Here is a 60,948-nt window from a genome sequence, read left to right on the forward strand (position 1 = left end):
TCCACATGTCCCAGAGAGTTCCTTGTTGTGGGAAAACACATAAACACACAAACATATAATCAATGACCAGGAGTGTGTAAAGTGAATTATTCTGAGACTAGTAAAGGAGAGACAACAAGAGAGAGAGAGACTGAGGTTCATGCTGTAAAAGTATTTATTCTCCAGACCCCATAGGCCTGTGCCATCAGGCTCTATTCCCTCACCTGTGTGCGCTCCTGGGACACCTGTGCTGTCTCAGGCAATAGCATGATCTCTGTGTTATTCTTTCTTCCTCAAGGACACGTGACCCCTCAGAGGACTCCCTCCTACAGGAGCATCCACACAAGTGTCTCAGTACAGGATGCTCAGAGACAAGGCTTTCAGCCCCAAGTGTTTTGGGCTTACTCTTCCTCTAAGACACTATAAGGAAAGCTGCTCCCACTGCCAGGATCTGTAGCACAAGAGAAGCTTCATGCTTAGGCTGCTCATCAGACATGAGCAGAATTCCTGCATTGGCCCAAGCATCTTTGGATTCAGAGATGCAACTGGGTCCCCGGACACTGGTGCTTATTTGAGTGTGAAGAGAACCAAGGAAGATACCAGGGAGGGCTCCCTGGCTTCTCTGGAACCTGTCTATGTAGTAGCTGCAAACACGGAATCCACTGTTCATGGTGCAGGTGAGTCTGGCTGTTGTTCCGGGAGATGCATAGAGAGGGGGTGCCTGGGTCAGCACAGGCTGGAACAGAAACCTGCAAACACAGACACTCAGGGGGGATGGGGCTAGAAAGGAAAAAGAAAAAGCATCTCTCAGGTCACTGAGGACGGAAAGAGTGATTTGGAGCCCACCCTGTGTCCACAAGGCCTGTCCCTACCTGTGCAGTGCGGGAGGAGCTTAAGGAAGACAGGAGTCCAGGCCATGCTGGCACAGTCTCTGGTCCCCACACTGGGCTGGGCTGCCCCAGGCTCTCATTTCCCCTCCACCCCTGACACAGGAGGGGCTGTCCATGCACATGGGTCCCATTCAGTGACAGTCCAGCCCCTCCCTGAGCCCTGGTGCTGGAGCCCAGCCCACACCACACACTGAGGAGGGTGGAGGTAGGACTCATCCCCCGGGGAGAGCTCTGGAACAAGCACGTGCTGAGACAGCTCAAAGCCTCCAGGTTGGGCTCCTTTGGGTGATTGGTCGTCACTGACCAGCACTGTAGGGACCACAGGGCTGTTCCAAGCACATCCTATTAAACTCATGTTGAAACATGAAAAATGAATACAACCAACTTGTGAGCGATAGCTCCTATTAAGAATACCTTGAATGCATCCTTTCTCAAAAAGTTACAATTTGGCTATACTCAAAATATATTGAGTGTATAGACCAATTTTAATAGAAAAATGGAAAATGTTATTCGAGAAGCACTCCATAGAAATGCATAAGATACAGATGTTTTCACAGGGGACAACTAACAAAAATTCAGAATTGAGAAGAATATTTTTTATTTGCTCCTTGTTTTTTCATAATATCAAAAGGTATATAATATTTCTTAGTTCGTTTACAAGGGTTATAAAACTCAAAAGTACACTTTAAAAAACATTGCACAAAAAGGAAAATTACAGACCATTATTATTAAATAGTGATAGAAATACTCTGTATAAAATATCAACAAAGAGACCTCAATACCATATTAATAAATTGATACACAATTATTAAGTGTGATTTATTCCAATGATACAGTTGGGTCACATAGTAAGAAAATCTTTACTTACCTACCATCTTATTACCTTAAGAGATACGATCAGATTGCCCCAATTGGTCTCAAAGAGCCTTTGGCCAAATTTCACCCCAAATCCTAATAAGAGCCACATAAACACAAAAATAGATCCATTTATGACATGGTAAAACACACACTCTCACATACTTATGATGTGGTCCTGAGGCCGGCATCCTTGTTCATAGAGTAGCGAGGAGACCAGTTCCACAAGGATCAAGAACTTGCAAAGGGAATCTTCACGTGCATTATTTTGCAACATTATTCCTCATGTGTTAGACAATGTAACTAAAAAGCCAAAATCAATGGTTACTACTTTGCATGGATGGGAAAGGAAAGTGGTCACTCTTGAAGTCCCAGATGGATGTCATGGCCTTAGATAGAGCCGTGCTGTGGCAGCAGTGACAGCAGAGATCTTGGTGAGTGATTAGTCTCAGTGTTGGTGAGTTACTGGTGACACTTGGTACCAGAGACATGATGGGTGAAACAAACGCAGCAGAGAAGAGGTCTTGTCCCACGTGAGCGGGTGAAGAGCCCTGTGCAAGGTGTGGGGCAGTGACCCCGGATCTGAAGTGATTATTTCCTCCCACTCTGACTGCATCCTATACGATGTCAATCCTCACATTGATGGGGCATCTGTCCCACACCCAGAATAGTACATATTTCAGAGGTTTCCAGTGGGGACTTTGGCTCGAGTGACCAGTTTACTAAGAGATGGGTTGTGAGTCTGGTGTCGCTGCCCCTGCTCCTTGATGACCTGAGGAGAGAGCATGTCCTGTGTGTCCTCAGGGACTGCTTTCTGTAAAATCTGGCAAAGGCTCCCTGTATAAAGGACTGAAGGAGACACTCCAGGACATGGTGGACACCACACAGAGCTCTGTTCCCTGAGGTTCCATTGACGGCATTCTGCCCACAAGCTGCCTTATCCTCTGGGCCGGTCCTGAGAGCCCACTTCCTCCTGGGAAATGTGCTCTGTCTATTCCTTGTGTATAAGCCTGCAATTCTCCAGACGCCAGAGGGAAAAAGGAAGAAGTGATCCATGTTGGAAGCAATGTGGTGATGCAGCCAGATGCAGGGGCTCACAGGGCAATGGATGCTCTCAGGTGGAGGCAGGTCACACAGCCCTGAGGCTCCAGTTTGCCTGGTGCCCCCCAGGCAGCTTAGCTGCTGACCCTCACTCTGCAGGCCCCTGTTCGCTCTGCTCCCCTGTTGCCTTAGGCACCATGTCCTCCAGCTGCTGTGATCCCCTCTGCACAACAAGCAGAATGTTCATTTGGACAGCAGTCGTACTGATGTTGTGACCCATGGGAGTGGAGTACGAAAGGGCCTTTCTGGGTCCCTTATTGGAACCATGACACTCTCACGTTTGGAAAAGTATCTCAGTGGAAGCTTGTGATTTGGTTCAAAAGGTCCATCTCTGCCAACAGTATCCCCAGAACTGCTCTGTGTCTCCTGTTCACAGATGCTGCACGTGGTAAATGTAAGGACAGCGAAGGAGTTTCGCTGGGACACACATATGGGGACGTGGCCCGTGTGCATGTGCGGCGTGCAGGGGAGCTGGGACAAAGAGGTCTTTACAGAGCTGCGGTATGTAAGGGGGGAACTGTAGGGTGGGCCAAGGGATGTCCCTGAGAGGAAGAGCCCTGGGTCAGAGGTCAGGGCATGTGTCAAGGCCCAAGAAAGAGGGGTGGCTGCTTTTTGATGACTCTAGTGGACATCCACTGGAGGTCTACGAGGTAGGCCAACTGACCACCTGAATCCAGCATCTCCAAATGGAATCGAAAGGCAAACCTAGGAAGAGAAATATACCTTCCTTAACCCTGAAATCTGGTTTGACTCGTTGTGCATGCGTGTGAATGTACATATATTCAAGGGCCACAATGATATGAATACTTCACGTAAAACATCTGATCCTTGTCTTTCATAGTGAGTCAGGTGATGACCCAACAGGTTCCATGACCTTGAGAGTTTAGTTTGTCCTTTGTAGCACTAAGTGTCTGCAGCTTACTGCTACGTCCTTGGTGCTCAGGAAATGGTTTTGAATGAAAAAGAATACATCAGTGAATTAACAAAGGAAAAAATACCAGTCTCCACATTCTTTACCTTATGGCTAAAACGGGCATCGGCTCTTTCTTTTGGGCTACCATCATCCATTCAAATTGTGAACCACAGACACGGGTGTCATCTTGGACACACCCTCCACCTCACACACAGCCTCCAGTAATTCCTAAATCCAGCGTTTTCCACACCAAAAGCCATGTTACAATGTACACGCTGCCCAAAGCAATCTATAGACTCCATGCAATTCCCATGAAAATTCCAGAGACATTTTTCACAGAAATGGAAAAAAACTCCTGACTTTTATACACAACCAGAAAGACCCCAAATTGCCAAACAATATTGAGCGAGAAGAACAAAGCTGGAGGCACCAGACTCCCTGCTTTTGAGTTATATTACAAAGTTATAGTAATGAAAACCAGTAGGGCATTGGCTTAGAAAGAAACCCATGGATTGATGCGACAGAATAAAAAGATCAGAAGAATAAAACAAGACCCCTCTTCCCCAGTTTTCTAGTAGTCACCTCCCTGACTGTGGTCCCGCTCAAGATTCTGCCTGCAAACGTTTTTGTTCTGTGCAATGGCCCAGACGTCTGTGCCTGGCCTCAGGCCTGGGGAAGGGTGCCATGGGGTTGGAGGGAGAAAGGTGATGTAAGGGAGCAAGTCACAGCTGAGCACTCCCGGGGCCCCTGAGGCCCAGGTGAGGGACAGTCACACTGCAATGTGGACCCTGTTTGCCTTAGTATATGAGAGCCATTCGAGTATTTTCCTGCTGGCCTGGCCCAGAGCCCAGTTGTCTCAGGGCAGTCTGATGAGCCCACCGTTGACCCCAGTCCTGGTCACCCAGCTGCTCTGACAACACACAGCGTCCCTAGAGGATGCTCTGACCTTTGCAGATGGATATTTGAGCTTTCAGTGTCCAGGGAAGCAGCATGAGTAGATCCTCTTCTGGATGCTTGGGATGGAGACATTAATTTTCTTCAGGTCCCTAACAGCATCCAGGCTGGGCAACATAGGGCTTATTTTACAATGTTTATGTTCCTGGACATATTAGTGTTCCCTGACATTGGTTTTGCGTACTTCAGGGGCCTGGCATCACTAACAGTCTCCAACCTAATTTGTTTTAACGTTTATTTGAGAGAGAGAGAGAGAGAGAGAGAGAGAGAGAGAGAGAGAGACAAATCGGAAGCAGGCTCCAGGCTCTGATTCCGTGGCCCAGAGCCCAAGGCAGGGCTTCGGCTCACAAACCACAAGAAGATGACCTGAGCCAAAGTCTGAAGCTTAACCAACTGAGCCACCCAGGCACCCCTACCAGTCTCCAAACGAAACCAATTTCAAGGCCTCATATTTCCGAGGTTCACTCCCGGTTCATATGTGATAAAAAGTCCATGGGGGTTATCCTTGAACTTTGAATACTTTTTGCTCTTGTTGCTGCATTATGAGAATCTCCTGTTATATCCCATCACCTCCATGGTACAGGCTCTGGGGCATTTGAAATCTCTGTGTGTCAAAAGACTACCTGTTCTCTGCAGAGAAGTATCCACTGTACTTCATTCCCACTCTGGGTTTTGACCAGGCCTTTATACTTAGTCTGGAATTTAATTTTCTTCTCTGGTATACTCATGACCCGTTTGCCTCTCTATTGTCCAGTTTTGTAAGTGTTCTCAGGATGAACATTATATAAACCATTATACAGTACAAGGGAATCTATCTTCTTAGAAAGTCGTTCTCTGCTCATCCATTAAGGGGCATTCAGGGAAGGGAATCCCACTCACATTCAACCCGATTATATTTATTTGGTAAATGTTCCATGGGTTAGCAGTGAAAAGACAGAAAAATGTCTAGGTTTTTTCCGGTAATACCAGGGTTCTCTGGACAAGGTAGGATGGGTTCATAGGCCTTTTTCTCTAAAATAGTGAGATTCGTTTCAGCATCATGCCAGACCGAGTCAGAGGAAAAACAAAGACCGAGAAAGCCTAGAACACATGCAGTTACACTCTACTGGTCTCACCCTGGCAATTACATCTGCAACAGTCTCATTTCCAAATAAGGTCTCATCCTGAAATATGGGAGTTTTTAGAACTTTTATTCACATGAATTGTTGGAGACACAGTTCAACGCATAACAATTAATATCCACAGTTTATTCAGATTTTCTTACTTTTTACCTAATGTCCTTTTTCTGTAGTAAGATCTAGTTAAGATTCTTTGCGACATTGAGTTGTGAATTGTCCTTAAGCTTCTCTTACTGTGACACTTCTCCAGACTGTCCCTCTTGTTGGTGCCTTTGTGCATACTTACTGAGTGGGGGTTATGCCTGACGTCATTCAAGCCAAGGGTTTACACCTGTTCCGTGAAATCTCTGCACGGGAATGTGTCTCATGTGATTCCATATATTTATACCATCAGTTAACAATATGGACGGCAGACATATGTATAGACACTGAGTTACAACCCAATCCTTTTATGTTCCTATGGTTGAAATCTTTCTAGTTTTGCCTCATGGGGGCCCTTTAAGTTGGCTCGTGACCTCCTACACCAACCCTGTCCTTGTGTGTGGGCGCACACGTGTATGTGTGGTGGTTGTGCGCGGATTTGCTTGCGTTTGTTTGGAAGACAATGACAGGCAATGACAGAGTGTCATTTAAGGGCCATTAGTATCATATAGAATAATCTGTGGCTCAGAGTGTTTTCCTCTGTTCACACGATTCATTCTTTTTCAGCGTTTAGCACCCCCGCGACCTACAGATGTTTGCAGAGTCTTGCTTCTTCCAATGTTGGATATAATTATCAAATTATTTATAAAAGTGGCACCTCCTTGGTGACCTCTTAGTTGGTCCTGGTTTGGGTGATTATTTTAAACCTAGAATAAATATCCATGTGCTACCTTTAAATTTTTTTTTTCTACATTTATTTAATTTTGGGACAGAGAGAGACAGAGCATGAACGGGGGAGGGGCAGAGAGAGAGGGAGACACAGAATCGGAAACAGGCTCCAGGCTCTGAGCCATCAGCCCAGAGTCCGACGCGGGGCTCGAACTCCCAGACCGTGAGATCGTGACCTGGCTGAAGTCGGACGCTTAACCGACTGCGCCACCCAGGCGCCCCCCATGTGCTACGTTTAGGTTGCTTTCAGGCTTTAGTGATTAGGAATCAGTTGTTACAAACATTAAAGTGCAGGGTTTTTCCTGCACTTTTTTCGTTTTCTGACACTAATAAGGTCCTCTGTACTCGTCCTGCACCATTGCTCTCTGGGATAAGATTCCCCCGAGGAAGCCCCACGTCTTCTCGAGAGAACGGTATTAGAAGGTAATATCTGGGAAAATGCATCTCAAGCCTTATGGGGCATCACTGCTTCTGGTTTCACTCAGCTGACGCATGAAGGACAAATACATGAGGAAACTAAGCCAGGACCGTGGACATATTGGTGACTATGTCCACATGCGAGTCTCTGTCTCCATCAAACTACACACGTCGTCAGACTGTCATCTGCGGCTCTAATCCATGACCACATCCTCTTCCCAGCCTCCTCCCTTGGTTGTATCCGTGACTCTCCTTTCCTCAAGTGACAACTGTGGCTCCAGCACCACATTCCATCCATTTACTTCATTGTTCGGTGACAGTACACAGTGCAGTCACGTCACAATCGTCAACCTGCCCCCCCCCCAAGGGGCCACAACCATAGTTACTAGAGGACGGAACCTTCCTGCAGTTTCCTATGTCTTTACACGTAGAGGCTGCACTCACTTTCAGCCCCTCGGCTCAGCGGCTCGCCCCACCCCAGCACTGACGTGGGCTCACACGTGTTACTGCAGCTACATGAGTTTTGTCACTTTCTACTTTCCATCATGTGCCCCAAATTCCTACATTTTTCTACGTACTCGTTAAGTTTCTGACATGGGGCGTGTACAGTGTTCAGTGAATTCTGGCAATGACAGAGTGTCTTTTAAGTGCCATTAATATCACATAGAATAATTCTGTGGCTCAGAATGTATTACTCCGTTCACATGATTAACTCCTTTTCAGCGTTTAGCCCCTCCACGACCTGCAGATGTTTGCAGTTTTGCGTCTTCCAATGTTTGACATAACTATCAAATTATTTACAAAGGTGGCACCTCCTAGGTGACCTCTTAGTTGGTTTCTGGTTTGGGTGATTACATTTAAACCCAGAATATATATCCATGTGCCAAGTTTAGGTTGCTTTCAGGCTTTAGTGATTTGGAATAAGTTGTTATAAACATTGAAGTGCAGGGTTTTTCCTATGGACAAAAGTTTTGAATCTTATCTTCATAATTTTATAATCTGAAATTGGCATTTTTTCACAAATAATAGATAAGAAGAAAAACTAGTCACCGCCAATGAGATAATAGTACCAGATGCAAATAAGGCTGACTTATTTTTCAGGCACCACAAGGGTGGAGTTCAGAGGAAAACTGAAAATGCTTCATTTATTTTAATGTCAGAAGGAAAATTGATATGATCTGGCCTAAAAGTAAAATACCTCAGCTTATAAAACAAGAGATTTCTCTTTCATGAGGACTCTTTGTGTCGGAAGTGTTTTCTGAGAGTGACTTTGAGGACAGAGGACAGGAGGAACCTCACTCATGGGAGGTGCCCTTGTATGGACCTGCACCCAATCATCAGCCATAGAATGAGCAGAATCACAGGCTGAGCTGAGAAGGCAACTGCTGATGTGTTTGCCTTCTTTACAGTTGAGTAACTAGGTTTTTGTCTCACTTCCCCACAGGCCTAGAGCATTGTGTGAGCTTTTAGACTATAGTCCCACGATGAGCAGTAATAATTAGCCTCGTCCTCAGCCTGGAGCCCAGTGATGGTCAGAGTGCCTGTGCTGCCAGACTTGGAGCCGGAGAATCGATCAGGGACCCCTGATGGTCGATTGCTATTACTATAGATGATGGTTTTGGGGGCCACTCCTGGGATTTGTTGGTACCAACCCACGTAACTATCAACTCCAGTGCAGGAGATAGTGACCCTCTGGCCCAGGGCCCCAGACACTGAGGATGGTTGAGTCAGCCCCGACTGAGCCCATGACCCTGGAAGGAGAAACAAACAGAGAGGATATTCCTGGGGTCTAGAGACAAGAGGAGGAATCAGGCCCACACTTGTGCTTCCAGGACCCCTTCCCGTGTCCCCACATCAAGTCACCTGTGCAGTGAGCAAGGAGGGTGAGGAGGAGAGGGGACCAGGCCATGGTGGAAGTCAGCACCGATCCTGCCTTCTGTTGCCTCACAGCTGAGCAGAGCCTCCCTTCACCTCTCCCTTCACCTCTTGATCTGTTGAGAGGGGGAGGGCCCAACCATGCAAATGCGACCCCCCTGTTTTCTGACTCCTCACTGACTTCTTTAGGTGCCTCTGTCTGAGGATGTCAGGGGGATGGGCAAGGGAAGGGCAATTTCAGGGCAGGGGTGGGGAGGTCACAGATGTGAGCCCTGAGCAGAGGGCACAGGCAGTGGCAGGTGGCAGGACTCACCTCTGATCTACCGTGACCCCTCAGAAACAGACCTTGAGTGCCCCTTAGCGTCCAGACACAGTCATGCCATTGTATGACATGAGCAGAGCCCATCAGAGACCACTTCTGCCTCCCCACTGCTCTAGCCACTCTCCCCTGCCTCAGGGCTAAACCAGGTGTCCCCACATGTGGCCCCCCATCATCTCAGGGCAGACTCTCTGTTCTACTCAGAGTCCTGGACATGAGCCTGTCCATGGCTCCCTTGAATCTTAATGGTCAGGCCTGAGGAGTTGTCTGTACACACATTCCTCTGACAGTAAAGGTGTATCAAAAGGGGAAGGAGTTAATTGGATATGACAGTGGAGGCAGGGCTCCAGGCACCCGTGCCAATGCAGGAAGCAGCAGAGAGCAGAGGGCAGCTCCCATGGGGGCCTTTGGCTGATGGGACATGACCCTGGTGAGATCGTTCTTAGATGTGCTTCTTACCCAGATGGAGTGTGTTGATTCACACTCTATCCCGGCACCTATGTTGTTGTGGTCATTGTCAGACGTCTGAGTGATTCCAGTTTTCTCTCCCAAAGTGCATCAGGAAATATCAGTGAGATCCTAAGGATCCCATTTGGGGCATCTTCTCTAGGATTCATGTATATTCTTTCTGAAACCCTTCCCAAATCCATCATAGCTCTGTTCCGGAGACCTTGCAAAGGACCGTTTTCAGCCTATGTCTTCCCTGGTGGTCAAGAGGAACTTGAATGACTTTCTGGTCTTTTGATTCTATGGCATGAATCTATGTGTCTCCTGAGAACAATACCACATTGGTTTTCATGACTACAGCTTTGTAATATAATTTGAAAGTGCGAAGTATGGTGTCTCGAGGTTTGTTCCTTCTCAAGATAGCTTTGGCAATTTGGGGTCTTTACTGGTTCTATACAAAATTCAGGTTTTTTTTTTATCTCTGTGCAAAACTGCATTGGAATTTTTGTGGGGATTGCATTGAATTTATTTATTTATTTTTTCAGTATATGAAATGTATTGTCAAATTGGTTTCCATGCAACACCCAGTGCTCATCCCAAAAGGTGCCCTCCTCAATACACATCACCCACCCTCCCCTCCCTCCCACCCCCCATCAACCCTCAGTTTGTTCTCAGTTTTTAACAGTCTCTTATGCTTTGGCTCTCTCCCACTCTAACCTCTTTTTTTTTTTCCTTCCCCTCCCCCATGGGTTTCTGTTAAGTTTCTCAAGATCCACATGAGAGTGAAACCATATGGTACCTGTCTTTCTCTGTATGGCTTATTTCACTTAGCATCACACTCTCCAGTTCCATCCACGGTGCTACAAAAGGCCATATTTCATTCTTTCTCATTGCCACGTAGTATTCCATTGTGTATATAAACCACAATTTCTTTATCCATTCATCAGTTGATGGACATTTAGGCTCTTTCCACAATTTGACTATTGCTGAGAGTGCTGCTATAAGCATTGGGGTACAAGTGCCCCTATGCATCAGTACTCCTGTATCCCTTGGGTAAATTCCTAGCAGTGCTATTGCTGGGTCATAGGGTAGGTCTATTTTTAATTTTCTGAGGAACCTCCACACTGTTTTCCAGAGCGGCTGCACCAATTTGCATTCCCACCAACAGTGCAAGAGGGTTCCCGTTTCTCCACATCCGCTCCAGCATCTATAGTCTCCTGATTTGTTCATTTTGGCCACTCTGACTGGCGTGAGGTGATATCTGAGTGTGGTTTTGATTTGTATTTCCCTGATAAGGAGCGACGTTAAACATCTTTTCATGTGCCTGTTGGCCATCCGGATGTCTTCTTTAGAGAATTGTCTTTTCATGTTTTCTGCCCATTTCTTCACTGGGTTATTTGTTTTTTGGGTGTGGAGTTTGGTGAGCTCTTTATAGATTTTGGATACTAGCCCTTTGTTCGATATGTCATTTGCAAATATCTTTTCCCATTCCGTTGGTTGCCTTTTCGTTTTGTTGGTTGTTTCCTTTGCTGTGCAGAAGCTTTTTATCTTCATAAGGCCCCAGTAATTCATTTTTGCTTTTAATTCCCTTGCCTTTGGGGATGTGTCGAGTAAGAGATTGCTACGGCTGAGGTCAGAGAGGTCTTTTCCTGCTTTCTCCTCTAGGGTTTTGATGGTTTCCTGTCTCACATTCAGGTCCTTTATCCATTTTGAGTTTATTTTTGTGAATGGTGTGAGAAAGTGGTCTAGTTTCAACCTTCTGCATGTTACTGTCCAGTTCTCCCAGCACCATTTGTTAAAGAGACTGTCTTTTTTCCATTGGATGTTCTTTCCTGCTTTGTCAAAGATGAGTTGGCCATACGTTTGTGGGTCTAGTTCTGGGGTTTCTATTCTATTCCATTGGTCTATGTGTCTGTTTTTGTGCCAATACCATGCTGTCTTGATGATGACAGCTTTGTAGTAGAGGCTAAAGTCTGGGATTGCTTTGGTCTTCTTTTTCAAAATTACTTTGGCTATTTGGGGCCTTTTGTGGTTCCATATGAATTTTAGGATTGCTTGTTCTAGTTTCGAGAAGAATGCTGGTGCAATTTTGATTGGGATTGCATTGAATGTGTAGATAGCTTTGGGTAGTATTGACATTTTGACAATATTTATTCTTCCAATCCATGAGCAGGGAATGTCTTTCCATTTCTTTATATCTTCTTCAACTACCTTCATAATCTTTCTATAGTTTTCAGCATACAGATCTTTCACATCTTTGGTTAGATTTATTCCCAGGTATTTTATGCTTCTTGGTGCAATTGTGAATGGGATAAGTTCCTTTATTTGTCTTTCTGTTGCTTCATTGTTAGTGTATAAGAATGCAACTGATTTCTGTACATTGATTTTGTATCCTGCAACTTTGCTGAATTCATGTATCAGCTCTAGCAGACTTTTGGTGGAGTCTATCGGATTTTCCACGTATAGTATCATGTCATCTGCAAAAAGCGAAAGCTTGACTTCATCTTTGCCAATTTTGATGCCTTTGATTTCCTTTTGTTGTCTGATTGCTGATGCTAGAACTTCCAGCACTATGTTAAACAACAGCGGTGAGAGTGGGCATCCCTGTCGTGTTCCTGATCTCAGGGAAAAAGCTCTCAGTTTTTCCCCATTGAGGATGATGTTAGCTGTGGGCTTTTCATAAATGGCTTTTATGATGTGTAAGTATGTTCCTTCTGTCCCGACTTTCTCAAGGGTTTTTATTAAGAAAGGGTGCTGGATTTTGTCAAAGGCCTTTTCTTCATCGATTGACAGGATCATATGGTTCTTCTCTTTTTTTTTAATTAATGTGATGTATCACGTTGATTGATTTGTGAATGTTGAACCAGCCCTGCATCCCAGGAATGAATCCCACTTGATCATGGTGAATAATTTTTTTTATATGCCGTTGAATTCTATTTGCTAGTATCTTATTGAGAATTTTTGCATCCATATTCATCAGGGATATTGGCCTGTAGTTCTCTTTTTTTACTGGGTCTCTGTCTGGTTTGGGAATCAAAGTAATACTGGCTTCATAGAATGAGTCTGGAAGTTTTCCTTCCCTTTCTATTTCTTGGAATAGCTTGAGAAGGATAGGTATTATCTCTGCTTTAAACGTCTGGTAGAACTCCCCTGGGAAGCCGTCTGGTCCTGGACTCTTATTTGTTGGGAGATTTTTGATAACTGATTCAATTTCTTCGTCGGTTTTGGGTCTGTTCAAGCTTTCTATTTCCTCCTGATTGAGTTTTGGAAGTGTGTGGGTGTTTAGGAATTTGTCCATTTCTTCCAGGTTGTCCAATTTGTTGGCATATAATTTTTCATAGTATTCCCTGATAATTGTTGGTATCTCTGAGGGATGGTTGTAATAATTCCATTTAGATTCATGATTTTATCTATTTGGGTCATCTCCCTTTTCTTTTTGTGAAGCCTGGCTAGAGGTTTGTCAATTTTGTTTATTTTTTCAAAAAACCAACTTTTGGTTTCATTGATCTGCTCTACAGTTTTTTTAGATTCTATATTGTTTATTTCTGCTCTGATCTTTATTATTTCTCTTCTTCTGCTGGGTTTAGGCTGCCTTTGCTGTTCTGCTTCTAGTTCCTTTAGGTGTGCTGTTAGATTTTGTATTTGGGATTTTTCTTGTTTCTTGAGATAGGCCTGGATTGCGATGTATTTTCCTCTCAGGACTGCCTTCGCTGCATCCCAAAGCGTCTGGATTGTTGTGTTTACATGTATTTTTTAATTTCTTCTCTAATTGCCTGGTTGACCCACTCATTCTTTAGTAAGGTGTTCTTTAACCTCCATGCTTTTGAAGGTTTTCCAGACTTTCTCCTGTGGTTGATTTCAAGCTTCATGGCATTGTGGTCTGAAAGTATGCATGGTATAATTTCAATTCTTGTAAACTTATGAAGGGCTGTTTTGTGATCCAGTATATGATCTATCTTGGAGAATGTTCCATGTGCACTCGAGAAGAAAGTATATTCTGTTGCTTTGGGATGCAGAGTTCTAAATATATCTGTCAAGTCCATCTGATCCAATGTATCTTTCAGGGCCCTGGTTTCTTTATTGGCCATGTGTCTAGATGATCTATCCATTTCTGTAAGTGGAGTGTTAAAGCCCCCTGCAATGACCACATTCTTATCAATAAGGTTGCTTATGTTTATGAGTAATTGTTTTATATATTATTGGGGGCTCCGGTATTCGGCGCATAGACATTTATAATTGTTAGCTCTTCCTAGTGGTTAGACCCTGTAACTATTATATAATGTCCTTCTTCATCTCTTGTTACAGCCTTTAATTTAAAGTCTAGTTTGTCTGATATAAGTATGGCTACTCCAGCTTTCTTTTGCTCTCCAGTAGCATGATAAATAGTTCTCCATCCCCTCACTCTCAATCTAAAGGTGTCCTCAGATCTAAAATGAGTCTCTTGTAGACAGCAAATAGATGGGTCTTGTTTTTTTATCCATTCTGATACCCTATGTCTTTTGGTTGGCGCATTTAATCCATTTACATTCAGTGTTATTATAGAAAGATACGGGTTTAGAGTCATTGTGATGTCTGTATGTTTTATGCTTGTAGTGATGTCTCTGGTACTTTGTCTCACAGGATCCCCCTTAGGATCTCTTGTAGGGCTGGTTTAGTGGTGACAAATTCCTTCTGTTTCTGTTTGTTTGGGAAGACCTTGATCTCTCCTTCTATTCAAAATGACAGACTTGCTGGATAAAGGATTCTCGGCTGCATATTTTTGCTGTTTAGCACACTGAAGATATCGTGCCAATCCTTTCTGGCCTGCCAAGTTTCAAAAGAGAGATCAGTCACGAGTCTTATAGGTCTCCCTTTATATGTGAGGGCACGTTTACCCCTTGCTGCTTTCAGAATTTTCTCTTTATCCTTGTATTTTGCCAGTTTCACTATGATATGTCGTGCAGAAGATCGATTCAAGTTACGTCTGAAGGGAGTTCTCTGTGCCTCTTGGATTTCAATGCCTTTTTCCTTCCCCAGTTCAAGGAAGTTCTCAGCTATTATTTCTTCAAGTACCCCTTCAGCACCTTTCCCTCTCTCTTCCTCCTCTGGGATACCAATTATGCGTATATTATTTCTTTTTAGTGTATCACTTAGTTCTCTAATTTTCCCCTCATACTCCTCGATTTTTTTTAACTCTCTTTCTCTCAGCTTCCTCTTTTTCCATAACTTTATCTTCTAGTTCACCTATTCTCTCCTCTGCCTCTTCAATCCGAGTCGTGGTGGTTTCCATTTTGTTTTGCATTTCGTTTAAAGCGTTTTTCAGCTCCTCGTGACTGTTCCTTAGTCCCTTGATCTCTGTAGCAAGAGATTCTCTGCTGTCCTCTATACTGTTTTCAAGCCCAGCGATTAATTTTATGACTATTATTCTAAGTTCACTTTCTGCTATATTATTTAAATACTTTTTGATCAGCTCATTAGCTGTTGTTATTTCCTGGAGATTCTTCTGAGGGGAATTCTTCCATTTGGTCATTTTGGATAGTCCCTGGAGTGGTAGGACCTGCAGGGCACTTCCCCTGTGCTGTGGTGTATAACTGGAGTTGGTGGGCGGGGCCACAGTCAGACCTGATGTCTGCCTCCAGCCCACCGCTGGGGCCACAATCAGACTGGTGTGTGCCTTCTCTTCCCCTCTCCTTGGGGCGGGATTCACTGTGGGGTGGCGTGGCCCGTCTGGGCTACTTGCACACTGCCAGGCTAGTGGTGCTGGGGATCTGGTGTATTAGCCGGGGTGGGTAGGCAAGGTGCACGGGGGCAGGAGGGGCAGGCTTAGCTCACTTCTGCTTAGGTGATCCACTTCAGGAGGGGCCCTGTGGCAGCGGGAGGGAGTCAGATCCGCTGTCGGAGGTTTGGCTCCGCAGAAGCACAGAGTTGGCTGTTTGCCCGGAGCGAGCACGTTCCCCGGCAGGAACTGGTTCCCTTTGGGATTTTGGCTGGGGGATGGGGGAGGGAGATGGCGCTGGCGAGCACCTTTGTTCCCCACCAAACAGCTTTGTCGTCTGGGGGCTCAGCAGCTCTCCCTCCCTTTGTCCTCCAGCCTTCCCGCTTTCCGAGCAGAGCTGTTAACTTATGACCTCCCAGACGCTAAGTCGCCCTTGCTGTCGGAACACTGTCTGGCCCCTCCGCTTTTGCCAGCCAGACTCGGGGGCTCTGCCTGGCCGGCGAGCTGCCCCTCTGCCCCGGCTCCTTCCCACCAGTCCCTGGAGCGCGCACCGCCTCGCCGCCCTTCCTGCCCTCTTCGGTGGGCCTCTCGTCTGCGCTTGGCTCCGGAGACTCGGTTCTGCTAATCCTCTGGTGGTTTTCTGAGTTATTTAGGCAGGTGTAGGTGGAATCTAAGTGATCAGCAGGAAGCGCGGTGAGCCCAGCGTCCTCCTATGGCACCATCTTCCGACCTCCGACGGGATTGCATTGAATTTATAGAGTGCTTTGGGTAGTGTGGACATTTTAGCATTATATTTATTGTGGAGATCCCTGGATTTAGGAATTACTTGGAGGCTGTGTGTGAGGCCTAAGGGTTTATCTAAGATGACCTCCATCTCTGTGCTTAAAAATGTGGATGGATTATCATGATTCAAATGATAGAAGAGATACTAGTTTTGGCAATAAGGAAAAGAATGTGGATATGTGCATTTTTCCTTTTTTTCACGGATGTATTCTTTAAAAATCAAAAACCTTTCCTGAGCACCAGCGAAGTATCGGTAAGCTGCAGACACTCAGTGTTGCAAGGACAAACAAAACTGTCAAGGTCGTGGGGCATGTTGGGTTTTCATGTGACTCACTATGACAGACAAAGAGGAGATATTTCTTGTGAGGTATTCAATGGGAAGGATTAAATATTTACACGCTAGAGCACACGGTTCTATGTTAACCAAGAGTCGATGACTAGAAGTGTGCATGTGTGTATATAACTATATCTTACGTTTTATATATATGTAGTTTGTGTTTCATACATTTATATGTATATATATATATATATATATATATATATATGATACAAATCCCAGGAGATATATCCTAGTTGTATTGTCATGAACAGTGCAGAGATGTATTAGATAAACCACTGGGGAAATAAATTGTGTGAATATTTACATATGAGTAGAACCTTGTGTGACACAGAGAAGGATTAGAGAAGGATCTGGTGTGAGTAATTATAATACATTGCACATTGAGAAAGGAGGGCTTAGAGCACCAGGAACTTCTGGGTTATGGGACTGAGCTCTGTCGGGTAGTAAGCTCTGTCGGGAAAATACCTGTTTGGGAATTTTCCTGCTGGCCTGCCTCACAGCCCTGTCCTCTCAGTGCCAGTGTGAACAGGCCACTGCTGACCCCGGTCCTGGTCACACAGCTGCTCTGACAACACACAGCATCCCTAGAGGACACTCTGACCTTTGCAGATGGATATTTGAGCTTTCAGTGCCCAGGGAAGGAGCATGAGTGCATCCTCTCCTGGGTGCTTGGGATGGAGACATTAATTTTCTTCAGGTCCCTAACAGCGTCCAGGCTGCTCACCATAGGCTTAGTTTACAGTGTTTATATTGCTGGACATATTAGTGTTCCCTGACATTGGGTTTGCTTGCTGCAGGGGCCTGGCATCACTACCAATCTCCGATCTAAATTTGTTTTAATGTTTATTTTTTTAAGAGAGAGAGGACAGAGAGAAAGAAAAAAGAGAGACATAGAGAGAGAGAGAGCAGGGAGGTACAGAGAGAGAGCGGGAGATGCAGAATCAAAAGCAAGTTCCAGGCTCTGATTCTGTGGCACAGAGCCCCAGGCAGGGCTTTGGCTCACGAACCACGAGATCATGACCTGAGCCAAAGTGTGAAGCTTAACCGACTGAGCCATCCAGGCACCCCTACCAGTCTCCAGTCGAAACCAATTTCAAGGCCTCATATTTCCGAGGTTCACTCCCGGTTCATATGTGATAAAAAGTCCATGGGGATTATCCTTGAACTTGAATACTTTTTGCTCTTGTTGCTGTATTGTGAGAGTCTCCTGTTATCCCACCACCTCATGGTACAGGCTCTGGGGCATCTGAAGTCTCTGTTTGTCAAAAGACTACCTGCTCTCAGCAGAGAAGTATCCACTGTACTTAATTCCTAATCTAGGTGTTGACCAGGCCTTTATACTTAGTCTGGAATTTAATTTTCTTCTCTGGTATACTCATGACCCGTTTGCCTCTCTATTGGTCCAGTTTTGTAAGTGTTCTCAGGATGAACATTGATATAAACCATTATACAGTACAAGGGAATCTATCTTCTTAGAAATTCGTTCTCTGCTCATCCATTAAGGGGAATTCAGGAAAGGGAATCCCACTCACATTCAACCCTATTATCTTTATTTGGTAAATGTTCCATGGGTTATCAGTGAAAAGACAACAAAATGTCTAGATTTTTTCCGGTAATACCAGGGTTCTCTGGACAAGGTAGGATGGGTTCATAGGCTTTTATCTCTAAAATAGTGAGATTCCTTTCAGCATCATTGCAGGCCAAGTCAGAGGAAAAACAAAGACCGAGAAAGCCTAGAACACATGCAGTTACACTTTACTGGTCTCACCCTGGTAATTACATCTGCAACAGTCTCATTTCCAAATAAGGTCTCATCCTGAAATATGGGAGTTTTTAGAACTCTTAATCACATGAATTGTTGGAGACACAATTCAATGTGTAACAATTAATATCCACAGTTTATTCAGATTTTCTTACTTTTTACTAAATGTCTTTTTTCTGTTGTATGATCCAGTTTATGATTCTTTGCGACATTGAGTTGTGAATTGTCCTTAAGCTTCTCTTACTGTGACACTTCTTCAGACTGTCCCTCTTGCTGGTGCCTTTGTGCATACTTACTGAGTGTGGGTTATGCGTGATGTCATTCAAGCCAAGGGTTTACACCTGTTCCCTGAAATCTCTGCACGGGAATGTGTCTCATGTGATTCCATATATTTATACCATCAGTGAACAATATGGACGGCAGACATATATGTAGACACTGAGTTACAACCCAATCCTTTTATGTTCCTGTGGTTGAAATCTTTCTAGTTTTGCCTCCTGGGGGCCCTTTTGGTTGGCTTGTGAGCTCCTAGACACACCCTGTCCTTGTGTGTATGCGCACACGGGTATGTGTGGTGGTTGTGCGCTGATTTGCTTGCGTTTGTTTGGGAGACAATGACAGACAATGACAGAGTGCCATTTAAGTGCCATTAGTATCATATACAATAATCTGTGGCTCAGAGTGTTTTCCTCTGTTCAAATGATTAATTCTTTTTCAGCGTTTAGCACCCCGCAACCTACAGATGTTTGCAGAGTTTTGCTTCTTCCAATGTTGGATATAATTATCAAATTATTTATAAAAGTGGCACCTCCTGGGTGACCTCTTAGTTGGTTCCTGGTTTGGGTGATTATTTTAAACCTAGAATAAATATCCATGTGCCAAGTTTAGGGTGCTTTCAGGCTTTAGTGATTAAGAATCAGTTGTTATAAACATTGAAGTGCAGGGTTTTTCCTATGGACAAAATTTATGAAACTTATCCTCATAATTTTATAATTTTAAATTGGCTTTTTTCCCACAAATAATAGATAAGAAGAAGAGATTAGCCAGTGCCATGGAGATAATAGTACCAGATGCAAATAAGTTGACTTATTCTCTTGCCACACATGGGTAGACTTCAGAGAAAAAATAAAAATGCTTCATTTATTTTTATATCAGAAGGAAAAATTGATATGATCTGGCCTAGAAGTAAAATACCTCAGCTGATAAAACAAGAGATTTGTCTTCCCTCAAGACTCTGTATCAGAAGGGTTTTCTGAGCGTGACTTTGAGGACAGAAAGGACAGGAGGAACCTCACTCACGGGAGGTGCCCTTGCATGGACCTGCGTCCAAGTCATCAGCCACGGAATGAGCAGAATCACAGGCTGAGCTGAGGAGGCAACTGTTGATGTGTTTCCCTCTTTACAGATGAGTAACTAGGTTTTTGCCTCACTTCCCCACAGGCCTGGACCACTGTGTAAGCTCTGCCACTGCTGTACCACGATGAGCAGTAATAATCAGCCTCGTCCTCGGCCTGGAGGCCAGTGATGGTCAGGGTGCCTGTGCTGCCAGACTTGGAGCCGGAGAATCGATCAGGGACCCCGGAGGGTCGGTTGCTATTACTATAGATGATGGTTTTGGGGGCCATTCCTGGGATTTGTTGGTACCAGTCCACCCAACTACCAACTCCAGTGCAGGAGATAGTGACCCTCTGGCCCAGGGCCCCAGACACTGAGGATGGTTGATTCGGCCCCGACTGAGCCCAAATCCCTGGAAAGAGAAACAACAGAGAGGATATTCCTGGGGTCTAGTGACAAGAGGAGGAATCAGGCCCACACTTGTGCTTCCAGGACCCCTTCCCGTGTCCCCACATCAAGTCACCTGTGCAGTGAGCGAGGAGAGTGAGGAGGAGAGGGGACAAGGCCATGGCAGAGGTCAGCACCGATCCTGCCTTCTGTTGCCTCACAGCTGAGCAGAGCCTCCCTTCACTTCTCCCTTCACCTCTTGATCTGTTGAGAGGGGGAGGGCCCAACCATGCAAATGCGACCCCCCTGTTTTCTGACTCCTCACTGACTTCTTTAGGTGCCTCTGTCTGAGGATGTCAGGGGGATGGGCAGGGTGGGGGCAGTTTCAGGGCAGGGGTGGGGAGGTCACAGATGTGAGCCCTGAGGAGAGGCACAGGCAGTGGCAGGTGGCAATTCACAGCTCTGATCTACTGTGACCCCTCAAAACAGGCCTTGAGTGCCCCCTCGTGTCCAGACACAGACATGCCAGTTTATGACGTAAGCAGAGCTCATCAGAGACCACTTCTGCCGCCCCACTGCTCTAGCCACTCTCCTCTGCCTAAGCATTAGACCAGGTCTCCTCACGTGGCCCCCCATCACCTCAGGGCACTCTCTGTTCTACTCAGACTCCTGGGGGTGAGGCTGTCCATGGCTCCTTGACTCTTAATGGGTCAGGCCTGAGGAGGTGTCTCTACACACATTTCTCTAACAGTAAATGTGTATCAAAAGGGGAAGGTGGTAACTGGATATGACAGCGGAGGCTGGGCTCCAGGCGCCCATGCCAATGCAGCAAGCAGCAGAGAGCAGAGGGCAGCTCCCATGGGGGCCTTTGGCAGATGGGACCTGACCCTGGTGAGATTGTTCTTTACATGTGCTTCTTACCCAGATGGATTGTGTTGATTCATACTCTATCCTGGCATCTATGTCAATGTGATCATTGTCAGACATCTGAGTCATTCCAGTTTTCTCTCCCAAAGTGCATCAGGAAATAGCAGTGAGATCCTAAGGATCCTATCTGGGGCATTTACTCTAGGATCCTTGTATATTGTTTCTGAATTCCCTCCCAAATCCATGGTAGCTCTGTTCCGGAGACCTTGCAAAGGACCGTTTTCAGCCTATGTCTTCCCTGGTGGTCAAGAGGAACTTGAATGACTTTCTGGTCTTTTTATTCTATGGCATCAACCTATGTGTCTCTCGAGAAAAATACCACGTTGGTGTTCATGACTACAGCCTTGTTAATATAATTTGAAAGTACAAAGTATGGTGTCTCGAGGTTTGTTCCTTCTCAAGATTGCTTTGGCAATTTGGGGTCTTTTCTGGTTCTATACAAAATTCGTTTTTTTTTTTTTTATTTCTGTGCAAAACGTCCTTGGAGTTTTTATGGGGATTGCATTGAATTTACAGAGTGCTTTGGGTAGTGTGGACATTTTAGCATTATATTTATTGTGGAGATCCCTGGATTTAGGAATTACCTGGAGGCTGTGTGTGAGGCCTAAGGGTTTATCTAAGATGACCTCCATCTCTGTGCTTAAAAATGTGGATGGATTATGATGATTCAAATGAAAGAAGAGATACTAGTTTTGGCAATAAGGTAAAGAATGTGGATATGTGTATTTTTTCTTTTTTTATACAATGATGTATTCTTTTTTTTTTTAATTTTTTTTTAACGTTTATTTATTTTTGAGACAGAGAGAGACAGAGCATGAATGGGGGAGGGTCAGAGAGAGGGAGACACAGAATCTGAAACAGGCTCCAGGCTCTGAGCTGTCAGCACAGAGCCCGACGCGGGGCTCGAACCCACGGACCGTGAGATCATGACCTGAGCCGAAGTCGGACGCTTAACCGACTGAGCCACCCAGGCGCCCCAATGATGTATTCTTTTAAAATCAAAAACCTTTCCTGGGCACCAGCTAAATACCGGTAGGCTGCAGACACTCAGTGCTGAAAGGACAAACAAACTGTCAAGGTCGTGGAACATGTTGGTTTTTCATGTGACTCACTATGACAGACAAGGAGGAGATGTTTCATGGGAGGTATTCAATGGGAAGCATTAAATATTTATATGACCAGACACATGGTTCTATTTTAACTGAAAGTTGATGACTAGAATTGTGCATGTGTGTGTAACTCTATCTCATGTTTTATTTATAAGTAGTTTGTGTTATATATATACATATGTGTGTGTGTGTGTGTGTGTGTGTGTGTGTGATATAAATCCCAGGAGATATATCCTAGATGTATTGCAATGAACAGTGCAGAGATGGATTAGATAAACCACTGGGGAAAATAATTCTATGAATATTTTCAGTATGAGTAGAATCTCCTGTGACACAGAGAAGGACTGGAGAGGGATGTGGTGTGAGTAATTATAATACATTGTACACTGAGAAAGGAGGGCTTAGACCACCAGGAACTTCTGGGCCATGGGACTGAGTTCTGTCGGGTAGTAAGCTATGTCGGGAAAATATCTTTTTGGGTATTTTCCTGCTGGCCTGCCTCACAGCCCTGTCCTCTCAGTGCCAGTGTGAACAGGCCACCGCTGACCCCGGTCCTGGTCACCCAGCTGCTCTGACAACACACAGCATCCCTAAAGGACACTCTGACTTTTGCAGGCAGATATTTGAGCTTTCAGTGCCCAAGGAAGGAGCATGAGCGCATCCTCTCCTGGGTGCTTGGGATGGAGACATTAATTTTCTTCAGGTCCCTAACAGCGTCCAGGCTGCTCATCATAGGCTTAGTTTACAGTGTTTATATTCCTGGACATATTAGTGTTCCCTGACATTGGGTTTGCTTGCTGCAGGGGCCTGGCATCACTACCAGTCTCCAATCTGAATTTGTTTTAAAGTTTATTTTTTTTTAAACATAGAGAGACAGAAAGACAGAGACAGAGAGAGAGAGCAGGGAGTTACAGAGAGATAGCAGGAGACACAGAATCAGAAGCAGGCTGCAGGCTCTGATTCCGTGGCACAGAGCCCAAGGCAGAGCTTCGGCTCATGAACCACGAGATCATGCCCTGAGCCAAAGTCCTAAACTTAACCGACTGAGCCACCCAGGCACCCCTACCAGTCTCCAATCAAAACCAATTTCAAGGCCTCATATTTCCTAGGTTCACTCCCGGTTCATATGTGATAAAAAGTCCATGGGGGTTATCCTTGAAATTTGAATTCTTTTTGCTCTTGTTGCTGTATTATGAGAATCTCCTGTTATATCCCACCACCTCCATGGTACAGGTTCTGGGGCATTTGAAGTCTCTGTTTGTCAAAAGACTACCTGCTCTCAGCAGAGAAGTATCCACTGTACTAAATTCCCAGTCTGGATTTGACCAGGCCTTTATACTTAGTCTGGAATTTAATTTTCTTCTCTGGTATACTCATGACCCGTTTGCCTCTCTATTGTCCAGTTTTGTAAGTGTTCTCAGGATGAACATTGATATAAACCATTATACAGTACAAGGGAATCTATCTTCTTAGAAATTTGTTCTCTGCTCATCCATTAAAGGGCATTCAGGGAAGAGAACCCCATTCACATTCAACCCTATTATTTTGTTTGGTAAATGTTCCATGGGTTAACAGTGAAAAGACAACAAAATGTCTGGATTTTTTCCAGTAATACCAGGGTTCTCTTGACAAGGTCAGATGGGTTCATAGGCTATTTTCTCTAAAATATGAGATTCCTTTCAGCATCATTCCAGACCGAGTCAGAGGGAAAACAAAGACAGAGAAAGCCTAGAACACATGCAGTTACACTCTACTGGTCTCACCCTGGTAATTACATCTGCAACAGTCTCATTTCCAAATAAGGTCTCATCCTGAAATATGGGAGTTTTTAGAACTTTTAATCACATGAATTGTTGGAGACACAGTTCAACGCGTAACAATTAATATCCACAGTTTATTCAGATTTTCTTACTTTTTACCTAATGTCCTTTTTCTGTAGTAAGATCCAGTTAAGATTCTTTGAGACATTGAGTTGTGTATTGTCCTTAAGCTTCTCTTACTGTGACACTTCTTCAGACTGTCCCTCTTGCTGGTGCCTTTGTGCATACTTACTGAGTGGGAGTTATGCGTGACGTCATCCAAGCCAAGGGTTTATACCTGTTCCCTGAAATCTCTGCACGGGAATGTGTCTCATGTGATTCCATATATTTATACCATCAGTGAACAATATGGACGGCAAACATATGTGTAGACACTGAGTTACAACCCAGTCCTTTTATGTTCCTGTGGTTGAAATCTTTCCAGTTTTGCCTCCTGGCGGCCCTTTTGGTTGGCTCGTGAGCTCTTAGACACACCCTGTCCTTGTGTGTGTGCTCACACGGGTATGTGTGGTGGTTGTGCGCTGATTTGCTTGCGTTTGTTTGGGAGACAATGACAGACAATGACAGAGTGCCATTTAAGTACCATTAGTATCATATACAATAATTCTGTGGCTCAGAATGTTTTACTCTGTTCACGTGATTAATTATTTTTCAGCAATTAGCACCCCCGTGACCTACAGATGTTTGCAGAGTTTTGCTTCTTCCAATGTTGGATATAATTATGAAATTATTTATAAAAGTGGCACCTCCTTGGTGACCTCTTAGTTGGTTCTTGGTTTGGGTGATTATATTTAAACCTAGAATAAATATCCATGTGCCAAGTTTAGGTTCCTTTCAGGCTTTAGTGATTAGGAATCAGTTGTTATAAACATTGAAGTGCAGGGTTTTACCCATGGACAAAGGTTTTGAAACTTATCTTCAAAATTTTATACTTTTGAATTGGCATTTTTTTCACAAATATTAGATAATAAGAAGAAACTAGCCACTGCCATGGAGATAATAGTCCTAGAGGCAGATAAGGCTAACTTATTCTTCAGGCACCACATGGGTAGACCTCAGAGGAAAAACAAAAATGCTTCATTTATTTTAATATCAGAAGGAAAAATTTATATGATCTGGCCTAGAAGTAAAATACCTCAGCTGATAAAACAAGAGATTTCTCTTTCATGAAGACTCTTTGTGTCGCAAGGGTTTTCTGAGAGTGACTTTGAGGACAGAAAGGACAGGAGGAACCTCACTCACGGGAGGTGCCCTTGCATGGAACTGCGCCCAAATCATCAGCCATAGAATGAGCAGAATCACAGGCTAAGCTGAGGAGGAAACTGCTGATGTGCTTCCCTCTTTACAGATGAGTAACTAGTTTTTTGTCTCACTTCCCCACAGGCCTAGAGCATTGTGTGAGCTTTTACACTATTGTCCCACGATGAGCAGTAATAATCAGCCTCGTCTTCGGCCTGGAGCCCAGTGATGGTCAGGGTGCCTGTGCTGCCAGACTTGGAGCCGGAGAATCGATCAGGGACCCCGGAGGGTCGGTTGCTATTATCATAGATGATGGTTTTGGGGCCCATTCCCGGGATTTGTTGGTACCAACCCACGTAACTACCAACTCCAGTGCAGGAGATAGTGACCCTCTGGCCCAGGGCCCCAGACACTGAGGATGGTTGATTCAGTCCTGACTGAGCCCAAATCCCTGGAAAGAGAAACAACAGAGAGGATATTTCTGGGATCTAGAGGGAAGAAGAGGAATCAGGCCCACACTTGTGCTTCCAAGACCCCTTCCCGTGTCCCCACATCAAGTCACCTGTGCAGTGAGCAAGGAGGGTGAGGAGGAGAGGGGACCAGGCCATGGCGGAGGTCAGCACTTCTGTTGCCTCACAGCTGAGCAGAGCCTCCCTTCACTTCTCCCTTCACCTCTTGATCTGTTGAGAGGGGGAGGGCCCAACCATGCAAATGCGACCCCCCTGTTTTCTGACTCCTCACTGACTTCTTTAAGTGCCTCTGTCTGAGGATGTCAGGGGATGGGCAGGGTAGGGGCAACTTCAGGGCAGGGGTGGGGAGGTCACAGATGTGAGGCCTGAGCAGAGGGCACAGGCAGTGGCAGGTGGCAATTCACAGCTCTGATCTACAGTGACCCCTCAGAAACAGGCCTTGAGTGCCCCCTCGCGTCCAGACACAGACATGCCATTGTATGAGGTGAGCAGAGCCCATCAGAGACCACTTCTGCCTCCCCAGTACTCTAGCCACTCTCCTCTGCCTAAGCATTAGACCAGGTCTCCCAACGTGGCCCCCCATCACCTCAGGGCAGACTCTCTGTTCTACTCAGACTCCTGGGGGTAAGCCTGTCCATGGCTGCCTTGACTGTTCATGGATCAGGCCTGAAGAGTTGTCTCTACACACATTCCTCTAACAGTAAATGTGTACCAATAGAGGAAGGAGTTAACTGGATACAACAGCGGAAACAGGGCCCCAGGCACCCGTGCCAATGCAGGAAGCAGCAGAGAGCAGAGGGCAGCTCCCATGGGGAACTTTGGCAGATGGGACCTGACCCTGATGAGATTATTCTTTACATGTGCTTCTTTTTAAAAATTTTTTTTTAACGTTTTATTTATTTTCGAGACAGAGAGAAACAGAGCATGAACGGGGGAGGGGCAGAGAGAGAGGGAGACACAGAATCAGAAGCAGGCTCCAGGCTCTGAGCCATCAGCCCAGAGCCCGATGCGGGGCTCGAACCCACGGACCGCGAGATCGTGACCTGAGCTGAAGTCGGCCGCTTACCGACTGAGCCACCCAGGCGCCCCAATGTGCTTCTTACCCAGATAGAGTGTGTTGATCACACTCTATCCTGGCATCTATGTCAATGTGATCATTGTCAGACGTCTGAGTAATTCCAGTTTTCTCTCCCAAAGTGCATCAGGAAATAGCAGTGAGATCCTAAGGATCCCATTTGGGGCATCTTCTCTAGGATTCATGTATAGTCTTTCTGAAACCCTTCCCAAATCCATGGTAGCTCTGTTCCGGAGACATTGCAAAGGACCATTTTCAGCTTATGTCTTCCCTGGTGGTCAAGAGGAACTTGAATGACTTTCTGGTCTTTTCATTCTATGGCATCAGCCTATGTGTCTCTCGAGAACAATACCACATTTGTGTTTATGACTACAGCTTTGTAATATAATTTGAAAGTGCGAAGTATGGTGTCTCGAGGTTTGTTCCTTCTCAAGATTGCTTTGGCAATTTGGGGTCTTTTCTGGTTCTATACAAAATTCGGTTTTTTTTTTTATTTCTGTGCAAAACGTCCTTGGAGTTTTTATGGGGATTGCATTGAATTTACAGAGTGCTTTGGGTAGTGTGGACATTTTAGCATTATATTTATTGTGGAGATCCCTGGATTTAGGAATTACCTGGAGGCTGTGTGTGAGGCCTAAGGGTTTATCTAAGATGACCTCCATCTCTGTGCTTAAAAATGTGGATGGATTATGATGATTCAAATGAAAGAAGAGATACTAGTTTTGGCAATAAGGTAAAGAATGTGGATATGTGTATTTTTTTTTTTTTATTCACTGATGTATTCTTTTTAATTCAAAAACCTTTCCTGGGCACCAGTTAAGTACCGGTAGGCTGCAGACACTCAGTGCTCAAAGGACAAACAAAACTGTCAAGGTCGTGGAGCCTGTTGGGTTTTCATCTGACTCACTATGACAGACAAGGAGGAGATGTTTCATGGGAGGTATTCAATTGGAAGCATTATATATTTATAGGACTAGAGCACACGGTTCTATTAACCGAGAGTCGATGACTAGAAGTGTGTGTGTATAACTGTATCTTACGTATTATTTATACTTAGTTTGTGTTTTATATATATATATGTATGTATATATATGTATATATATGTACACATATATATGTGTGTGTGTGTGTATATATATATATATATATATATATGATATAAATCCCAGGAGATATATCCTAGATGTATTGTCATGAACAGTGCAGAGATGGATTAGATAAACCACTGGGGAAAATCACTGTGTGAATATTTACAGTAGGAGTAGAACCTTGTGTGACACAGAGAAGGACTAGAAAGGGATCTGGTGTGAGTAATTATAATACATTGCACACTGAGAGAGGAGGGTTTAGAGCACCAGGATCTTCTGGGTCATGGGATGAGCTCTGTCCTTAAAATTCCCAAGCTTCCGCAGGTTCCCAAATGGGCAATCCCGTCTGGATGGGGGCCCCATCTGGTGCAGGTGACCCAGTCACCTCCAGTGTCTCTCCTCACTGCTGGGTCTCCCTGGCTGCATCTAGGGATGACTGTGGTGTTGACCATCACCTATGAGTGCTCTTGGGAAAAGGCAACGTGAGAGGCACATGCCCCTTGTTTCTAATTACAGTATGTCTTGAGGAATCTCATGTGCATTTTTGTTAACGGACCCTGCCCCATGAAGTGTGAGGATGGGGGCAGGTGCAGAGGATTATGGGGACTGGCTTGCCTGGGTGGGAAGTGACCTGACATGACAAAGAGATGGGATGTCTCCTCAGGCCTTCCTGATACAGCCTGTGGAGTGGTGAGCCTGCCCTCTGCCCTTCTTATCCCTCAGTGCAGGACACAACTTGCCTGAGGGGGTCACTCACCTGACATCCCAACAACACAACTATCTAAGTGGTGGGGGGGCACAGAGTGATTCATGCTGAGGAAGCCAGAGCCTGAAATAAGGACTGAGGTGTGGTGATGCCTGCCACACAGGAGGTCTCACTTGGGGGATCAGAAGCCCCCGCCCCTGTGTAGGGATGGGTGGGGTGCCAGGCAGGCTCAAGTCCAGAGGGTCCCTCTCTTTGCTCAACTCCAGTTCCTTCTCCCAGTCCTAAGTGAGTCTGAACTCTGAGACAGCAGGGGGCACTGGAGGTCTGTCCCTGTGCATTGGGGGAGGTGCAGGGATGGCTGAGGGGTGTCTCAGCTGGGCACCCAGTCCTGGAACCCTGCCTTGTACCCTCTGCTCTATGCTCACCGGGGTCCACGATTGGCTCCCCAGCCCACCCCACACTCAGCTGTCACCATATGCAGTGAGTAGGTTTCGGGACCCAGGAGGGGAGTGATTTGCATGAAGGATTCCTCTCTGCTCTCCAAAGTAGGGAGGGGATGAGAGAGGCTTTGTGCAGTTCTCTCACTGGTGGGCTCAGTCAGGGGCACAGCCTGGGCTGTCTCCACCTTGACCTGGACCCCTCTCCTCCTCACCCCCTTCGTTCTCCGCTTAGGTGACTGGCTGTGGAAAGCAAGGCGAGTGATTATGGGCTGGGGTGTGCTGGCCTCCTTCTTCCCCTCTTTTGAAGAACAGGCGGAAGGCATTCCCTCAGGACCTGCCTGTCCGTGTCTCCACTGCTCTGTTGCAGGGTCCTGGGCACAGTGTGCCCCGACACAGGAGGCCTCCCTGTCATGGTTTCAGGGGCAGAAGGTGACCCTCACCTGTACGGGAATTAGCAACAGTGTTGGAGCAAATTATGTGGGCTGCTTCCAAGAGATTTCTCTCAGCGTTACTACAACTGTGGTGCTCAGAAGAAATGGGCCCTCGGAGATCTCAGCTCGGTTCTCTGGCTCCCACTCTGGGAACAAGGCCTCTAGGACCTTCTCAGGCCTGCAGCCTGAGGATGAGCCATATTGTTAGTGCTCAACATAGGGCAGAAGCATCAGTTCTGACATACTGCTGCAGGCCCATGGGGACCTGAGACAGAAAGCTGTCTCTGTCACCCCCAGGACTGCCGGTGAGAAACAGACAGGGAGGCCTTGGAGACCCTGGAGGGTCTGAGGGTCTGACTCTGAGCACAGAGGAAATTTAAAGGGTCAGTGACAGTAGTTGCCTCTCATTTGTTTTTTCTTCCTTTCTTGTCTTTCTTTCTTTCTTTCTTTCTTTTCTTCTCTCTCTTTCTCTCTCTATCTCTCTCCCTTTCCTCTTTCCTTCTTTCCTCCCTTCCTTTCTTCCTTGGATAAAGAGCTTTATTTGGATTAAATGAGAGCTGGTGAAAGAGAAGGGCCCAAGACTCCAGTGAGATTAGGTTCCAAAAGGGCAGGCAGAGCTTATCAACCCAATGGACTCCACCTCCCAGCAGCCTTCCAGTTAGTAGGCTCAATAAAGGCCTGCTGGGAAATGTATTTGCCAGTAAATCACCAACGTTTGCCAACCATCACTACAATGGTAGAGTTTCTCTTTTCCATAATTAAATCTCCACAACACCTCCCATGACACCACAAATATTACAAAAAATGTTTTAAAAAATCACATCTGACACCTCTTCTACTCGTCTTCAGTATTTAGCTCCGAAGTCTCATCATCTGCCAAAAATAGTTCTACTAAACTCATCGGCTCGGTCAGAAGAGAAGGAGGAGGAGGAGGTGGAGGAGGAATGCTTACCATGCTTGTTGTATTTGTATATCTATAAGACCTTTCCTCATTTTCTTCCATGTCTTCTTTTCCATCTGTTTTCCATGCCAGGTGCCAAGGGATTCACAGGAGGAATGCCAGGACAGATGTTGGGTAGGGAGTAGGTAGGGACCTAGGGGTTGGCCTCCCGGATGCCCTGGTTATGGTGCAGGATGGGGGTGCACTGGGGAGAAAGCTGGATTCCCCCGGGGAGCTGCTGCACGAGATGGAGAGGGGCCTGGAGGGCAGGCAGGGTGGTCAGGGGTGAATGGCAGGATGGGCACCTTCAGGGTACCTGACGTCAGTAGATCTGGATTTGGACCTGGCTGCTTGGCATTGGGATTCCACATGTTCAGGTGTTTCCTCCAGCCTTTACACACACCACCACCCGGGCTTAACTCACCCTGCCTCTCACCTCAAGTTCTTTTTCCTAAAAATAAAACAAATCTAGTAAGATAATTTGCATGTCACCGAGTTCACTCATTTCAAGTATACAACCCAGCAGTCTGTAGTATATTTACGGAGTTGTGCAAACATCATCATGGTCGAATCGACAACATTTCCATCACCTGCAGAAAAAGCGCTGACCCACTAGCAGTCACGCCATTGCTCCTCTCTGCACTCACCCCTTCGTCACCACCGGTTCCTTCCTGTCTGCAGTGACTTCCCTCTTGCGCACATTTCACAGGTGCTGAATCACAGAACAGGTGCCACTGTAAGCACTTCATTCGCTGGCGATAAGAATGTGTGCATTGTTGCGGGAACATCAACACCACCATCTGTAAATACATGGATTGCTTCACTTGGTTGCTTGTCACCCTTGTGCAGCGACCATGCCGATCTATCTGTATGGTTCCAGTTTTAATGGCATCGGCTGTCACAACAGTAATCACTTACTTTTCCTTAGTGGTTTATACAATAATTAAGGATATCATTCTTTTTCAGTTTTTATCTTCCAATATCAATTCACCCCTTCCATGATTTATGTTATATATTTGTACATACTTCTTTTTGTTCAACAATTTAGCCAGTAGTTGCTTTATTCTGTTATGAAAAATAATACTGTGTGTTAATGAGACTGTTTTTCTGGTTTTGGTCTCATGCATTTTTGCCTTACCCTTGGAGAGGATGCAGGCTGTGTCTCCTTTCCCTGGTTCCTATTCCCTCGTGCCTGGCGGATGCCAAATGTTCTTGCCCCTCATTTCCCCTGACTGAGGTGTTTCCAGAGTCCCTTCCTGACTTTCTCACCCCCTGTGCCCACAGCTCTGCAACTGAGACCTCCCGTCTCCCCCTTGCTCTTCCTGGATGCATGCCCCGTGGTCAGGGCTCAAGTCTCCCCACATGCTGGCCTGTGTCTTCACATTCAAGGGACTTTCTCCTCTCATGCTGGTTCAGGCCACTAGTCGCCTTCCCCTTCTGTCTCCTACAGATGTTTCTGGAACTCACTTTTCTTCCCACTGATGCTCCTGACTTGTAGTGTGCGCACGGGAGTGAAGCCGCCAGGGTTTCCAGTCTGAGCGCTTATTTCTTTGCTGATTTTCACTTCCGGGTTGTGCGAAGTTGCAACTTGGTCCATCTCATGCTTTACGGAAGGTGTGAATTTTGTGTAGTTTCCTCTGTCTTCTTAATTGTTGGTGTGTTTTCAACAGCTGTCATGGGTATTTCCAATTTCTTTGTTGGATATTACCTGAGCACCAGAATTTTCCATATTTTTAATATAAAAAATAATTACAAAAGAATACCTCCTAAAATGGTTGATGCAGATGTAAAAAATAAATTATTTTATTTCATACTTTATCTAATATCTAACATTGACATAAAAGGAAAAGTTATCAGAGCTAAGTGCTACGACCAATACACTTCATATTTCTCTTCAACTTCTTACGAATACAAAAAGAATGTAACTAAAAACAGAAGTAAAGTGTAATAAGAAAGAATCAGGTTTTTATTTGAGAAATGAAATATGTTATATAAAAGGCTCAGGGCATTTAAATTTAAAAATATTTTACTGAAAAAAACAATTCAGTAAAATCATCAGAAGTATGTAAAATAAAGCGTATTATTTTAATAAAATTTTAAATAAGAGTTTTACTTTTTTAAATCCCTCATTTTTTTTTTACTCATGTCTTTAATTATTTAAGCAATTACTGTTTACATTTGGACTTCTTTTAAGTTAATTCTTCTGTTCTCTTTTTTATGTGTACTATTTTTTTTTCTATATTCATTTAGTGTTTCATAAGTTAAAAATAATGAAAATCGTCCTAATAAGATTACCAAAAAAAGTAAAAGTGCTGAGTAAACATGTTGAGATGTGTGCAATTTGTATTTTAAAGGAAATTGTAAAATTCCTTGAAGTATATGAAAGCACATTTGAAAAAACTGGCGAATGTTTACTTTTGTCTTCAATAAGAAACTAACCATAAACATGTTAACCTTTTTAGCTGGTGATCTCATTTCTATCTTCTACGTTTTAGTTTGGAGTCTGGATAGAAGATACTTTCTAACTTCAAGGAAGTTGAGGGCAAGCTGACTATGTATTGAAGATGGGGCAAGACATAACAATGGATTACAGAAAAGAATGTGAGAAATGAAAGGTCATGGAGTGTCTGAACTAGGGACACCCCGGAGGGAGTTTCATAAATCCATGGTGGGAGCCGTCAGCATGGCCGTGTGCACCTGCAGCCACAGTCAGCTGGCAGATTGAGGGGGAGAAGAAGCATCCTGGTGGATGCCATGGGCGTGGGGAGGGGGCTGGTGAGGTGAGGAGACTCATCCTTGGTGGGTGATGAGGGATGGAGCACGGTGATAATGGTGACCCATGACTTGATGTAAGTGAGGAGGGACAAGGGGTATAAGGAAGTGAAGAAATCAGCAGGGAAAGGGAAAGAGAAAATGCAGTTTCTTCCTATTCCAAAAACCCTCCCACTCACCTTCACCCTGGACAGGAGGGGGTGCTATCTCTCCCACCCTGCCTCCTGCCTGGTCACCTTGACACCTTGGTTGTCATAATTGTCACAAAAAATTGGTTGTGATAAAAGGTGATCTATTAAAAACTAGATGACAGCAGGGCTCCCTCAGCCTCTCAGGAGGTGTGATTCTCTTCCAGAGACTTCCTGCAAACTTCAGAATATAGAATCATTTTTCTTATGCCCCAGAATCTGTTTCCCAAGAACTATCTGGACAGTAGATCCCCAGAGAAACATTCTCCTCTTGTCGCTTATGTTCCAGGCTTTAGTCTTTTCCACTGAAAGTCATCACAGTGGACACCTGGGGACACAGGGGACTGTGGGATGGCTGTGGTGTGGGGGCAGGAGGGCTCTCCTGGAACAAGGCCAATGACCAAGCATCCCAGGTTGAGTCTCTGTCCCCACGGGCAGCACAGTCCCCAACCGTCTCTGGGCTCCAATCTGCAGCTGATACTGTTTGGTACATTGATTCTGGGAAAGCAGTCTCAGTGCTGCTCTCACAAGGCCAAGGCCCATAAGAATGTGACATATAATCTCCCTCTGCTCTCAGGGCTGGGCTGTCACTCCCTTAGTGACACCCTCAGGCAGGGAGGGGGAACCTTTACAGTGAACTTTTTTATTCCAGTCCAGAACTACAAGGCTTGTGACCTCAGGGACACAGTCCCCCTTATCTCCACCTCTCTACCACTCATATGTGAGTTCTTTGATGGGAACTTCCCGGTCCAGGTGACCTTGGTAATATCATCCTGTGCAAAGTGTCTGGTAATGTTTTTGACTTATTTGCTATTCAGGTTGTTTGTTTTCCTGTACTTTGTTTGTTTGAAAAGTTCATTGTATGGTTCCTTCCTTCCTTCCTTCCTTCCTTCCTTCCTTTTTTCCTTCCTTCCTTCCTTCCTTCCTTCCTTCCTTCCCCCCTCCCTTCCTTCCTTCCTCCCTCCCTTCTTCCCTACTTCCTTCCATCCTTTTTTCTTTCCTTCCTTTCTCATACACATTTATTTGTGTATTTATTTTGTACTGCTCAAATGTACAGAAGTTTGACAATTGATCTGAAATAAATTCTGTTTCTGGTTTATTGGTTTTCACTATTAGATTTTATTTTTGTCATTACTCTGGAGAAATGGTACACATCTTCTCTTATAGTATAGACACTGAGTATCAGATTTCCCAGTCAGTCAGCTCATACTACATATGAGTCATGGGCCGGGTGCTCTCCATTTGCTACAATGCTCCTGAACCCTCTGTGGTCTTCTCTCGTAGTCATTGCCTTTGAAGTTGGCCAAATATGCCAGTGCTTCTAATAACTTGGGGAAAAGGAAAGAAACTTTGCTCTGGAGCGACTACCAGCGTTGGTAGAAAAAGTCCTTGTGAGGATCCCATCTGGAGGCTTGAGGAACACATTCCCTGAGCCCACACGTGCTGGAAACCAGCTGCCAAACAGGAGATTTTGTTCAGATACAAGGGATTAAGGACAGAACCAAGGTGTTCGGGTCTCATTCCTCACGTCTACTTGTCACCTCTACAGATATTCCACATAATCTGGCAGTGAGTTGGCTTCTGGCAGGTGCCTTGGGTGATTAACAATCTAGGATTATCTAAAAACCGACATTCAGCATGTAATTACCCAGACTGACCTATAAGTTCACCCATCATTACAGCTGGCATGGGTCTCCCTTACAGATTCTCTTACATGTTACTGTTGTGCCAAACGTGTTGCAGCTGTTGTTTTGTGAGGGTCTCCTGAGAGGTTCCCTCAATCCCAGGGGACAGCCCCTGGCCTCTCCCATCGGTCTGTACATGAAAACACAATGCTGGTGGGGAAAGTATTTTCTGCCCTTGCACCCTACTCTGGGTTTTCATGTACTTATTGGTATTTTCTTGGCAGTTCATAGTTTTCTTCTGATGCAGTGATGTATCTATTACCTTTAAGCCTATTTTAAAATTGCTCTGCACATTAGGACCGATATAAAAAGAACACTGTATATAAATAAGGTGTATCAATGGACCCTTGCCTTTATTACAGATTCTTCTTCCACTGCTGGATAAGGACCCCCATGGCCTGTTATCTCCAACAACCTGGACCCTGATTCACTGTACTGGGAAATACCCTGCTTGGTTTTTTCATTTCCTTAGACTCCCTGTTCCTCCTCACTTACTTTAAAATCACGGATCATCCTTATCATCATAATGTATTCTTTGTAACCATCGACATTAGTCTTGCTTGCCTCGCTAACAGCCCCCACAGAACCCACTATGCCACTTCCTCCCCAGCTGCCTGTGGCTGCAGGTGCACGTGGCCGTGCTGACTGTTCTCGCTCTGAATTTATGAGACTCCCTCTAGGGAGTCCCTAGCTCAGCCACTCTGTGATCCTCCATTTCTCCCATCCCTCTCTGTAATCCATTGTTATGTCTTTCCCCGCCACAGTACATAGTCAGACTTTTCTCGATTTCCTTGAAGTTAGAATGTATCTCCCATCCAGACCTCAAATTGGAAACAGAAGCTAGAAGATAACTTGCAGGAGCTCACCTGTGAACTGTTACAATGTTTATATTTTGTTTTCTTCTTAAAGACAACAACAATATGTTCACCACTTTTTTCACACGGGCTTTCACATTCTTCAGGGAGTTTTACAATTCCCTGTAATATACAGATTGCACACATCTCAAGATATTTGTTCTTACTGTAATAGCGCTCCCACTGGTCTTTTTTTAAGATTTGAAAACAATGTTTTACATTTATTTTCAGAGGTAGGGAAGGGACAGAGAGAAAGAGAGAGAGAATCCAAAGCAGTCTCCACCCTGTCAGAACAGAGCCCAATGTGAAAACCATGAGATCACAAACCATGAGATCATGACCCGAGCAGAAATAAAGAGCCAGACGCTTAACGGAGCCACCCATGCGCACCAGCACTCCCACTATTCTTAAAATAAAACTTGCTTCAAGCTTATGCATTCTTCATTTGCTGACCAAAGTTTTTGGGCCTATAGCAGAACTAGCCTACTTTCCTTCAGATTTGCAGACCACTGGCCTTGAGGAGTGAAGGACCAAAGGCTCCCAGAGGATAAGTCAAACAGCAGATGTCAGTAAGTGTGTGCAGAGTCATGTCTTCATATGGTTCATGGTCTGGGCACCTGCTTCTCCTGCACAGAGCCCCTACCATTTTGACACCTTCCCGTGGTGAACCCTCTGGCTTCACCTGGACAAGAAAGATGGGTTTTGAGACATCTGTCCATAGTCTTCCCAGGTTGCCGGCTTCCTTTCTCACCTTCACTCGTCTCTCCAGCACTGATTTTTCAGTGACTATAGCAGAACCCGACTTTGGAACTGGTTCTTTGTCCAGTAACATTAGCACTTTCATTTTGTTGGTAATAATATTAAAATCATTTTCATTATGATTTTTTTGAGAGAGAGGAATGGAGAGAGAGAGAGTGACTGCAGGGGAGGGGCAGAGGGAGAAGGAGAGGGAGCATCTCAAGCAGGCTCCATGCTTGGCAACAGCCTGACCTGGGGCTCGATCTCACGACCGTGATCCTAACATAAGATGAAATAAGCAGTCAGTCACTTAACAGATGAGTGACCCAGGCATCCCTTCATTATTTTTTTTACAGTGTTAATGTTAATTGGGGCACCTGGGTGGCTCAGTGGGTTGAGCGTCCGACTTCGGCTCAGGTCATGATCTCACGGTCCGTGAGTTCGAGCCTCGTGTCGGGCTCTGTGCTGACAGCTCAGAGCCTGGAGCCTGCTTTGGATTCTGTGTCTCCCTCTTTCTCTGCCCCTCCCCCGCTCATGCTCTGTCGCTCTCTCGCTCTCGCTCGCTCTCTCTCTCTGTCAAAAACAAACATTAAAAAAAAATTTTAAAAAGGTTTTAATGTTTATTTATTTTTGAGAGAGAGACAGATACAGACACAGAGAGACAGAGTGCAAGTGGAGGAGGGGCATAGAGACAGGTAGACACAGAATCTGAAACAGGCTCCAGGCTCTGAGCTGTCAGCACAGAGCCCAAGGCGGGGCTCAAACTTGGGAACGATGAGATCATGACCTGAGCCAAAGTTGAATGTTTAATAACTGACTGAGCCACCCAGGAGCCTCCTCCCTTCATTATTTTTAACTTATGAAAAAGTATCATTATTATTTAAAGATTATTGAAATAATTAATAGAAACTTTAATTTATATTTCTGGTGACTTCACTGAATTTTCTTATCAGTGCAATATTTTTAATCTAAATACCTTGAGCTTTCTATAAGCAGAAAGTTTGGAGGTCCCTAGAACAAAACCAAAACAAAAGAAAAATAGAGACAGAAAAAGAGGAGACAGCTTTCCTGACCCAAAAGCAATAATTTAAGCCCCCAGCTGTTTTCTGGAATCCATACCCTGCAGGCTCTACTTGCCCAGTACACATCTTGCAGAACTTTCTAGGAAGCGTTGGAACAAATAAATACAACAACCTGGTCATAGAAGATTTTAAGGGAACAAAGGGAATGCGAAAACTAAGTCTCTACGAGGTCAGGAAACAGTCTGACCACATCAGAGACAAGAACTCAGTGGTGTCACACCCAGTGTTGTTTCAAAAGTAAAGCTGACCTAAAGCACATTCTTGAGTTGTTTTTGCAGGGTTCAAACCGCGCCCCAAAGGGTTAACGAGGTTAAAACTGTCCCCAGCAGGACCTGCACTGACACCCCTTCTTTTTTCACAGGAAAGTCAACCTTCTGTTTCAGAGGCAAACAGCAGGACAGGCTTGGCAGCCTAGACCAGTTACATCCTCCACCAACTCCACCTGCTCAGATGGACCCCGGCGTGTCCTCCAGGGACCTCCGCCTCAGGATGATGTTCAATCTCCACTCTCGGAGGAGCACAAGCTTCAGCTAACACCTCACAGGATACACACACAGGCCCGTGCTCTCAGGACCCCTGCACAACCTGGTGCCACCTTACGTGGGATGACAAAACTCCCTCTTCTGGGTCTCCATCCTAACCCTGAATCAAAGGAACCCACTCCCCTCCATCAGGGAGTCACAGCTTTGGAAGTTACTCCCCTGATCTCCTTATTGGCTGCAGATCAAGATTCCTTTGTGTGACATCTAGTGCAGCCTCTCCCCCTGTGACTCACCAAGGAGTGAACTCATGGTGGTTCTGTGACACTTGGACCTGATACATTTCATCCCTTAACAAGAAAACCTGGCTTATTCTCCCGACTCTTTACCTGTGGTTTTAGTCACATTTATTGAATGTATTAATAAGAAATTGCCAATACATATAAACTAAATATATTTGATCGTTTTTACTCCTTACATCAATGTTAGAATCCAGTAAAAAATAAAAACAGTAATTAATTTAAGAAGTATTCCTTAAAGGAGGTTCCCTTTTGATATGATTTTTTCACATTTAAACAAAATTTTCATGAGAATTTCCGGGTAGCTGAGGTGAAATATCCATGACAGCTCTTAAAAACACCTGCATGATTAAGAAGGCAGAAGAAACTACACAAGACTCAGACTCTTTTAACACATGAGACAGACCGTGCATCATCTTCACACAACATGGAAGTGAAATAAATGAGGAAGTAAATGCAAATGCAAAAGTAAATGCTCGCACGCTCACGCCACAAGTCATGAGCTTTAGTGGAAAGAGAAGTCAGTTCCAGAAACATCTGTGAAGAGAGAAGGAGAAAGTTAGCAGCAGCCTGAACCACCCTCAGAACAGAAAGTCCCCTGAGTGTGAAGACACAGGACAGCGTGCGGGGAGACCTGACACTGACCACAGGATGGGCATTCAGGGCAAGCAGGAGGGAGATAGGAGGTCTCAGATGCACTGTTGTGAGCAGGTGGGCGAGAAAGTTGGGAGAGAAGCTCTGGAAACACCTCAGTGATGGGAAAAGAGGGGGAAGGAGACAGTAAGCACCTGCCAGCCACGAGGGATAAGAAAGAAGAGAAAAGAGAAACAGCCCACCTCCCTACCACAAGGAAAGCAAAAATGTATGATACAAAAACCAGAAAAAATTGTCTAACAATCACATAATAATTTTCATAACAGAATGGAAGAGTCACTGGCTAAAGTTTTGGACAAAAATGGAATCTTCAAAAGTATACACAGTTTAAAAATGACAAGGGGATAACAGATATTGGAAAATAAAAATTAAAAAAATGAAATCTGTAATTACTTGGTAGAGTGCTAAAGAAAAATAAATTATGCTTATTTAGACAGCCTCTTATTAAAATGGGAATCATCCAGATCAGTTAGCACGGCATCCATACAAGGGTGGTTTGCAAATAAGTGAAGAGGGGTCCATGCCATGGAGGATATGCACCAGGTTCTGCTTCTGAGCACACAAGTGAGACACCTGCACAAACCTCTCGCTCCCCTCCTGGGAAAGCAGAGTGGAACCCTTCATGCAAGTCATTCCATCCCCTGGGGTGCCGGAACTGAATTTGGGGAAAGCTGGATGTGAGTTGGGGCTGGGAGGCCTCTCCTGGGCTGCAGTGAGCACAGAGCAGAGGGCACAATGTAGGACCCCAGGCCTGGGTTTCCAGCTTAGACCCCTACAGACTATCAGGGAGAATGTGACCTGAGCCCAGTGAGCACAAGGGCAGAGGGCACATAAGCCCCTCCACAGCGTCTATGTGGGAGGCCTGAGGGGACAGCCAATCTCTCTCTCAACTCAGGACATTTCCCACTCTTGCAGTTCATTCCCTATAACCCTGTGCCCTGACCTTGTGTGTGTGTGTATGATTTAAGTATATATATATATATATATATATATAAAAAAGTATATGTATATATACACTTAAGTATATATATATATTTAAGTGTATATATATATGTACTTAAGTATATATATATATATTTAAGTATATATATATATATACACTTAAGTGTATATATATTTAAGTATATATATATACTTAAGTATATATATATATTTAATATATATATAAAAGTATATATATATTAAGAATATATATAAGTATAAGTATATATATATTAAGTATATATATATTAAGTATATATATATTAAGTATATATATATAAGTATACATATATATTAAGTATATATATATGTAAGTATATATATTTAAGTATATATATATATACACTTAAGTATATATATATATATTTAAGTATATATATACACTTAAGTGTATATATATATGTGTGTGTGTGTGTGTGTGTGTGTGTGAGATCATACATATGAAACACAAATTACTTACATAAAATATTAGATACGGATATACATATATACACACTTCTAGCCAACCACTCTCACTTATATATATATATATATATATATACCCTTAAGTATATATATATATTTAAGTATATATATATATAAGTATATATATATATTAAGTATATATTTATATAAGTATAAGTATAAATATATTAAGTTTATATATTAAGTATATATATATAAGTATATATATATTAAGTATATATATATTAAGTATATATATAAGTATAAGTATATATATATTAAGTATATATATACATAAGTATATATATATTTAAGTATATATATATATATACACTTAAGTATATATATATATATATACACTTAAGTATATATATATGTGTGTGTGTGTGTGATCATACATATGAAACACAAATTACTTACATAAAATATTAGATACGGATATACATATATATATACACACTTCTAGCCAACCACTCTCACTTAACATAGAACTGTATGTCCTATTCCTACAAATGCTTACTGTTTCTCTCTGAACTTCACATAAAACATCTGATCACTGTCTTTCATAGTGAATTAGATGAAAACCCAACAGATGTCCATGACCTCACAATTCTGTTTGTTCCTCATAGCACACTATGTGGAGCTTGTTGATACTTAGCTGGCGCTCAGTCAATATTTTTAAATTAAAAAAATAAATCAGTGAATAAAAAAAGAAAAAAATACACATATCACTTTCTTTAACTTATGGCTAAAACATACATCTCCATTTTATTTTGGACCGTCATCATCCATCCAGATTCTTACCCACAGGCACGGGTGTTATCTTAGACACATCCTCATACCTCACACGTAACCTCCAGGTAATTCCTAAATCCGGTGCTTTTCACAACAAAAGTAACTTTAAAATGTCCATGCTACCCAAATCAATCTATACATTAAATACAATTTCTGTGAAAAGTCCAATGACATTTTTTCACAGAAATAGAAAAAAAGTCCTGAAGTTTGTATCGAGTCAGAAAAGCCTCCAGGGGCCAAAGCAATCTTGGGAAAGAACTGTTGCAGGGTGTACGGCCAGAGTCACAAAAGGTGAGTCCGCAAACAAAGTGCCGTTAAGTGAAGGTCCTCATACTCGAGTCGGAATGAGGCCCCAACTCTAGAATGAAGCTTCTTTTTATTAGGATAACTGCTAAAGACTATGTACATAAAGTCAGCTAAGCAAGTGTGTTACTCAATCTAATGGTCTAGCTTTTCAAGGTTGAATTTCCAGTTAACTGGTTTCTGTATCACTAGGAAGGGTCCGATGTGAAGGAGGATCCACCTTGGACACGTTCAGCTATGTAAACATGTCCTAAAGCCTTGCATCTTCTCCAGCCCTTCCCTTTTGAAGTCTTTTCCTTTGAGGCTTCTCTCCTGCATCTCCCACAAACGACAAAGCTGGAGTCATCATACTTTCTGCTTTCAAATTTTGTAGTCATGAAAACAGTGTGGTACTGGTGTAGAATGAGACACATAGATAGATGCCACAGGAAAAAAAGAGACCAGAAATAAATGCAAGTTCCCCTTGACCACCAGGGAGGATGTAGGCTGAAAACAAGGACTTTGCACGGTCTCTGGAAGAGAGCTAACGTGGATTTTGAAGGGGATTCAGCCAGGAATGTGCGTGAATCATACCGCAGATGCCCCAGATGAGATCCTCAGGTTCTCACTGGTGTTTCCTGACACATTTTGGGAGAGACAGCTGGAAATGCCGGACCCCGTGCAATGGGACACATTGATACTCATGCCATGGTGGGCAGCGTGCATCCACATGGTCAATCTGGGGTAAGAAACGCAGCCCAAAGGACGCTTTCACCTGGGTCAGGGCACACCTGCCAAGACCCGCTGCAGGAGCTGCCCTCTTTACTCTGCTGCTTCCTGCGTTGGCACGGGGTCCTGGGCCCTGGTTCTGCTGCCATTCCAGGTTACCCATTCCCCTGCTGGTGCACTGTTACCTTTGGGAATGATGAAAAGGTCCTAGAAATGGATAGTTGTGACGGTTACATAACACTGCAAATACACTTAGCGTCTCTGAGAATGATTAAACTAGTAAATTTATGTTATGTGTATTTTTGTAATTTAAAAAAAAATTTTTTTTAACGTTTATTTATTTTTGAGACAGAGAGAGAGACAGAGCATGAACGGGGGAGCGTCAGAGAGAGGGAGACACAGAATCTGAAACAGGCTTCAGGCTCTGAGCTGTCAGCACAGAGCCCAACGCGGGGCTCGAACTCACGGACCGCGAGATCATGACCTGAGCCGAAGTCGGCCGCTTAACCGACTGAGCCACCGAGGCGCCCCTGTATTTTCATAATTATTAACTAAAAGTTGTAAATCAAAATTATATTTAAGAAGCTATAGTCAAACAAATACCCTTGCCACCCTTATATGTGCTCTCCATCACTAACAAGTTATAGCAATTAAAAAATTTGTTTTCTTCCTGCAGATTCCACACGTAAATGAGATTGCACAGTATTTATCTTTCTCCGCTGGGCTTATTTCACGTAAGGCAATGTCCTGCAGATTTGTCCAAGCTGTCACTAACGACAGGACTTCCTCCTGGAAAGACCCATGGGGTTGACTTCCTTTGTGCACACATGAGGGAGATCCTGCTCCTGGTACCCCACTGCCTTCCTACTACTGGGATCACTGATGAGGAGAGGAGAATAGGACACAGTCAGTGCCTTGGGGGCTCGGGACGCCAGCCACAGGGGTGCCCATTGGGCCCTGGTGGTGGCAGCTGTGGGAAACTCACACCTGAGGGATCTACTTCCCCCACCTTACCGAGAGCAGGCTCAGCATTTTGTAGCAATGGTGGCACTTCCTCCTTACCCTCACAAGCCCCACTGGGAGGTTTGCTAACCTGACACCCAAAGCTCCTCCCAGGGCTAATTGCCATCTCCTGACATCACACCTGAAGGGCAGGTACCCAGCCAGTGTGCCAGGCCAGCGGAGACACACAGCGACTCAGTCAGCCCTGAGCACAGGAGCCTGGAGGGAAGGGAGGGCCTCGGCTCTGACCCCTGGAGATACAGAGTACATATTGTGGAGGACTGTCCACCAGCCAGGATGGTGCCTGCACTCTGAAAACTAACTAATTTGATGTGCCTTTGTGAAGAGAACAAAAGCCAGCTAGATAGGCTCTGATACTTACACGTGGATGACCAGACAAAGTGTCTGTGTTATCATCGTCATTTTGTTGCCTTTTCTGTTTTTAATTTCCCTGAGAGTTCTGATACGTTGCGTAAGAAACTGGGAAGAAGTTATTCAGATCCAGAAGCCACTGACAGGTACAGTCAGTGTGTATGCAAGTGATTTCAAACTTCAGGAGAGTCGGAATGCAAGGGTCTGACAATTAATGAAATGGGTATAGGACATTGGGCAGGTGTCATTATGGCTGGTGGTCACAGCAGAGGGTCCAGCTCCTCCCAGGCAAAGGCTGCCATAAATGCTCGTGCAATACAGAGTCCTTAGGAAGGTTTAGCCTGCACCCCAAGATATCTCAGGAGAACATGGTGTGTGCCTGAGACCCCTGTGGCTGGATCGTGTGGAGAAAGGGAGGGAGAGGAGAGGTCACCCGGGGTGCTCTGGGCCCCATGGAGGGAAGAACTCTTTTAACAAATGTGAATTTATCCATTCTTCTTCTTTTTTTTTTTCAACGTTTATTTATTTTTGGGACAGAGAGAGACAGAGCATGAACGGGGGAGGGGCAGAGAGAGAGGGAGACACAGAATCGGAAACAGGCTCCAGGCTCTGAGCCATCAGCCCAGAGCCTGACGCGGGGCTCGAACTCACGGACCGCGAGATCGTGACCTGGCTGAAGTCGGACGCTTAACCGACTGCGCCACCCAGGCGCCCCTATCCATTCTTCTTAAGCTGGTAGATACAGGAGCTGAGACCCAAAGCTGCTACTCCTCAGCTCCTTCCCTCGCCTTCCTGTCCCCAGGCCTAGAGGTCTATCAGTGACAGCCAAGGCCAGTCCAGGGGTCCTGGGTCACAGAAGCATGGACTGCATGGTGGTCTTGGGAAAGGAGGGGATGAGGTCACTGGAGAGGGAGCTGCAGGTCAGGAATATGACCTCAGGAAAACGATCTGGAAAGATAGAGAAAATCTGAGGGAACCATTGATGAGAGAATCTTCCTCTTTCCTGCCTTCCTTCCTTCTCCTGTGAGAACTTGGCATGGATATCCTCTTGCGTATTTCCTTATTTTTAATGAGAATTTCATTCTCCACAGGGATCACTGCTGGGATCCCTGCGACTCCCTCCATTTGTCTCAGACTTTTAATCCCAGCTGTGCCTCTGGTCAATGCCACTCATTAGAGATTTAGCTCCACAGCAAATCCTAGGACAGAACTTGGGACAAGGAGACCTGGAAGATGTCACTGGGGATCAGCTGGAGAAAGATGACAACAGAGGAAACAGGGAAGGGGGAATGACACATGTCCCCCGGTGGGACACAGGGAGGTGACAGAGTGGACCCTCAGCTATGGGAGATGGAGGGATGTTCCAGAGGGTCTTGTGGAAGGAGGGTGATGCCCAGAGAGACAGAGATGCCCTGACTGACACAGGTGAGGTCAGGTGGGAGAGCAGGTGGAGGGCAGGTGAGGGGTCTGCTGTCCCCGCGTCACATGGCAACCATGATTTAGACAGGTGTGGAAACATCACAGACAACCAGGGCTGAAGGATGCCTTTCCTCCCCCATAGGAAGGATGGGGGTGTTGCTGTAACTCCTTGACTGAGGGCTTAGTCTGCACCATTCATTCGTTCATTCATTCATTCAATTCATTCATTCATTCTTTCATTCAACCCACATTAAAGTAATTTCCGCAAGTGTAAGATCAGTGCTCAACACAGTGTGAAATAAAATATGATTTTCTATTCATTTCAGAATTGTGGTACACCGTCTGTTTCATATGATGTGCATGGTTGCTGTTTGCCTTTCTCCTTCTCTGTATTTGACAGCCCAACTTATATTACCCAAAGGTTCCTACCTAATCAATTTGTGTCTATTTATCAAAGGAATCCTTGATACACTGGGAAAAAAAGGATACAATTTTATATGCACCAAATGTAAAATATAAGGAGTATCTAGAACTTAAGACAAAAGGAAGAATCAAAAAGGGCAATTGACACATCTGAAAAATACAATGTCAGCTTCCATAAGTCACCATGTAATATAGAAGTAAATGACCAATATCATATTGCTTAGAAATAGCGACTGAAATCGTGGCAGTTTGAAAACTAATGAATTTATTCTTTATTTATCATAATAAACTGGGGAGTCACACTAATCAGCCGGAATCCCTGACCTTGAAGGGAGCCCTGAGCCAACCCAAGAAACTCTCAGATATTCTTAAGGCACCCCAAGTCAGAAAATCCTTCCCTGCTGGGAAGGCCTGTGTTTCAGGAAAGATTGGAAAACTGGATGTGGGAGAAGAACCCAGGGCCCTGGAGTCCCTCACGAAGTTGGAAGGGACAGAAAGATCCAGCTAATCCCTAGTGGCTTTTAACATGAGTCAGAGTTACAAATAAATGCAACAACACATCAGTAATCAAGGGTTTTTAAGGGAACAAAGGGAATACAAAGGTTAACAATCTCCACCAGGCCAGGAAAGTGCTTCACCACATCAGAGACCACAAGGCAGAGGGCAAACTCCCAGCGCTGTGTCAGAGGAAGCAAGGCCCTGCATTCCTTCCCCCAGGTCAGGAGCCCAAACCTCCTCCAGTTTATACTGGCTCTGGGAGCAGGCCCCTGGCCCCTTCCCCTCGCGAGAAGGTTACTTCTGCTTCCTTATAATGTCAGTCTCCACACGAGGAGGAGCGCAAGCTGCACGGACATAACCTAGGATGCAGGTACGGTCCTGTTTTCGAAGTGTGCCCGTGCGACACGATGGCCACCTTTCGCAGGGTGACAAAGTCCCCTTTCTGAATATCGATCCGGATGACTGAATAAAAGGAACCCGCTCACTCCTGCTCTGAGACTCAAGGCTTTGCAAGTTATTCCTCATGATCTCATTATTTTGCTGCAAATCCAGTTTCCCCGTGAGACCACACACCTGGCAGAGTCTCTAAATTTCACTCTGGGTGGAAAGAACTCAGCTTAGTTCCGAGACAGCAACTTCATTTTCCTCTCCCTGTCTCTCTAAGTTCTATTACTTAAATATATAAATTATAATATGTGATATATAAATTGCAACATGGAACATACGTATAATGTGTATATGTAATCTATAGTGTTTTATATCATACAAGATACCTATATTTAATAGCTATATAATACAGTTACACATGTAATAATTCAATATAACGTATTACACATATTTAAAATATGTGTTTATATATTGCTTATATATTATACATACTTTTGTAATATGTAATATTTATTTATAATAAATATCATATATATATATATATATATTTTTTTCTTTTTGCCCCTATCAAGGACCCAGATGCCCTGGATGACAAAGTAGCACAGTCTGACAGAGGCCCTTGAAGGAAAGCTGGAGGCTACAAGGTGAGAAAGAATGGGGGGTGATGACCAGCCATGCACAGATGATGGAAAGAAAGCCACGCGAATACTTTCAGGGGAGGTTGCTCCCCTACCTGCCAACCCAGCATCTTTTCTCTTCAGCCCTAAAGGTAACTCCCTGTCTGTGAGAGGAGGTAAAGAAAGAAATCAGGACAGGCCAAGGAAGCCCCAAGTTCTGCTGGCTGAGGACATGTTGCTGGAATTCCCATCCTCCCCTCCCCAGGGGTCCCTTGCTCTAAAACCAGAGAATATTGCAGGTGAGTTTTTCATTATGCAAACTTCTCCAGGTGTGGGATTACCTGTCCCTTCCTGAACACCACCTGGGCATTGACTCCTTGGGGTTGGAGGATGAAACATGGGAGTGAGGGAGTCAGAGCTGAGGGCTCATGTGGGTCCCTGCAGGGTCACACTGCCGTGAGGACACTGCCTGACGAGTGTGCGAGAATTATTAGAGTGGTTCCCTAGTTGGTCAGCTCCAGAAGCCTGGCCAAACAGGACAGGTCCCACAGTGCCACCTGCTGGGCTTAGACACTAAGTGGTCTAGTCCTTCTGACACCTCCCAACACCCCTGGAATGGTGTCCAGACTTTTGCAGTTGGATCTAGAATGGTGCCATTGACGAGTGCAGAGGGATGAAGAGGTGCCCTCTGTGCTTTTTTAGGACTGGTTGTATTTTTTCCGGGTCACTAATGACCTCCATGTGGTTAAATACATGGTGTATCGATTGCACAGTGTTAATGCTACCAGGTATTACCTGACATCAGAGTTTGCCTCTTCGAGGTGCCTGGGGTCATAACCAGTCTAGTGTCATCTTGAACCTAATGAAAGACTTAAAGTTCTTAGAGTTCCAAGGTGGTTCACGCCTCAAAATAATTCTACTTGGACTTGCCTTCCAGTTTGACCATTGTTGTTGTGGGTTTAGATTCTCCTGCTAGGTCCCTTCAACCCACACCGCAAGGACTTCTGATGCTTGTCTTTGCCATGAGGATAGAATGCTGTCAGATAAATGTGTCTTCTGTTCCTGATAACTTTTCTGGGTTCAAATTTCCCTTGAACTTTAGCCTGACAAATGCTTACAAATTTGACGCTCTGATATATTAGTTTTATAATTTTATTCAGTATGAGTACTGGCATAAACAAAATGTTAATATAAATGGAGCCCTCTTCCCTTCTGAGGGGTTCTCCACTTCTCTTTCACTGAAAATGTTGGAGTAGTAATGACCTATTGCTCTACATGCATTAGACCCTAACCAAGATTTTTTGTTCAGCACTCCATGGAATTCATGAGGGTTGGGTGTTTAACATCTCAGTCCAAAGAACAGACATTTATCCAACATCTTTCCAAACAAAGAACCAGAGGGGGTGAGCAGTAGACCTCTTTGGATTATACTGGGGGCAGTAAGCACTTGGCGAGACATCACTGAATGTGGAGATGGATTTGGATGGTGTTGGTTATATCTTCACAATATTAAGTCATCCATCTTATGGACGTGCTGTCTTCCCATATATGTAAGTCTGTTTAATATGTTCATCAATCTTTTGTAGCTTTCCGATTCCAAGGCTTTTGGCCATTTGGTTCAGTTCACTCCTAAATGTCTTGTTCTTTTTGATGCTGTCCTGAGTGGAGTAATTTTGTAGTATCCTTATGGGCTTCTTCAATGTTGGCGTAGAGAAAGCCACCTGATTAGTCCAGAGAATTACTACTTGAACTTTTGTAGGAGATGCTACATAGATAGCATTTAGGGTTATAATAAGAGTTTGTTTCCGATGTGGGAACAGTAGGAACAAGTAATGAAGCAGGAGGGAATGAGAAAGTGGCGCTCTGCCTCCATGACCATGAAATGAGCAATCTCACATGGCAGACACTGTGCACACGAGGAGGTAAATAACCAGATAGAACCCAGGCCATCTCCACTTATGATGGAAACTGAAAATTCTAAAGCTTTACTTCCTTTCAAGTTTGAGAAACACTTCATTTCTATGTTCCAGAACTTTTTAGCTATTTGTGAAACATAGATTTCGTAAGCACCAACTATTCTCTGACGGGTACAATGGGGGAGTAACACGGAGGGTCAGGGAGGAGCTGGCTCTGTGTTCCTGGCTCCTGTGTTCCTGACCCAGTGGTTCTATCAGGACTGAGAGGAGACCTCTGCTTCCAGAACTCTGCTTCCTCAGGGTTTGGCCCCTGGGAGAGGACACCAGACCTCCCAGCACCCAGCGCCTCTCTGCTGGCTGACCAGTTCTCACTCCTTCCTTCAGCCTCCAGCATCTCCCCACACTTCCTCTCTGAACCCTTATTCCTCTTCTCTTAGATCAACATCATCTAAAAGAAGCCCTCTAGCTTTGACACCCACCTTGGACTATTGGATTATTTCAAGGTGGAGACAAAAAACGTATTCCACTCCAATTATTCATCTTTTCTTTTCTTTTCTTTTTTTTAAATTTTTTTTCACGTTTATTTACTTTTGAGACAGAGAGAGAGACAGAGCATGAACGGGGGAGGGTCAGAGAGAGAGGGAGACACAGAATCTGAAACAGGCTCCAGGCTCTGAGCTGTCAGCACAGAGCCTGACGCAGGGCTCGAACTCACTGGCCGCGAGATCATGACCTGAGCCGAAGTCGGCCGCTTAACCGACTGAGCCACCCAGGCGCCCCTCATCTTTTCTTTTATATTTACAGTGGGATTATGCACTTAGTTACCTATAAATTTTAAATTACAAGTTATTCCCAGATAATTGTACTTTTATTTTATTGACTCATGTGCTGCATTACTGAGACATCTTCAATTACAATTTAACAAGTTATAGAAATCATTCAGTATTTGTCCTCTGTAAGTAAAAGACCAATAAAGTGCAATTTTCAAATACAAGATCGTATTTGAAATGTATGTTAATATCTAAAATATGTAGGTGTCAGTAGGGTATGACATGTGCACAGACAAAAGTTCAGGGTATTTCATGTTGAGGGGTCATGGAGACCACTTATGTGAATCCTTAGGAGAGGAGGTTGCCAAATATCATCAGTCCTTCCTGAGATACGTGGGTCTGTCCCACCTAGGGATGACAAGTGATTAGAGTGAAAGGAAATGGGTCAGTCACCAGATGGGACGGAGCTCAAAGATTTGGGGATGCCCTGGAGAGGAGAGAAGGTGAAACAAGGAAGTGAAGGGGGAGGGAGGAACCTCTAAGGCAGAGAGAAAGGACCCCCTCTGCCTGGTTCATCCCACACTCACCACACAGAGCCCCTGCCCCTCCGCAGGAGAGCTGTCTGAAGAGCCTGCAGAATATGGTGAAAGGAAGGGCTGAGGGCATGAAGAAGCTGGACGGGCACAGAGAACCTGCAAGAAGATTGATCCAGTCACAGCTCAGGCTACTCTCAGGTCAGAGATGCCCTTGTGAGCTGAACAAGCTGTCATCTGTCACTTACCTTGTGTCTCCCAGTTTGAAGGACTTCCACCTCCTCACTCCTCTCAGGACACCCTACAGCCTCTCTTCCCATCAGAAGATTCCCGTCCCCACCTGCCCTCCCTGACATTTGGTCACCTGGGCAGGGACGGTAATTGTGCTGACTTTGCAGCTCCTGCTGCTCTGGATTCCAGAGTAGGAGCAGATGGCAGTTCTGGAATAGTGAATAGGGTGGGGCTCAGTCGGGGGGGGGGGACCACCTTCTGCAAGTGAGTGCAGGAGCTCCTCTCTGAGCTGCACTTGGGTAGCAAGGAGTGTTCTCATATGCATTGTATTTTGCAAATTAACATGGAGCCGTATCGGAAATATGACAGCACAGCCTCCTGAGGGCCACCCTGGGGACTGGGGACAGGATCCCATTCCTTTTTTTCCTTTCATTCTTGCGAACGGAGTCATTCATGCGAATAGGGGCTGCCATTCCCCATGCTGGTCCCTGTGTCACTCTGTGCTGGTGATGGTTCTAGAGAGAGAGAAGGAATAGATGACCAGGTTTCCGAAGGGCTGACGTAGGACCAGCATCTGGTTTCTCCATGGGTTAGAGGAGTCACAGTGCAGAAGAGTCACACATGGGTGGGGTCATTGCTCCCAGTCCCACTGAAGCAGGCTCAGGCTCTTCCCATGTATGGGAGAGGTGGGCATCAGTCCCTGCTCTCTTGTCAGGCACAGCGCCCCCTAGTGTCCCGGAATCATAATCTGTATATAAATCTAATCCGTACTGCAAAATGAGGTTTTTAAATGAGGGAACAATTCACTTACTAACCGTTGCATGAAAATGGATAATACACAAGTATGGGAATGAGAAATGGCATGTGGACAAAAATCAAAAGTGAAAAAATCATACTGTTAACGTCTAATAAGAATAATTTAAAAGCGTACTTTACTAGGAAGTAAAAATGGTTCCATTAAAAAAATGAAAAACAGACCACTTTCCTTAGAATAAAATAGACAACATTATTAGGAACTCTTCCACAAAAAATGTGTAAGATGTGGTTAACTTCATGAAAAACACCAACAAGTTTCAGGGACCATAGTTTCATTTGATATATATCAAACAAATATATATATATATATATATATATATATACACACACACACACAATATATGTATACATATATATGTATATATATATATCATGAATAACAAAGGACAATTTAAATTACTATAGAAAGAACTGTCGCAATGATCCATACACTTGATATATAAAATACAGAAAAATGAAAATTGTGGAAATTATAAAATATGGAAGCAAATCCTCTAAGTAAAATATCAGCAGTGAGATTCCATTATCATACTAAAATAGTCTTACATTGGGACCATATGTGATTTATTGCAAACATAGAGTGGAATTATACGTTGATAAATCCTCTAAGACATCGTATTTGTAAAGCAACAGATGAAAATCATTATCTCACTAGAACACAAAAGATCCTTTACAAAATTGAAAGAAAAGTCCTGATAGAAAACACATAAAATGGCAACAGAGACATTTATACTGTGATAAGACACTCTCTCCCACACACATAGAACTCAGTCCCACAGCCAGGAAATTACCTAATGGGGTTAGGGTGGGAAGGACATTTCTACAAGGTGAATAAGCTAACGAGACCTAAACACCATTATCATTCAACATCCTTCTGCAAGTAAGTATTAGCAATGCAAGTGAATAACAAAAATCACTGGTTGGATCTCAGCACTGATGGGAACGGACAGGAACTCATTTCAAAAGACCGCAAAACACAATTCACCCATAGATACTCCAGGGCTAGTGCAACAGTGACAGAAGAAATCACTCCAAAGAGCAAAAAGAACAGGCATTCCTAGTGAAGATTAATAAGAGGATTACACAGGTCTGGAAACTTCCAGAAATAGGTAAATGGCCAAAGATGGAGATGCTAGATCCTGAGAGGTCAGGTGGGAAAGGGGCACACTGGACCCCAGTCCATGAACTTTCGTGAAAAGAGACCTGTGTCTCAACCTAATGGGCGAGATGAGCTTTCTGTGTCCGTTGAGTCCCTTTGTCTAGGAAGGGGCTTAAGGAAAGGCAGAGCCCTCACTCCCAGGTGGCGCTGCTGTGTGTTCCTGGGCCCATGGCAGCGGCAGCAGCAGGAGCATCAGAAGCAAAAGTCACAGGCTGAACCTGAGCAGCTGCTGGGGCCTCGCCCTCCCAGCAGATGAGAAAGGGGTTCTGCTTTCAGTTCTCATGGGCCTGGGGCTCTGTGTGAGCCCGAGATGCTATCCCAGGAGGGGCAGGGAGGGGCAGGGTCCCTAGAGGGTCTAACCATCATAATAGATGAGTATTTGGGAGCACATTCGCGGTAGCTGTTGTTACCAGGACACATATTGAACACTCCTGATGTGTCCTGACTCAGACCGAGCTGGATTTGGTGTCCCTATTTCTGCCCTGACCTGTCACGGACTCTACCCTTAGGGCAGCCTGCCAGTGACATCCTGGACTATATGCTAAATTTGAAAAAAAATCACAAGATATTGCTTCCAAGCACAGGCTTCAAGCTGAAATTTAAAAGAATGTGGAAAGACTTTGTAGACACACATATTCCCTGGAGCGGGTCTCAGACCCCAGTTTATATCAAACAAACAAAGAAACAGCTGACTTGGCCAAAAAGTCAGGGTTGGATGGCAAGTCCCATTGCTGTGGGACAGGTTTTTATCTCACTTCCCCACAGGCCTGGAGCACTGGATGAACACTGATACAGTAGTCAAAAGACTGGCAGTAATAATCAGCCTCGTCCTCAGCCTGGAGCCCAGTGATGGTCAGAGAGTCTGAGTCATCAGACCTGCAGCCAGAAAATCAGTCACAGTCCCCTGATAGTCGTTTGCTATTATCATAGATGAGGAGTTTGAGGCAGGCTTTCTTGGGAGCTGTTGGTACCGGCTCACACCAAGAATACCGATGTTGTTGGGGCACCTGGGTGGCTCAGTCGGTTAAGCGTCCGACCTCGGCTCAGGTCATGATCTCGCGGATTGTGGGTTCAAGCCCCACGTCGGGCTCGGTGCTGACAGCTTGGAGCCTGGATCCTGCTTCAGATTCTGTGTCTCCCTCTGTCTCTGTCTCTCCCCCACTTGTTCTCTGTCTCTCTGTGTCTATCAAAAATAAATAAACATAAAAAAAAATTAAGAATACGATGTTGTTGGCACTTCCAGTGCAGGAGATGGTGACTGTCTGGGCCAGGGACCCAGACAAACAATGAGGCTGGCTGAGTCAGCACAGACAGGGCCCAACGTCTTCCCAGGAGCCTATAAGTGGGAGAGACAAAGAGAGGGGGTTGCTGGGATCTGGAGGCAAGAGGGGGATCAGGGCCCATGTGTCCTCCCAGGACCCTTTCCCCGTCCCTGCATACAGTTACCTGCGCAGAGAGTGAGGAGGGTGAGCAAGACAGGTGACCAGGCCATGGTGGGGGTCATCACTGATCCTGCCTTTTGTGGTCCCACTGCTGAAGAGCCCCCCCTAATATCTCCTTTCCAGAGGGCCCATCCATGCAAATGAGACCCCAGCTCTCTGCCCCCTAACTGGTCCTGCTTTAGGTGCCTCTGCCTGAGGATGTCCAGGGGGTGAGCAAGAGAGGTGCTATGTAGAGCTAGGAGTGGGAACGTCACAGCTGTGACCCATGATCAGAGGGCACAGGCAGTGGCAGGTGGAAACTCCCAGCTCTGACCATCCCTGACTCCTCAGACACAAGTGAGGAGCACCCCCTGGTGTCCAGCCTGGACACAGTGTTATGTGACATGGCGACCAGAGCCCATCAAAGAGAGCTCCTGCCTCCCCACTGCTCTGTCCACTGTCCCATTCCTTCAGGCCAGGCCGGATGCCCACTATGTGACCTCCCATCACCTCAGGGTACACTTTGCTCTACTCAGGCTCCACGTAGTGAGTCCGTCCATGGTTCCCTTGGCTGTTGATGGGGCAGGACTGAGGTGGTGACTCTGGCACAACCACACAGATGAGGATCAGGGCCAGAGCAGCGACGGTCCACAATGACGCATGGCCAGTTCTGTGCAGGAGGCTGATTTCTTCCCTCTTCCCTGGTTCCTCTCTGGGCTCAGAGTTCTCTTTCCCAGAAGCTCCCTCAGCACTGAGGATACAGGGAGCCCTTTTCTCCAGGTTGTGGGTAGACGCCCTCGTGTGCCTTCCTAGGGGGGTTACACTGACCATCTTCGTTGTCTGTCACTACTTCCACCTCCGTGAAACAACAGTTCTCCACACACTGTGGTTACTGCTTCCCTCCTAGGATCTGTCCCCCAGCACACAGACCCAAGTCTGCAGGAGCCCGAGTGTGGCCCTGACCTCAGAGCACGAAGGGCAAACCTGCAGGAAGCTCCAGGAGGGAAGGAGTGACAGCCGCGGGTGCTCTGACGGGGACCTCATCTCAGGCTTCATGTGTCTGTCACCATTTGGACAACTGTTACCTCAAAATGAACGTGGGTGATTTTATACAACATTCAGCTCAGTAAGAATATTTAAACTCAACGACACTGTCAACGGGAAGATGCAGGTATTTAATCACCAGTGTATTTTCACAGATTCGTGCTTATTGCTGAGACAATATGGACTGAAATAGTAGTTGAAAAAAGATGGATGAAAAAATAATGAAATGATATGACTTTTGGTTCTCGGATGAATAGAGGTCTATAAACTTGTTTCTAAATCACTTCACTTATTATTATTTTTATTATTATTATTTTAATTGTGAGTTTTGTACACTAGGTCTTGTCCTGCATGTAGGAGTAGGAAAGCCCAACGCGGTGCCCAGGTAAACACCATGAAGAGCTAGTTCCTGTGAACTTCAGACCCACCTCAATGATGGAATTAACACACAGAGCTTCCAGGATGGATGCTTAGGGGTCAGACTCATCTCAGGGGTGGGTAGAACAATAGTCACTGTATCTTGTGTCCAGCAAGTTCAGAATAGAGTAATAACTCAGCTTCCGGTGACTAGAGGAATAAATTTCTATTACCCAAGACCAATTTGACCCAGAAAATTCTTTCGAAGATCCCACATGTGACTCCAGGTGAGGTGGAGATAAGGAGCACTGTGTCCCTGAAGTCACAGTCCCTGTGGCCCTCAGTTGGGACAGACTTTTCAGTACAGGTCCCTTCTGGCTGGAGGTTCACTGGAGTGTCTGGGGGAGTGAAGCCATCCCTGAGAGCACAGGGAGGGCCTGTGTTATGTCCTCATGAGCCTTGAGCTCCATGGGAGCAGCACTGACTCTGCTGTCTCAGAATCAATCTACTGATCAGCCTCAGGCAGTGACTGGAGCCCAGAGATGGTTGGGGGGTGAACTGCCCAACGGATGGAGACTTGCCCTGGGATTCCTGAGCATAAACTTGTCCCAGAAAGCAGTTGATCAGGGCACATCCTGCCCTGGTGACAGGACCTCAGTTACACTCCATGTCACTGGGTTTCATGCTGGTTGGGGTTCTGCCTCCTGGAGGCTGTTTTACTGAGAATGGCTGGGTGAGCTCAGGTTGACCATGACTTCTGGAGAGACAAAGAAGCCCAGAAATTGCAGAGTCCAGGACAATATACACTCAGGAGGGAGTTCTGTGTGTATGTGTGCGTGCGTGTGTGTGTGTTTGTACATGGGCGCGTGCATGCGCATATGTGACCAAAAATGAGAACAAGTTGCCCTTAAATCCTCTTAAGGCTTCTCCACACACTGAGGGATGGCTGTCCATCTGAGGGCCCAGGATTTTTCATTTAAAAGTCAGTGTCTTAAAACCATTTCTACTGGAGGAGGATTTATTAGGCAATTGTGGCTCCTTTGAGAGCAGACCTTTTAACGCTTCCCGCAATCTGAAGTCCGGGCCTTGTCAAGTGACAGAAGCAGGAAGGAGAATATGAGGGGATTCACACAGCTCTATCTTCTGGTCATTCTCCTCCCTAGTGTTGGGCTCTGGAGACTGGAAACTACAGCAAGATAGTTTCCAGTTCCCTCTGAAATCCTAACATGGAGACGGAGTTCCTACCTGAAGAGCCAGATGGAGAGACTGAAGGCCTAAGCCTGAGAGATGAGGGAGCAGAGAGGAGAAAAGAAGGGAGGGTGTGGGCAGTGTTATCAAGAAGAGTCTGTAGAGTCTGGTCCAAGTTCAAGTGTAGCTGATTCAGAGAGAGGAGACTGTGTCTATGACCAGGGTTATTGTCAATATGTCAGCTGTGGATGCATCAGTAGTGACACAAGGTCACACTTTATGGAATGAGATGGTGGAACTGATGTGTGGATGAATGTTTGCTGGGTAGCACGTTCAGTTACAGATGCAGTATTTATTCCTGTTTATCATCCAGACCCCATGGGGACTTGAAGTTGGGCTGTGTTACGTCAATGTCAGTGTCTTCCTGGGATGCCCTGTGCTGTCCCATGTTGCAGGCATAACCTGGGTATGTCTCTTTCCTCTGTTCAAGGACAGATCTTCCTGAAGTTATGTAACCCCTGCTTGTGCCTCCACATAAGTTTCTCAATGAAAAGAGGCTGAAGCCAAGGTCTTTGGATCCAGGGGTCTTACATCACTTCCTCCTTATCTGAGACGCTGTGAGTAACGATAGCCGTTCCCACTGCCATGAGCTGTAGCACAGTAATAGTCACCTCGTCCTCAAGCTGCAGCCCAGACATGGGCAAAATTTCTGTATTAGTGGAGACATCTTTGGATCCAGAGATATGACTGGAGACCCCAGGTCCCAGCTGCTTGTATGAGTCTAAGTAGTAGAACAGGAAGACCGGAGAGGGCTCCCTGCCTCCTGCTGGTACCAGAAGATGTTATAACCACCAACACTCCTGTCCCTGCTCAGGGTTCAGCTGAGTCTGGCAATTGTTTCTGGAGATGCGGAGAGGGAGAGCAGCTGGGTCAGCACAGGCAGGGACAGGGAAGTATAAACACAGACACATCAGAATGAGGAGAAGGGACAGAGTGTAGACACTGGAGGATGTGAGCCAGAGGATTCTGACTCAGGCTGGAGGCCAACCCTAGAGTGCTGAGGTCTGTCCTTACCTGCGCAGTGACAGAGGAGCATAAGGGGGACATGGGTCCAGGCCAAAATGACACAGACCCTTATTAGGCCACAGGGCTGGGACTGGGATGTCCCAGGCCTCTCTTCTCTGCTACCTGTGGCCTTCTCAGAGAGGCTTCACATGCAACTGAGACCACCCCTGCCTCTCCCCCATGTGCCTTCACCATGTCTGAAGCCCTTGGAAAGGGAGCCTGCCTTATGCAGCTGTTTCCCCCATGAGTGGGCCCGGAGGAAGCAGTTCCTGGGACTACACACAGGCCCCTGTGCAGGGGACTCTGCCAGGCCCAGAGAGAACAGTCTTTCCCAGTCCCCACAGAAAGTAAAAAGCCCAGTCTTTGGGCCTACCGTCAGTGGAGGGCTGCCCAGCTGGGAGCACGTGGCCTGCAGAAACCTCTAGACACCATCTCCCAGCACCTCCCGCGGTTCTCTGGGCAAACCTCTCCTTTTTACCTGCTCCCCCCAAACCCCTCCTTCATCCACTTCCCTGATGACTGTATTTCTACCAGATGAGAGTGATCTTCCAGGGAAGGACGGAAGTGCAGTCCTGGTGAGCCTTCCCCGACTGGGCTTCCTCTGTGGACAGGGGACTAGCAGGAGGGACGTGATCAGACCTGACCAAGGGGAGCCTGTGAACCACTGTGGAGCTGAAGAAAGGACAAAGGGAGCAGACAGCAGAAGGGATCTGTCCCCGTGACAGGCTCAGAGGACGCAAGCTGCCTCTGGGAGTAGAGTGTGAACAGGAGCTCGCCTAGGGACACACACCTTCACAGAGGAGGACACAGAGTGTGAGGATGTGAGGCCCGTCTAGAGCAGCACAGACAGGACTCAGCAAATTCAGATGAGGCTTTTGCAGGTGTGAGGACAGAGCAGGGCCTGAGCATCCAGCAGGGACCTCTATGGAGCCATCATGTGATCTCCCCTCCATGTTCCCAGAGACTTTTTATCCAGGCTTTGCCTGCTGTCAGCGCTGCTCATTAGAGATTTTGCTCTGTAGGAAGTCCTAGAACAGAATTTGTGACAGGGAGAGGTGGTTGGGGACACTGAAGGGACAGCTGTGGCACAGCACAGGACACGGAAGGGTGTGTCCCCACGTGGGACACAAGGAGGTGATTGACTGGACCTCAGGCTATGAATTTCCATCCTCAGAACAGAAAATGAGAAAATAAACCTTGAACTACATAGGATGAAACAAGTACTGAATGAAGTGACCAGAGTCTGAACAGATACCAAATTAGACATCAGGGTAGAAAGGAACAGAGGGAACAAAATTGCATTCATTGAAGAAAGGAAGCTGCTGTAAATGAGGACAGGAACAGCAGCATCACATGTCCAGCAACATGGGACTGTCACCCAGGCAAACAGGGAGATCACACTGAGGTCACCAGCCTCAAAGCCACGCTGGAGTCACAAAAGCTCGGTAACATTAAATATTTAGCAGGGTCTGTGTTTTATAGCCTGTGAATATAATATAGCATCTATTTAAAGAGACTCCGATTCCGGACTTCAAGCTGGATTACAGAGCTGGAGTCATCAGGACAGTATGGTACTGGCACAGGACAGGCACAGAGATCAATGGAACAGAATAGAAAACCCAAATACATGGCCAGTTCATGTCCAACAAAGCAGGAAAGAATATCCAATGGAAAAAAGACAGTCTTTTCAACAAATGGCATGGGGTAAACTGGACAGAAACATGCGGAAGAATAGAACTGGACCACTTTCTTACACTTATTTTTCTATACAAAAATAAAATCAAAATGGATGCAAGGCCTAAATGTGAGATGGGAAACCATCAAAATCCTAGAGGAGAACACAGGCAGCAACCTTTTGACCTTGGCCTTAGCAACTTTTTACCAGAACTGCAGGGCACAAGGCAGGCCTCCCCTGGATGGGCCACACTGACATGAAGGTTATCATGAGTTAAAAAGCAGTCGATGCCCATACACTCAGGAAAAGCTCTTCATGTCTCTTCAAGTGACTGAAACATTCAGGGGGGGCAGCTGCCCCAGGAAGACAGCTGGCACCACAGACAACTGCAGTAGGATATGAACGAGGTGGGGCAGACGGGGACCCAGCAAAGCCTGTTTGGTCACAGTCCTCTGTGTCCCATGGTTTCCCAGGGGCCCTGCACACATTGTTTATGAAACATCTACTCTACTCTTCTTCTGTCTGTGAAGTGCATTTCTTTGCATTGAATACTAGACCCCTACCTCCTTCCATGTAATTCAGAAAAACATAGATCTCATTTTGCCTGTGTGTCTTTTGACTTTCTAGGTCTATGTTGACTCCCATATGTTCACTATTAAATTTCTTGTGTGTCACTTCAACCTCCTCAAGGACAGGTCTCACCACAGAGGACTCTCCCCTATAGGATCCTCCACAGAAGCTTCTCAATAAAAGAGGCTTGGAGACAAAATCTGTGGACCCAGAGGTTTTTATCTCACTTCCTCGTTATCTGAGTCACTGTGAGTAACACTGCCATGATACGTAGCACAGTAATAGTCAGCCTCGTCCTCAGGCTGTGGCCCAGAGATGAGCAGAAGCCCCGCATTGGCCGAGGCATCTTTGGACCCGGAGAAGTGGCTGGGGACCCCGGGGCCCTGGTGCTTATCTGAGTCTGAGTAGTAGTACAGGAGATACCGGGGAGGGCTCCCTGGCTTCTGCTGGAACCAATTTATGTAGTAGCCTCCAACACTGAACCCGCTGCTCAGGGTACAGGTGAGTCTGGCTGTTGTTCCCGGAGATGTAGACAGGGAGGGCGGCTGGGTCAGCACAGGCTGGGACAGGGAACCTGCAAACAGATAATCATGGGTGATGAAGCTAGAAATGGAAAAAGGAATTCTCAGGACTCTGAGCACAGGAATAGAGATTTGGGGGCTCCCTGTGTCCCCGGGCCTGTGCCAACCTGTGCAGTGAGACAGGAGCATGAGGAGGAGAGGAGTCCAGTCCATGGTAGCACAGCTTCTGGTCCCCACAGTGGGCTGGGCTGCCCCAAGCCTCCTTTTCTCCTCCACCCTCTGCCACAGGAGGGGCTGTCCATGCAAATGGGTCCCATCCACTGACTGCCCAGCCCCTCCCTTGTGCTGGAACTCATCTCATACCACATAATGAGATGAATGGAGGTTGCTTTCAACCCCAGAGATAGGACTGGGAGGAAGCACCTGCTGAGGCAACACACAGGTCCCTGCTCAGGGGACTCTGCTAGGCTGGAGGAGACACAGCTGCTGAGTCCCCTCAGGTCCCCCCCCCCCTCCCTAAGTCCCCTCAGGTCACACAGGGCCCTGCCTCCAGGCCCAGAGTCTTGAGTGAATGGCCCTCGCTGAGCAACAGTGTAAGGACCACAGGGAAGTCCCACAGCTCCCCCTGCTGGTCACAGGGCACAGACTTCACGATGGCCAAAGCCCCGTGAGCCCAGCTGGTTTCTGTGACTCACCA

At 45.5% G+C, this 60,948-nt stretch overlaps 1 pseudogene and 3 gene segments (V, D, J or C); all 4 read right to left on the reverse strand.

Annotated features, from left to right (window-relative positions):
• Positions 1–19,658: 19,658 nt before the first annotated feature.
• LOC125148947 (immunoglobulin lambda variable 1-40-like) lies at positions 19,659–20,333 on the reverse strand. The segment is given in 2 exon segments: positions 19,659–20,065; positions 20,177–20,333. Coding segments are annotated over 2 exon segments (438 nt in total).
• Positions 20,334–25,266: 4,933 nt separating this feature from the next.
• LOC125148963 (immunoglobulin lambda variable 1-40-like) lies at positions 25,267–25,857 on the reverse strand. The segment is given in 2 exon segments: positions 25,267–25,586; positions 25,698–25,857. Coding segments are annotated over 2 exon segments (351 nt in total).
• A 5,232-nt stretch (positions 25,858–31,089) lies between these two features.
• On the reverse strand, positions 31,090–31,186 carry LOC125149725 (uncharacterized; annotated as a pseudogene).
• Positions 31,187–39,952: 8,766 nt separating this feature from the next.
• LOC125148961 (probable non-functional immunoglobulin lambda variable 5-48) lies at positions 39,953–60,546 on the reverse strand. The segment is given in 4 exon segments: positions 39,953–39,959; positions 47,584–47,595; positions 60,001–60,304; positions 60,419–60,546. Coding segments are annotated over 4 exon segments (369 nt in total).
• Between the last annotated feature and the right edge of the window lie 402 nt (positions 60,547–60,948).

This window comes from Prionailurus viverrinus, chromosome D3, assembly GCF_022837055.1.
Source record: "Prionailurus viverrinus isolate Anna chromosome D3, UM_Priviv_1.0, whole genome shotgun sequence".
Lineage (NCBI taxonomy): Eukaryota > Metazoa > Chordata > Mammalia > Carnivora > Felidae > Prionailurus > Prionailurus viverrinus.